The following is a 72,089-nucleotide window of genomic DNA, read 5'->3' as shown; positions in this document are numbered from 1 at the left end:
CACCTCAGAGCTCGCTGGGCTCCTGTCCGGCCTCTGTTACTGTCCCCTTCAACTCCTGGGTCCTGCATCCTCCTGCTGCGAGGGCAAGGGCTCTGCTGGCTGTCAGCCCCTTCTCCAGAGCTGGAGAAACTCAACAGCCTGTCCCCATTCCAGGGTTGCCCCCATCTTTCCAGACTTGCCTCCTTCTAACTCCTCCTCCTGTCGTGGCATGTTATGCAGGTGCAGTAGGGCAGGACCACTCCACCCTGAAGCAGCTCCTTAATCCCTTCCATGCCAGTGCAGGGTATATGTTACCCCTGAGACACTCTTGGAAAAGGTGTCGACAGTCATCCCCCACCTGTACCCCCTTCTTAGTAGCCTTTTTTTAACCAAACTATTCATCTTAAACTCTATTCCTCTGTCCATACAGGTCATTCCAGCCAGCATCTTGATCTCTTTTTTGTCTAAAAAAAAGAAAAAAATTAAGGAGTCCCATGGCACCTTAAAGGCTAACAGATTTATTTAGGCATAAGCTATTGTGGGCAAAAAACCTCCTTCTTCAGCTGCATGGAGTGAAAGTTACAGACGCAGGCATAAATACCATTATTTCTGTGGATACAGACTAACACAGCTACCCCTCCAATACTTCGATTTTTATTGCTCTTCCCTGTACTCACTCCGGTTTGTGAGGATCAGTCAGGAAATACAGGGCCTGGAACTAATATCTTAAAAAAAAAAATACTGAATACAATATGCCCCGTGCAGTCAAATGAGAAACATATTGAGAAGAACTGTGATCTTCCTGCTCTGAGGCTGGTGGTTCTGTGTATGTAGCGCACAGGCTGTTTGCGTACCATATCACATTGCAAACTTATGCCTAAGAACTGCTGGACTACATCAGCCCCGAGATCTTCCAGCCCTGTGTCCCCAGTACCTGATGCTTTAGGGGAAGGTGTACAAACCTGTAGAGACAGATATGGGATAATCTGTCCTGATCGTTAATTGTTAGAGAATGACTCAAACCTTGAAGCATGAGGTTTATTATCCCTGTCACCAAATTCTTATCATTATTAAAACCCTGGATATTCATGGTATCTATATGTCCAGACTCTTTTTGACCCTTCTCAAATTCTTGGCCTCAATGACTTCCTGTGGCAGGGAGTTCCACAGATTAATTACTGATCTTCAATAACTTGTGATATCTGCAAATTTGGCTACGTCACTGCTCATCCCTGTTTCCAGATCATTAACAAATATATGAAACAACAGGTGTCCTGTCCTAATACAGAATCTTGAGGCACCCATTGTTATTTTCATCCATGACAATACGTTGCATTTCGCCCAATGACTAACCTTTTTTATGTCTTGTATGGAACCTTGCCAAAGACATTTTGGAAATCCAAATAAATAACATCTGAGTGTTGTCTTTTATTCTCCACTTTATTGATGTGTTTAAAGAATCCTGAAGGATTAGTGAGACATAATTTTCCCTTGACGAAACTATGCTTGTTAGACACTATATCATAGTGTCCTCACAGGGGCTATGTATTTTGGTATTTATTTTCATTTCAACCAACTTGCCAGGTACAGCTGTAAGACTCATTGGTCTATACTTCCTTGGATTACCTCTAGAGTCTTTTTACATATAGGCAGAACATTTGCCACCTTCTAGTCCTTCGGAACAGTGACTGTCTAGTTTGCTGGAACTATCACCCATAGATCTCTTTCACCATTACTGATTTTCAGGTTTCTCCTGCTTTCTACCTCTACAAAGGGCTACTGGAATTAATGAACAGAGATAAATAGGAGTTTGTGCATACAAGTAAATCTTATTCAGGTAGAATAAAGTACTATATAAAATCAATGTAAATAGCTTTCCTTGCACACACAACTAAATAATTTCAGAGTTTGCTTAAGTTTCATTAGGCCTATGCAGCAAGCCTAATTCTTGTGGCTAGTTGATTTGTTGCTGTTTATATCAGAGAGCTAGTTTTACTTGAGCCTAGCCAAGGGCAAGAAGGGATTTCTGATGCAGGGCTTCATTTCCTGTCCATATAAGCAATTTTATCTCATCAGGAGCTCAAAGTGATTTCAGTGAATCTGATTTTCAAGGGGCATTTTAGTATGCATTTGATCCGCTTGGATTTCTTTACTTTTGAATTAAGAATATGGCTGTTTTAATACTATATAGTATCTCGAGATTGACGCATGACATCGAGAGTGAAACGTTCATTATCCATCTGTTGGTTTGGAGCTACAGTATATTAATCAGTTTATGGATGATTTAAGGTACTACTAGACTTGCTGGTCAATGCTGTGAAAGCAACAGACTATTCTACAGGGAAATGAATAAATATTTAGTGCCTTCTATAGTTATAGGTCATTTCAAGCTGGAAAGAATTACAGCAAGTAATTTCCCTGCTTGTAACTTCTTGCGTCAAGTTTTTTTTGCAACCGGTGTTAGCATCTGTATCCTGCACTGGTAACCGTCACAGAGCATCCACAGCTTTCACCCTGGAAATAAATGCTTTGGGGACTGAATGGCCTTGACTAGCCATCTGTGCAATGAAGGCTAGAGGTATTTGCTGCCTACTTTTCCCTAGCAAGCCCCTAGATGCTGTTTTTTTGTGAAGGCTGGTGGTTCCTGTTAATTTACATGCCGCACAGAGATGCATACACATGGCCAGAGAGGAGACAACTGCATGAAAAGTAGTTTTCATTAAAGTACTCCTCATTAAAAGTAAGGGGTCTTCAGGGAAATCAGGGGAGAAGGGAGTGTAGGGAACCAAATCCTCAAGGGCTCCCTGCTGAGGGAGCCAGAAATTAGAGTAGGAGATCATCCATCTCTAGGGAAAAAGGGTCATATGGCTGCTGGGACTCCCTTTGGAAACATAAGTCTCCTTCCTCAACAAGCTACAACAGATGATATAGTCTCATCATATGGTGATGGTAGTACTCTTTCCATTCCACTGGTATCTCTGGAGGACGTTAAAGAGAAGCTACTAAAGTTAGACATTTTTAGATCATGAGGTCCAGAGAACTTGCATCCAAGAGTTTTAAAAGAGCTGGCTGAGGGGTTGCTGGATTATTAATATTGATTTTCAAAAAGATTTGGAGCACTGGGGAAGTTCCAGAAGAGTGGAGAGAAAAAAAACCCCAAAACTAAGATTGTGCCAATTTTTACAAAAGGTAAACAGAGTGACCCAAGAAATTATAGGCCGGTCAGCCTGGCATTGATCCCTGGCAAGATAATGGAGAGGCTGATATGGGACTCAATAAAGAACTAAAGGAGAGTAACATAATTAATGCAAATCAACATGAGCTTATAGAAAATACATCCTATCATAATAACTTGATACTTTTTTTGATGAAATTACAGGTTTGGTTGATAAAGATAATAGTATTGATGTGATAAACTTAGACCTCTCTAGGGCATTGACTTGGTACCACACCACATTTTGATTAAAAACTAGAATGATACAAAATTAACATGCCACACATTAAATTAATTAAAAACTGGCTAACAGATCTGAAAATGTAATTGTCAATGGAGAATCATCATAGAGCAGGTGTGTTTCCAGTGGAACCTGAACGGATAGGTTCTTGGCCCTACGCTATTTAGCATGTTTATAAGTACCTGAAAGAAAAGAAAATCACCACTGCTAAAGTTTGTAGATCACATAAAATTTGGGGGACTGATAAATAATGAAGAGGACAGGTCACTGATGCAGATTGATCTGGATCGGCGTGGCTTAGAAAACAATATGAATTTCACTATGGCTAAATGTAAACATATACATCTAGGAACAAAGAATGCAGGCCATACTTACAGGTTGGGGGTTTCCATCCTGGGAATCATAGAAGATTAGCATTGGAAGAGACCTCAGGAGGTCATCTAGTCCAACCCTCGGCTCAAAGTAGGACCAAACCCAACTAAATCATTCCAGCCAGAGCTTTGTCAATCTGAGACTTAAAAACCTCTAAGGATGGAGATTCCACCACCTCCCTAGGTAACCCATTCCAGTGCTTCACCACTCTCCTAGTGAAAAAGTTTTTCCTAATATCCAACCTAGACCTGCACTTGTCCTTGTTGAACCTCAGATTTCTTTTGACCCAATCCTCCTTGTCTAGGTCACTCTGGACCCTATCCCTACCCTCCAGCATATCTACTTCTCCCCCCAGCTTAGCGTCATCTGCAAATTTTCTGAGAGTGCAATCCATCCCATCATCCAGTTCATTAATAAAGATGTTGAACAAAGCTGGCCCCAGGACCGACCCTTAGGTATCCGCTTGATACCGGCTGCCAACTAGACATTGAGCCATTGATCACTACCCATTTAGCCCGATGATCTAGCCAGCTTTCTATCCATCTTATAGTCCATTCATCCAATCCATACCTTTTTTTAAACTTGCTGGCAAAAATACTGTGGAAGACTGTATCAAAACCTTTACTAAAGTCAAGATATATCATGTCCACCACTTTCCCCATATCCAAAGAGACAGTTATCTCATCATAGAAGGCAATCAGGTTGGTCAGGGAAGCCGAGACTCTGAAAAAGATTTGGGAGTCATGTTGGATAATCAGCTGAACATGAGCTCCCAGAATGACACTGTGGCCAATAGAGCTAATGCAATCCTGGGATGCATAAACAAGGAACCTCACATAGGAGTAGAGGGGTTATTTCCTGCTGTATTTGGCACTAGTGCAATTGCAGCTAGAAAACTGTGTCCACAATTCAAGAAGGAGGTTTGTAAACTGCAGAGGGTTCAGAGAAGAGTCAAGAGAATGGATTAAAGGATTAGAAAACCTGCCATACAGTGATTGACTCAAGGAGCTCATCTGTTTAGTTGAACAAAGAAGATTAAGGGGTGACTTGATCAGTCTCTAAGTATCTATGGGGAACGAATAGATAATAATGGGCTCATCAATCTAATAGAGAAAGGTGTAACATATTGAAGCTAGACTAATTCAGACTGGAAATAAGGTGTACATTTTTAACAGGGAGAGTAATTAGCTTTTGGAACAATGGAGTCTCATCACTGGTAATTTTTAAATCCAGATCAGATCTTTTTCTAAAAGATCTGCTGTAGGAATTACGTTGGGGCCGTTCTCTGGCCCATGTTATACAGGAGGTCAGACTAAATGATCAGTGATCCCTTCTGATCTCAGGATCTAAACAGCTTTGAAAAATAAGATGGGAGACCACAGAATCTTGAAAGTCTGCGAAGCTAGGTGGAGGGAGTGGGCACATTCAAAGGTCAGTGTCCAGCAACGGTTCGGAGGTTGGTATTACTTGGTCCATATTCACTCATTCATTCTATTATGAATATTATTCTGTGTTTTCTGCTTCAAGTGCTCCCCCTGGCTGTATTAGTTTGGTCCGCTAGAAGTGCTGCATGGCAGACATGAGCACACACGAGTACATGTGTAGCCGAGATGGACGTGAGGGGCGGAACGCCAAAAGAGCTAACTGCCTCTCTCCACGCCCCAGGCCAAGGGCTGGTTGAGTCCGTAGTTTAAAGCTGCTCTAGACTAGGCCCGTCTGGTTATGTTCCCTAAAGGGCTTTAGGTTAGTTTGGCATTACCAGATCACCACGATGCTCCAGCTCTGCCCCTTCTCTTCCAGTAATGCTCACAGCATCCCCCCTGGGCTGTGAGATGGGGATGGTGTATGAGCTGGCTACAACATCTCTAGATCACCCAGTGATGCCAGCACACTAGGGGAATCTTCAACTTTGGGATTGCTCCCCTCTGATCCTCTCTCCATTTGGTCCGAATAAGTAAAACCTCCAATCCACATCAAGTATTTCCACCTTATTTCCTGCCACACTGAATAATTTTTCCTGGATATTTAGCATCATCCCATTACTTGGCCTCAAAACAGACAACCCAGTAGATCTAATCCAGATATTCTTGCACACAGATATGGGACTTTGAATTCGGTCTTTCCTTCTTTCACAATGATTTCAGTAGAGAAACCCGCAAGGAGAACTCAAGAAAATCTTTAACAGAATATCCTAATTCCATAGCTGGTGATTTGGTGAATCCAGCTAAGCTTTGTAGGACACCTGGCTTGGCCTGTTTTGACAAGGAATCATATAACCTGAAAGAGGAAATCTACTAGCATTCTCTTCAGCTTTAACTGTGTCATATCCAAACTGAAAACTCCGATGATCACTTAAATATGAAGCCAAAGGTTTTTATGGATGCAGGAAAATGATTTACTGAAAAGTGTCAGTCATGGGAACAGCAATTTAAAGTGAATATTCAGAAATATTTGCAGAAAATGAATTTTGAATTTGAAACCACAGATATTCACATCAGAAACCTAATTCAAGTTTAAGGGTTATGTGCTTCCAGTCAAGGAACAAAACCAGTATCATGTGATGTAGGTGTCCGATTGGCATAACTTGATTTTCAAATACTGAATACTTGCAGTGAACTCATTGTGAGCAGTTGACAAGCCAAGAACTAAAGTAGATTCAATGAATAATTTCAAATAGATCTAAGTCCTAAGTGTTCACATACACAGTGGCAAAGTATGTCTAATACATTATTTGCTTTCCTATAATATTTGGGGGGGGAGGGGGGAAATCTAGTGTTCTGTATTTACTGATTTGTTTGACTAAGCTTTTTATCTCCCAGTTCGTTTACTATTGATAATATAGTGATTGTAATCAGATAGCAATTATAGTGTAATTAGGAAGTGTAACTCATGTAATTAACCTTCTGATTCTAGGATTTTGTGTTAGGCATATGTATCAAAATGGTATAATTGCAGAGTAATTTCTGTGTAATGTATTTAGTATGAAAATAAAGGGGTAGCATTAAGTCAGTCATGTAGATATCCTTCCAGGTATATGTGGTAAAGGTATTGACAGGCCATAGTCATAGATTATAAGGCCAAAAAGGACCACTAGATTGTCAGGTTTGACCTCTTTAATATCACAGGACCACAACACCGCCCAGCAGCACATATTAAGCCCCAGAGGCATACCCATCATATATCATCCCTGTGTGCAGAGCCCAAAACAAAACACTGGATGTGAATCCTCATCCTTCAGAAACATGGAGAACTTCAGATTCAGACTGGAACTTTACTGCTAGGCTCTTTATAGACAGAACTTCAGATATGAACACGCCTCCGAAACGGGGCAGTTGGATCTTAATCTGGCTCTGAAATGTGTGGCTCTATCTCATGGCTAATCTTTTGCTATTTCCCTGAGGTTTACAGTTTCTTGTTTTCAGAGCTGTGTGTGGGGGACTCTAGGTAGCTTTGAATTGTCTGGAACGATAACGTTTGTGAAATACACCATCACAGGATGAAAGCTACAAATTACCTGGAGACAAAAACCTTCTACCAATGTTCTGAAGGGTACGGTAATGTAGATTAGTGACATTCACTGCTTGATGGATAAGGTTCTTTGTAGTACTGAAGTACTAAACCAGGATTCACTTCAGGCTGCATTTTGTCAATGGGTCTAGCGATTCCAATGGTGTCACCTCCACTTAATCCATCTTTATTGTACGCTAATTGCATTTCTTTAAAAAACCCTCAGTTTCTTTAAGTCTTTCGTTTCATTTTCTCTACCTGGTACTACTGCATTAAGAGGCAGTGGTCACCTGGCACGTCATTACCATTTTTAGTATTTTGTATTTTTTAGCAGTGTGCATATATCCCACTGCATCGAGCAAGAATTACAGTAAAAGCTGTTTTAGCCGCATGCTGAGGGAATGGGGGTGCCAGTATGTGAAAAATGCCAGTTAACGCAGAGGAAGGGAGTGTGGGTGTGGAAGAGGGTGCGTGGCGCAGGCTCTGGGATGGAGTTTGGGTGTGGGAGGGGGTTTGGGGCAGTGGGCTGGGGCATGGGAGGGAGTACAGGGTGCCAGATCCAGGGGCCGCTCACCTTGGGTGGCTCCCCACAAGCGGCGACCTGTCCCGGCTGCTCCCAGGCGGCTGTGGTTCCCAGCCAAGGGGAGCTAGTGCTAGGGTGGGGGGAAGGGGGCACGCAGCAGGGGCAGCATGCAGAGCTGCCAGCCGCACCTCCACCTAGGAGTAGCAGGAACAGGTCACCACTTACGGGGAGTTGCCTGAGGTGAGCGGCTCCCGGATCCAGCACCCCACATTCCCTCCCATGCCCCAACCCCGCTGCCCCATCCCCCCTCCAACACCAAAACTCCCTCTCAGAGCCCGCACCTCCTCCCCAGCACCCTGCTGGCCCCACATTGGAATTCCAAGGAAGACCAGACGTGCCACTTAGAGAGTTTTCCGATTGGTGAAGTGTTGAATAAAACAGCTTTTACTGTATATGCTTTTATTCCCTTTGTCATTAGCGATTCTGTGAATCAAAGGATAAAGTGCAGTTCTGCTTTTTTAATAAGCTTATAAAATGATGGGTAATCCATTAGGGGAAATTAAAGAAGGTGATGATGTAGAATGACCTACTCACCATAACTAAAAGGGGCTCATGTTGGCCATTCACAAAACAGCCACAGACAGAGGAGCAGCTGCTACCAGCCCTGCCCTCCCAACAAAGCCTTGTTGTAACAGGGTACAGACTCACCCGGCAGCGCCTCCTGCTGGTTACTTCCAGGAATTAGCTCTCCAGCTTCCAGAGCACCCTCTTCAGGCCCATGGCTCACCACCATTGCTGGCCCCCATGTCCCTCCCAGGACCCCAGTGCCCCTTTAACTGGGTGCTGCCCTCTGGTAGTACCCCCACAATTCTGGGTCTCCCCCTCCTAGGGGACCCCACACCCACTATCCCCACTTCACCTCAGAATATGGCTACTGCCAGTCACCATCTAGCCCCCGCTCACTGGGGCAGACTGCAACATACACACCATTCACCACCGGCAAAGGGGGGCTTGGACCTGTTGCCTTTGCCTACACCAAGCTACCCCTCTGCAAGCCCAATGCCTAGATAGGCCTAGAACTAGGCCCTGCAACCTGGGGAGTTGCTGGCCTAGGGCTTCCCCACTCCTAAGGCCTTTCCCCAGCCCTACCTCACTCTGGGTCCCCAGGTGAGTTCCCCAGCAGCCAAGCCTGTCTCCCTCTCCAGTCAGAGAAAGACTGCTTTGTCTGGCTTCCCTGGCCCTCTTATAAGGCCTAGTTGCTCAGTTTGGGGCGTGGCCCCAGCTGCAGCCACTTCCGCCAATCAGCTGGTGTTTTGCTCCCTTCCGCAGCCCCAGCCCTCTGCAGGGCTTTTCCAACCCCTTCAGGGCTACAGTGGGGTGCTCACCCGCTACACTTGTAAATTGTAGTCCAGGGGCTAGGGTACTCACCTAGGAGGTAGGAAATGCAGGTTTAAATCCCCAGATAGAAATCAACCCACCATGGACTTCTTTTGATTCATCAAAAATTCAGATTTGGTTAGACCCACACCGATAATTATTTTTTCTGATTTTTTTTGGAAGTGACCCTGAACTGGAAAATCAGTTATTCACCCAAAGGCCCTCCCTATATGTAGTGCAACTTTAGAGTCACATTGCTTCATTCACTACTGGAAGGATCTCAGGCACTATTGTGATGAGCATTGTATAAGAACTGATATGCACTCGAACTCGGATGTGATGTGCTTTCGCATTGTTCCTGCTATATTTTTCACTCTCCTTTTAACATTCTTGCTCTGGAGTTATGTGGCTAAAGTCTTTGAGGAGCTTTTTAGAGCCCAGCATTTTTATAGTCAGCAAGTAGCCCTGTACTACAACCACAGGATACATCTGTGGAATGCAAAAAGCTGGAATAGAAAAGGTTATGGTGAGACAAAAAGGGAACATAACAGCTCTACCTCTCAGGTTACACTTGAAGAGTCTAAAATTATAGCCTTAGAAATAGCCATTCAGACTCAGAAGGACACAACAATGATTTTGAATTTGTTTTCTTTAAATGAAATGTGCTTCACATTGTCAGCAACTTTTTTCTTTTTCTCCTGCCTCAGCCTTCATAGCAGAAATCATGCCAGAACAGTTAGCCAGAGGTATTGGGTCTATTACAGGACTGGGTGGGTGAGGTTCTGTGGCCTGTGATGTGAGGGAGGTGATGGTCAGGATGCTCTCTCAAGTTGCAGTGGGGGAGGTCTAGGTTGGATATTAGGAAATACTATTTCACTAGGAGGGTGGTGAAGCACTGGAATGGGTTCCCTAGGGATGGGGTGGAATCTCCATCCTTAGAGGTTTTTAAGGTCAGGCTTGACAAAGCCCTGGCTGGGATGATTTAGTTGGGAATTGGTCCTGCTTTGAGCAGGGGATTGGACTAGATGACCTCCTGAGGTCTCTTCCAACCCTGATATTCTATGATTCTATGATCCTTTTGACCTTGGAATCTGTGAGTCTATGTGCTATGCTGGCATTGGATATACCGCAAAGGCAAGTGTTTACAGTGCTCCCTTCTTATTATGATGTGATCTTCACTGACACTGCTTCAGAGTATATGGGGAGGTGAGATTGGGGGGAGAAGATGAGCCACAAAGCATGTATTGGGAATGGGTTATTATTAATGGACATAAAATAAACGGAACAGTGTAAAATCTTATTAATGGACATAACATCAAATACAGAGCAGAGAGGAAAGACCCTGTTTTGGCTGACCTGGGATTCAGGACCTTGGATTCTATTCCCAACTCACCCACAATTCCTCTGTGAGCCCAAGTAAGTCTAGAAATCTCTATGGGTTTGATCTGTAAAATGTGGATAATGAACATTCCTTTTCTCCACCTGCCTCTCTCGTTGATTTAGGTTGCAAGATCTTCAGGGCAGGGACAGTCACTTACAATGGGTATGTCTACACTACCCGCAGGATCAGCAGGCAGCGAGTGATCCAGCGGGGCTCTATTTATCTCGTCTAGTTTAGACACGATAAATCAACCCCCGAGCGCTCTCCCGTCAACTCCTGTACTCCAGCGCCACGAGAGGAACAGGCAGAGTCGACGGGGGAGCGGCAGCAGTCGACTCACCGCGGTGAAAACGTCACAGTAAGCCGCTCTAAGTACGTTGACTTCAGCTACGTTATTCACGTAGCTGAAGTTGCGTAACTTATATCGATACTCCTCTCCCCACCCCCTGCTAGTGTAGACCAGGGCTGAGTGTCTGTACACACCTAGTGCAATGCAGCCCTGAGCTTAGCTGGGGCCTCTAAGTGCTACAGTAATATATATAATAGCAGTAGTGTCTAGCTAAATAAAGGACCATATATTATCTCCCATTTTAATTTGTGGTTCTTGTAAACGTTACCTAGTATTTGTCCTTATCTGTGTAATAGTGATTTCCTCAGAGATGAACGGAAAGCCAGTGGAGCAGACATTTTATAAGATGTACATCCAAACCGAACATACGCAATGGTGCCAGGCTGTCCTGTCTGCACAGAAGACTCGATGCAGCTCCATTACTTAACAAGTAACTTTGTGTAGCATGAGGACTAATTAACTGCTGACATACTCAGGCTCTCTCGGCCTTGCTGACTGCATCGTTAATGACCTCAGCAGGCATTAAAGAGACTGAAAGGGAAGGTTGATGAGCGCCTGATAGTCGAATATTATTGAATGGCTTGCAAACACCTCAGCAAAATGGAGAAAGATGGAAGAGGAATAGAGTCCCCCAGGGCCTGTCTCCAATTCACCGGGCCTGGATCCCAAGAACGTCAGGTTCATTCCCATTAGTTACATGGCTCTGTGATTTATGTGAGCACTAATTGGGCATTGACCAGCAGAACCCCTGAATGTGAAGCCTAGTCAGCAAAATAAAAGCAATTAAGAAGTGTTTGTTGCAAAGGTCAGAAGTGCCCATTTTAATAACTCACAAATACCCTTTTCTTTGAATTCAGGGGGCTTTGGGGCATACTTTACAGACTTTTTACTCCTCACCAATATGTAGATGCATGTGTGTGTCACTGGGTCCCCCTGAATGGGAAATGATACACTTAAAGTACTAGGAAAACTGCAATGCATGTGAAACATTTGTTATCACTCATTCTAAGCCCTTGAAGACTGTGGTGATGGGCCCAGGAGAAAACCCTCAGATGAATAAGCAAACAGTTTTCAAAATGTGTCAATCATTGATTTTGTTTGAAAAACGGTTATTGGTATTATACTATTACCTATAAAAATACCTGACTCTTATATAGCACTTTCCTCAGTAGATCTTGGTGTGGCTAGCCAGCTGGAATTGGTAAGGAAGTAAGGAGAAACATACTTACTAGTTGAAACCTACTTACAGTATGTCTCCAGTGGCTCATGCCAGCCCCAAGGGGGAGAGTGAAGGTATATACTAGCCCTGCCCCATAACCTTAACTCTGTCCCCTGGATCTGGCACAAGCCAAAGGGGATATACTGTAAGCATGTTCCAGCCAGGGCTGCCCTGTAATAAGCAGACATGAGATATGATTAAGGGCTTGTCTACACAGGGAAGTTGTATCAGTATAAACTAAGGTGTGAATTTAAAGCACTATAGTTATACTGGTACACCTCTACCCCAATATAACGCAACTCGATATAACACAAATTCGGATATAATGCGGTAAAGCAGTGCTCCAGGGGGGCGGGGCTGTGCACTCCAGTGGATCAAAGCAAGTTCGATATAACGCAGTTTCACCTATAACACGGTAAGATTTTTTGGCTCCCGAGGACAGGGTTATATCAAGGTAGAAGTGTATATACACAAATTCTGATATAAGAGCCTTTTCACTGTTTGGCTTATGTCGCTCGGGACGTGATTTAAGCTAAACCAGAAAAAGCCATTCTTAGAGATCCACAAGAGTGTCAACACAGGGGGATGATACTGATATAAATATAGTGGTTTAATGATACCAGTTTAATAATATTGGTATATCTGGAAAAATCTCTGAGTAGACAAGCCAGAAATTTTCAAGACGACCTCAGCCAGAATGTAGATTTTAAAGCTCTTGAAAAAAATCAGCTTTTAAACTGTCAGCTAGTCACACACAGCTAGTTTAACTATACACCTTAACTACCGCACTATAATAAAATGCTCTAAAAATGCTAAGTACGCTGAAAAATCCCTCACCGTTTCAAGTTCGGAAGCCAAAATTAGTGGGTACTGACAATTTTAGCCTTAATGCCTCTGTTCTTCAGGTTTCCAGCTGTAAAACTGGGACAAGAGACACAGATTTATTAATATTTGTGAAATATTCAGACACTATGGTGAGAGCTCCATGGAAAAGCCCGAGAGGAAATTATTAATTTTGTATACATAAGAACATAAGAATGGCCGTACCGGTCAGACCAAAGGTCCATCTAGCCCAGTATCCTGTCTAACCGACAGTGGCCAATGCCAGGAGCCCCAGAGGGAGTGGACCAACAGGCAATGATCAAGTGATCTCTCTCCTGCCATCCATCTCCATCCTCTGACAAACAGAGGCTAGGGACACCATTCCTTACCCATCCTGGCTAATAGCCATTAATGGACTTAACCTCCATGAATTTATCCAGTTCTCTTTTAAATGCTGCTATAGTCCTAGCCTTCACAACCTCCTCAAGTAAGGAGCTCCACAAGTTGACTGTGCGCTGTGTGACGAAGAACTTCCTTGTATTTGTTTTAAATCTGCTGCCTATTAATTTCATTTGGTGACCCCTAGTTCTTGTATTATGGGAATAAGTAAATAACTTTTCCTTATCCACTTTCTCCACATCACTCATGATTTTATAGACCTCTATCATATCCCCCCTCAGTCTCCTCTTTTCCAAGCTGAAGAGTCCGAGCCTCTTTAATCTCTCCTCATATGGGATCCGTTCCAAACCCCTAATCATTTTAGTTGCCCTTTTCTGAACCTTTTCTAGTGCCAGTATATCTTTTTTTAGATGAGCAGACCACATCTGTACGCAGTATTCGAGATGTGGGCGTACCATCGATTTATATAAGGGCAATAATATATTCTCAGTCTTATTCTCTATCCCTGTGATGGTCCACGCCCCTAAGGTTGCGAGCGGCGTGGACTATCCGCCACCGTCTGTCAAATAGCCCTTCAGTCTAGGGCAGTATGGCCTAGCGGCCAGAGTCTATGACGTCCCCTTTTCCTCAAGGAGACGCGGCCTGACGGCGGGAGTCTGTAACACAGCCTTCGGCTACAGGGCAGTAGGGCCTATCAGCCAGAGTCCAGGAAGCAACCCTCGGGTGGAGGGTAGCGTGGCCTAGCGGCCAGAGTCTATGTCATTGGGGTGCGACAGCCCCAATAGGGGGGCCCCGACCCGGGGCCCTAACAGTAGTGTAGTGCTTTTCCACCAACTCAGCGGGGGGTTCCGACCGAAACACGCTGAGTTTCCCCGGGGGGTGGGAAGGTACCACTCTGTCACCCTCCCGGGATCCCTTCCTACCAGGCTCTCCGTTGGGGTCTCCCAGGAGTCATCGGTTCCTTGGTACTTGGTGGATTCGGTCATCCCCTGGGTCTCCTCCAACCGCCGGGGCGCCGGCGGGCCGTGGATGGCATCTCTTCCCGGTGCGGCCAACGGCTGTGGGTGGTCTGCCGCAGGAGCTTCCCCGGCAGGTCCTACTCCTACGGGCTCCAGCCCAGAATGAGCTGGTCTCCCTCCCTTTATACTCCTATAGCACTTGGAGCATGCCCAGTCCGCCCAGGGAGGCGGGACGTCCGCTGCCAGTCCCTGGGGCTTAACTCCTTCCGAGTTAAGGTGGGGTAGTCTGACCCTGCCACAATCCCCTTTTTAATGATCCCTAACATCCTGTTTGCTTTTTTGACCGCCTCTGCACACTGCGCGGACATCTTCAGAGAACTATCCACGATGACTCCAAAATCTTTTTCCTGACCTGTTGTAGCTAAATTAGCCCCCGTCATATTGTATGTATAGTTGGGGTTATTTTTTCCAATGTGCATTACTTTACATTTATCCACATTAAATTTCATTTGCCATTTTGTTGCCCAATCACTTAGTTTTGTGAGATCTTTTTGAAGTTCATCACAGTCTGCTTTGGTCTTAACTATCTTGAGCAGTTTAGTATCATCTGCAAACTTTGCCACCTCACTGTTTACTCCTTTCTCCAGATAATTTATAAATAAGTTGAATATAGGATTGGTCCGAGCACTGACCCTTGGGGAACACCACTAGTTACCCCTCTCCATTCTGAGAATTTACTATTAATTCCTACCCTTTGTTCCCGGTCTTTTAACCAGTTCTCAATCCATGAAAGGACCTTCCCTTTTATCCCATGGCAGCTTAATTTACGTAAGAGCCTTTGGTGAGGGACCTTGTCAAAGGCTTTCTGGAAATCTAAGTACACTATGTCCATTGGATCCCCCTTGTCAACATGTTTGTTGACCCCTTCAAAGAACTCTAATAGATTAGTAAGACACGATTTCCCTTTACAGAAACCATGTTGACTATTGCTCAACAGTTTATGTTTTTCTACATGTCTGACAATTTTATTCTTAACTATTGTTTTGACTAATTTGCCTGGTACCGACGTTAGACTTACCGGTCTGTAATTGCCGGGATCACCTCTAGAGCCCTTTTTAAATATTGGTGTTAAATTAGCTAATTTCCAGTCTTTGGGTACAGAAGCCGATTTAAAGGACAGGTTACAAACCTTAGTTAATAGTTCTGCAACTTCACATTTGAGTTCTTTCAGAACTCTTGGGTGAATGCCATCTGGTTCTGGTGACTTGTTAATGTTAAGTTTATCAATTAAATAAATAGATTAATGGAGATATCCCATCTCCTAGAACTGGAAGGGACCCTGAAATGTTGTTGAATCTAGCCCCCTTCTTTCTAGGAGGACCAAGTACTGATTTTGCCCCAGATCCCTAAGCGGCCCCCTCAAGGATTGAATTTACAACCCTAGGTTTAGCAGGCCAATGCTCAAACCACTGAGCTATCCCTCCCCCCAAACCCTCTTCTAGTGACACTTCAATATGTGACAGTTCCTCAGATTTGTCACCTACAAAAGCCGGCTCAGGTTTGGGAATCTCCCTAACATCCTCAGCTGTGAAGACTGAAGCAAAGAATCCATTTAGTTTCTCCGCAATGACTTTATCGTCTTTAAGCGCTCCTTTTGTATCTCAATCATCAAGGGGCCCCACTGGTTGTTTAGCAGGCTTCCTGCTTCTGATATACTTAAAAAACATTTTGTTATTACCTTTGGAGTTTTTGGCTAGCCGTTCTTCAAACTCCTCTTTGGCTTTTCTTATTATATTCTTGCACTTAATTTGGCAGCGTTTATGCTCCTTTCTATTTGCCTCACTAGGATTTGACTTCCACTTTTTAAAGGAAGTCTTTTTATCTCTCGCTGCTTCTTTTACATGGCTGTTAAGCCACAGTGGCTCTTTTTTAGTTCTTTTACTGTGTTTCTTAATTTGGGGTATACATTAAAGTTGGGCCTCTATTATGGTGTCTTTAAAAAGCGCCCATGCAGCTTGCAGGGATTTCACTTTAGTCATTGTACTTTTTAACTTCTGTTTAACTAACCCCCTCATTTTTGCATAGTTCCCCCTTTTGAAATTAAATACCACAGTGTTGGGCTGTTGAGATGTTCTTCCCACCACAGGGATGTTGAATGCTATTGTATTATGGTCACTATTTCCAAGCGGTCCTGTTATAGTTACCTCTTGGACCAGCTCCTGCACTCCACTCAGGACTAAATCTAGAGTTGCCTCCCCCCTTGTGGGTTCCCATACCAGCTGCTCCATGAAGCAGACATTTAAAGTATCGAGAAATTTTATCTCTGCATTTCATCCTGAAGTGAAACGTTCCCAGTCAATATGGGGATAATTGAAATCCCCCACTATTATTGGGTTCTTAATTTTGATATCCTCTCTAATTTCCCTTAGCATTTCATCATCACTATCACTGTCTTGGTCAGGTGGTCTATAATAGATCCCTAATGTTATATTCTTATTAGAGCATGGAATTTCTATCCATAGAGATTCTATGGAACATGTAGATTCACTTAAGATTTTTACTTCATTTGATTCTACATTTTCTTTCACATATAGTGCCACTCCCCCCCCCCCCCCCCGCATGACCTGTTCTGTCCTTCCGATATATTTTGTACCCCGGAATGATTGTGTCCCATTGATTGCTCTCAGTCCACCAGGTTTCTGTGATGCCTATTATATCAATATCCTCCTTTATCACGAGGCACTCTAGTTCACCCATCTTGTTATATAGACTTCTAGCATTTGTGTACAAGCACTTTAAAAACTTGTCACTGTTTATTTGTCTGCCCTTTTCTGATGTGTTAGATTCTTTTTTATGTGAATGTTTATCATCTGATCTGGCCCTTACATTATCCTTCTCCATCCTCTGCTCCTGATTATAACCTGGAGATTCTCTATCATTAGACTCTCCCCTAAGAGAAGTCTCTGTCCGATCCACATGCTCTTCTGCAGCAGTTGGCTTTCCCCCATCTCCTAGTTTAAAAACTGCTCTGCAACCTTTTTAATGTTTAGTGCCAGCAGTCTGGTTCCACTTTGGTTTAGGTGGAGCCCATCTCTCCTGTATAGGCTCCCCCATCCCAAAAGTTTCCCCAGTTCCTAATAAATCTAAACCCCCCCTCTCTACACCATCGTCTCATCCATGCATTGAGACTCTGAAGCTCTGCCTGCCTACCTGGCCCTGCGCGTGGAACTGGGAGCATTTCTGAGAATGCCATCATAGAGGTCCTGGATTTCAGTCTTTTCCCTAGCAGCCTAAATTTGGCCTCCAGGACATCTCTCCTACCCTTCCCTATGTCATTGGTACCTACATGTACCACGACCACCAGTTCCTCCCCAGCACTGCACATAAGCCTGTCTAGATGCCTCGAGAGATCCGCAACCTTCGCACCAGGCAGGCAAGTCACCATGCGGTTCTCCCAGTCATCATAAACCCATCTATCTATGTTTCTAATCATCGAATCTCCCATTACTAACACCTGCCTTTTCCTAGCAACTGGAGTTCCCTCCCCTGGAGAGGCAACCTCAGTGCGAGAGGCAACCCCAGCACCATCTGGAAGGAGGGTCCCAACTATGGGAAGGTTTCCCTCTGCTCCCGTTGACTGCTCTGCTTCCCTGGGCCTTTCATCCTCCTCAACAGCGCAGGGGCTGTCTGACTGGAGGTGGGACAATTCTACAGTGTCCCGGAAAGCCTCATCAACATACCTCTGTGCCTCCCTTAGCTCCTCCAGTTCCACCACCCTGGCCTCCAAAGTCCGTACGTGGTCTCTGAGGGCCAGGAGCTCCTTGCACCAAATGCACACATACACCACCCGCCCACAGGGCAGGTAATCATACATGCTGCACTCAGTGCAATAAACTGGATAACCCCCACTCTGCAGCTGGGCTTCTGCCTGCATGGTCTCCTAGTTAATGAAAGGGTTGTTTAAGCAAAAGGTTTTGAATGTAGTTTGGCTTATAGGTTTTAAAGGGAATAAAGGGACCCCCGCTCCCTTCCCACTCCCCTTCCAAACTGCCTTGCGAAACTGAGGAATACACTAAGAAACTACACCATCTACTCAGGACACTCCCTACACTAACACAGGAACAAATCAACATACCCTTAGAGCCCCGACCGGGGTTATTCTATCTACTACCTAAGATCCACAAACCTGGAAATCCTGGACGCCCCATCATCTCGGGCATTGGCACTCTCACTGAAGGACTGTCTGGATATGTGGACTCCCTATTCAGACCCTACGCCACCAGCACTCCCAGCTATCTCCGTGACACCACAGATTTCCTGAGGAAACTACAATGCATTGGTGACCTCCCAGAAAACACCATCCTAGCCACCATGGATGTAGAGGCTCTCTACACTAACATCCCACATACAGATGGAATACAAGCTGTCAGGAACAGTATCCCTGATGATGACACAGCACAACTTATTGCTGAGCTCTGTGACTTTATCCTCACGCACAATTATTTCAAATTTGGTGACAATATATACCTCCAGACCAGTGGCACCGCTATGGGCACCCGCATGGCCCCACAATATGCCAACATTTTTATGGCTGACCTGGAACAACGCTTCCTCAGCTCCCGTCCACTCATACCCCTTCTCTACCTACGCTATATTGATGACATCTTCATCATCTGGACCCATGGGAAGGAGGCCCTGGAAGAATTCCACCATGCTTTCAACAGCTTCCACCCCACCATCAACCTCAGCCTGGACCAATCTACACGGGAGGTCCACTTCCTGGACACCACCGTACAAATAAGCGATGGCCACATTAACACCACCCTATACCGAAAACCCACCGACCGCTACGCCTACCTTCATGCCTCCAGCTTCCACCCCGGTCACACCACACGATCCATCGTCTACAGCCAAGCACTGAGGTACAATCGCATCTGCTCCAACCCCTCAGACAGAGACCAACACCTACAAGATCTTCACCAAGCATTCTCAAAACTACGATACCCACACAAGGAAATAAAGAAACAAATCAACAGAGCCAGACGTGTACCCAGAAGCCTCCTGCTACAAGACAGGCCCAGAAGAGAAACCAACAGAACTCCACTGGCCATCACCTACAGTCCTCAGCTTAAACCTCTCCAACGCATCATCAGTGATCTACAACCCATCCTGGACAATGATCCCTCACTTTCACAGACCTTGGGAGGCAGGCCAGTCCTCGCCCACAGACAACCTGCCAACCTTAAGCATATTCTCACCAGCAACCACGCACCGCACCATAACAACTCTAACTCAGGAACCAACCCATGCAACAAACCTCGATGCCAACTCTGCCCACATATCTACACCAGCAACACCATCACTGGACCTAACCAGATCAGCTACAACATCACCGGCTCATTCACCTGCACGTCCACTAATGTTATATATGCCATCATATGCCAGCAATGCCCCTCTGCTATGTACATTGGCCAAACTGGACAGTCACTACGCAAGAGGATAAATGGACACAAGTCAGATATCAGGAATGGCAATATACAAAAACCTGTAGGAGAACACTTCAACCTCCCTGGCCACACAATAGCAGATGTAAAAGTTGCCATCTTACAGCAAAAAAACTTCAGGACCAGACTCCAAAGAGAAACTGCTGAGCTCCAGTTCATTTGCAAATTTGACACCATCAGATCAGGATTAAACAAAGACTGTGAATGGCTATCCAACTACAGAAACAGTTTCTCCTCCCTTGGTGTTCACACCTCAACTGCTAGCAGAGCACCTCACCCTCCCTGATTGAACTAACCTCGTTATCTCCACACTGATATATACCTGCCTCTAGAGATTTCCATTACTTGCATCTGAAGAAGTGAGGTTCTTACCCACGAAAGCTTATGCTCCCAATACTTCTGTTAGTCTCAAAGGTGCCACAGGACCCTCTGTTGCTTTTTACAGATTCAGACTAACACGGCTACCCCTCTGATCCCTGTTAGCAGCCCCTCTTCGCAAAAGCTCCCAGCTGGGTTTGGATTGTGTGTGTTGAATAAGACGCTGGGCCTCAGATTGAATGAGGAAGATAAAAAGAAATATTGAGTAACCACACCGTTCACTGAATGAGGCAGAGGTAGGTCCTATGGAAAATATAATATTTGATCAAGAAATTAAATACTTTATTGGAATACATATGCACAAGGGAACTGAATTAGGGGGAATGTTTCCAGGGCAATCTTCAGGCTGGCATATCCTAAACTTTGAGAGTCTGACTTTGCAACCTTTGACCATCATTTTTTGGGATGTAATATATACCAAGGTACACATTCGGAGACCCGCATCCACCCTGATTTACTTATTTCAATAGCAATACTCAAGGAGCAAGTCTCCTACTCAGTGTGAGTAAAGGCTTCAGAATCTGGGCCTTAGCTATTCCATATCAAAAAAGTTTTTGTTAATCAGCTGCTATTTAATTAATAGAAAAGATCTCTCTGATTAAATTTCAATTAAATGCTTATTTGAAACGGTGACATTTCAAGTTGTGCTGGACAATCTTACTGCCCAAACAGATGGTAAGCAATGAAAACATTAGCCAAATATTTTACCATGACTGGTTGAACAAAATGCAGCACATCCATCATAATGAACTGCATTATATAGCACAATCCTCTGTAGTACAGCATGCAATGAAATTACAGTCCTAACAGATTGCTCTTCACTCTAACATATGCTGACTTTCTAACAAATTCTCTATTGATGTGTACAGACAAGGATATACAGATGCATTGAGTTCTGTGATTTGTAATGGGTGCCGTTTCCTGAATTTGCCTGGACATGACTCCATAGGTCCCAGAATAATAACATTGCAAATCAAGTGGCTATTACTTTATTCGAATAAGATGACTTTTTTTCTCTCTTTCCTTTTGGATTTGCATTAAAAAAATACCCTAAATCCAGAAGGGATATTGATGACCATTTGGCTAATTCATCAATAAGAAAACAAACCAAGCAAAACCCACAATCCATTGCAGCGAAAAAGCCTGAGCATAATAACTTGGATGTGATGACAATATTACAGGAATCTGAATTAATCTGACTTTGAAATGACACATTTCACAGCAGTTTATTAGGATGTGACTGTAAAATGACTTTGATGTGACAACTACATATGTAGTAATCATTACCTTCTAATATATCTGTACCTTTTTCTCCCCAGATGTAGTCATGATTTGAAGCCTTTGCTCTGAAGGAACCTTTATTCTACTATACTGGCTATAAGCTCACTAAATGCTGTCTTTTAACAATCACTCCCATTATACTGTGCTGGGAAACTAGCTTGCAGCAAACTGGGCTACTGGGTATTGATGTTCAAAGTGCTGCCCTGGGGCTTTAGAGTATAATTAAGAGCTAACATTAATAGAATAAGCATTTGCACTCCAGTAATGGCCTGGCCATTTATTAATGAAGTACATACAGACTATTGTTGAAGCAAAATTTCCTATTCCGTTTACACTGGGCCAAATGTGTTGCTCTGTACTTGAGCAAAACTGCTTCAATGGGATTTTTGTTCAATAAAGGACACACAGAATTTGCAAAAAGAAGAACAGGAGTACTTGTGGCACCTTAGAGACTAACAAATTTATTAGTCTCTAAGGTGCCACAAGTACTCCTGTTCTTCTTTTTGCGGATACAGACTAACACGGCTGCTACTCTGAAACACAGAATTTGCTCCACTCTCTTTATTCTATCATATTTTAATAGAAAGGCCAGAGGTTTTAGAGCTCCTAAAATGGCTCCTTGGATTCATTGTCATGGAAAAAAATAAAATCCAACATGGGCAGCACAATTAAATACACCCTTCCGGCCTGAAGAACCTGAGTTTTAATTTTTCAGTCAAAATTCCTTCTATATGACAAGCAGCAGTCTGAAGACCAAAGCCAAGCCTTTAAGATTTGGTCTGGGAGGAAGTTAAATTGACATTGGAACGTGTAGGGCCAGGGAAGTGGAAGATGACAGTGGATCAAAGAGGGGGTGAGCGGAAAGGAAGTCGAAGCAGCAGGAGTAGGCACTGCGCTCAACAATTCTGGATTGTTTGAAATAGTCAAAGAACTAGGTGCCCTTGTCTCAAGCCTGTCAACCATGCATACAACCTCATCCAACTTTGAAGTCAATGGAAGGGGCTCCCATGGATTTCGGTGGATGCTGGATGGGGGATGGGGCACAGCTGGGACCCCTAGACTGCTCCACGGAATGTAAGTGTAAAGAAAAGTGATATGCAGATGCAAGTAAGAAGGAGACATCAGCATTGAGAGGGAATATGTCCCAGTTCCCTTCCTTGCTCTGAAGGGTGCAGGTGATATGAGGGTGTGAGTGTTGAATTGGTCCTTGGATATAAACATAATCCGCACAGTAATGAGGCTTAGTTACATGCTGTACTCACTGAGCTTACTCCTGTGAGCAGGAAGGAAAAACCCGGTGGTGCAAAATCAGGTTCTTCCACGCAGGGCCGGCTCCAGGGTTTTTGCCACCCCACGCGGCAGAAAAAAAAAAAAAGGCAAAATCGCGATCGGCGGCAGCTCCACCCAGGGCCGGCTCTACTGTTTTTGCCGCCCCAAGCAGTGCGCCGAATTGCCGCCGCGGACGGCGGGGGCAGTCTGTGTGCCGTTAGGGCGGCATGCGCGTTTCCGCCGTGGTGACAATTTGGCGGCAGCTTCAGCCGGAAGACAGAAGCTGCCGCAAAATTGCCGCCACGGGCAGCTGAACATAGACGCTGCCGCCGAATTGCCGCCGCCGTGGAAACGCGCGTGCCACCCTAATGGCGCACGGACTGTCCCCGCTGTCCGCGGTGGCAATTCGGCGCGCTGCTTGGGGGCAAAAACACACGGACTGCTGCCCCTTGCAGACTGCCGCCCCAAGCACCTGCTTGGAAGGCTGGTGCCTGGAGCCGGCCCTGTCTCCACCGCGCCGCTTTCTTCTTCGGCGGCAGGTCCTTTTCTCCACCCACCGAAGAGCCCGACATGCTGCACCTTCCTCTTGGCCGCCCCAAGCACCTGCTTGCTGGGCTGGTGCCTGGAGCCGGCCCTGCTTCCACGCTCACTGTTTCAGTTCTCACTTTTCAACCTTGCAATTTTAAGCACAGCTCTTTGAAGGTGTGCCATGCCATTTCGAGCACTGTGTAAAACGGGACGTCTCTCAGTGCAATCCGTAGTGTATCACCAACGCTTTGCAATCAGACCACACAGGGCACATTATGTAATTCTTAAAGAATCTCCGGCACTTTGAGGGGACAAAGACGCTCAGCATACCGGCTCTGCTTCTGGGGAATTACTTCTATATTTAGCTGAAATTTCCATGGCTGCTGCACCTGTAAAAGAGCTTTATTATCCTCATTATTCAATTAGACATACACACCGGCAATAAAATATTCATTTTGTGCGGCAGAAGCTGAATATTTCCTTGAATACCTGCAGACATATTCCTTAATTGTTGCCTCATCTATCCTAGCTGTATTATTTCTGATTTGCAAGTGTAAATAAATGTGCTGCTTGGGATGATCATATTTCACACCAATTTATTTGAATGACATTAATGAGTCCTCTCCGCCAGCAAGACCTTGCTTCGCGAGATAGGCTGTGGTTTGCTACCCATAATATAATCTAAGAACGTTTCCCATCACCATCTTTAAAAAAAAAAAAAATTCTGCCACAGGAATACTTTTTAAGGACTCTAAACTTTTTGTTATGCATCAGTTTTCTGCCTTTTTCATAACCATTAACTGAAATTCTAACATCAAGTAAAAGCATCATTTGCAATTATTATTTAAAATTGCTCTAATGCCAAGAGGTCTCAATTAGGGATTGTGACGGGGTGCATTCGGCCATTGCAACTCCCTGCGGGGGAGTCCTGTGGTCCTATTATACCCCACCCCAAGAAACAGTGTAGAGACAAGGAAAGAGTAGCAAAAGTGGGTCCTCCAGGCTTGCCTAGAGAGGATTCTCTGGAACAGCCACTTCGGAAAAGCACAGTGACCTGGTCCTCCAAGGGCTAGAGGGACAAGGACAAGTGCAGAGTCCTGCACTTAGGATGGAAGAATCCCATGCACTGTTACAGACTAGGGACCAAATGGCTAGGCAGCAGTTCTGCAGAAAAGGACCTAGGCGTTATAGTGGATGAGAAGCTGGATATGAGTCAACAGTGTGCCCTTGTTGCCAAGAAGGCTAATGGCATTTGGGGCTGTATAAGTAAGGGCATTGCCAGCAGATCGAGGGATGTGATCATTCCCCTCTATTCGACATTGGTGAGGCCTCATCTGGAGTACTGTGTCCAGTTTTGGGCCCCACACTACAAGAAGGATGTGGAAAAATTGGAAGGAGTCCAGCGGAGGGCAACAAAAATGATTAAGGGGCTGGAGCACATGACTTATGAGGAGAGGCTGAGGGAACTGGGATTGTTTAGTCTGCAGAAGAGAAGAGAAGAATGAGGGGGGATTTGATAGCTGCTTTCAACTACCTGAAAGGGGGTTCCAAAGAGGATGGATCTAGACTGTTCTCAGTAGTACCAGATGACAGAACAAGGAGTAGTGGTCTCAAGTTGTAGTGGGGGAGGTTTAGGTTGGATATTAGGAAAAACTTTTTCACTAGGAGGGTGGTGAAGCACTGGAATGGGTTGCCTAGGGAGGTGCTGGAATCTCCTTCCTTGGAGGTTTTTAAGGTCAGGCTTGACAAAGCCCTGGCTGTGATGATTTAGTTGGGAATTGGTCCTGCTTTGAGCAGGGGGTTGGACTAGATGACCTCCTGAGGTCCCTTCCAATCCTGATATTCTATGCTTCTATGAATCTATGACCGACAACAGCCAATCAGGGCCTTGCTGACCCAGATAAAAGTTATTGACTGACCTTAGCTGGTCTGTCCCTGGCTGGGGCCAGAGGAGTAAAGACGGGGGCTCCTCTCTGGCCACTGGAACCTGGCAAGTGGCCATAGCTTATGGCTGGCTGAACTTACGTAGCTGAGACTGCAGAGGGAAAAGAATGAATGAGGATGCCGGCCCTGAGATAGGGATGGAGATAAAGGGTCCAGTAGGGAAGAGGCCCAGGGAAGAAGCAGCAATGAATTGAATCAAGCAATATGTGGCTGCTGTATATAGGGTCCCTGGGCTGGAGCAGTGGTGGCCCCGGATTCCCCTACCAGGCACAGGTAAAGTTGCATAAACCCAGATGTGACACTGGTAAACCAAGTGCCAGCTCCGGCCAAGGCTGCAGGCATTAGCTCAGAACAGACAAACTTATAGCTGGAAACCAAACCAAATAATCTGTAGGCTAGTTTTGTTCAAAATAGGTATTAGTTTTATAAGAATGCATTTGGCGTTTATAGTCTATGAAATGTTTGTGTGCTGCTGGATGCATTAATCTCACTTGTAATGTCTGCATTCCATGCTACAAGGTAAAATGTGTTGGTTTTATAATTGTAAAAATGCCTGCTCTGAACATGTGAACTCAGATGGGAAGGGTGGCTCCCCCAGCCCATCCAGAAGGACTATGAAAAATTAAGTGGGCCATCATAGGACAAAAGCTTTGTTAATTGCCCCGTCCACCCATGGAGAAGTACCTACACAGGCCTCCTCCCATCTGTTTGAATGCTGGAAACAAAAATAGTTGAGATGAAGATTTTTTTTTCATGTCCTTGCTGTTTGAACTTCCAAAGGGCCAGAAACACTAAATGAAGACAGAGATCCCCAGGGGTTACCTACTACACCTATCCTTGGGCCCACTCTGAAAGACATTTTGAATTGACAGATTACTACATCTCTGTCATCTTTAGGCACCATAGATGGTCACTCATTTGTGTGTGTATGCTTGCTTGCTTTAACAGGTCAATAACTGTCTCCTGTTTCTTTTTTCTAATCAATTAACCTTTAGTTAGTTTATTACGGGACTGGCTACAAGCATTGTCTTGGTGTGAGATCTGAGATACAAAATGACCTGGGCTAAGTGACTGGTCTCTTGGAACTGGGAGCAACCTGAACATTTTGGTGTAAGTGACCATTTATCACGAAGTCCAGCTTGCCTGGATGGCAAGATAGATTGGAGAGCCCAAGGGGACTGTCTGTGACTTCATGGTGAGACTGTTACAGTGATCCAGGGGTTCACGTTTGTTGCTGGGTTGGTGAAATCTAATTATAGAACAGAGCACCAGTTTGGGGTGTCTGCCTTGTTTTCGGCCGTCTGCTCACAGTCATAATCCACTCCAGACAGCATAACGGGGCAGGGCTTATATAGGAGCCTGAACAAAGGGCTGAATTTAAAGGACCCACAGCCAAGGCTGAAGACCCTGCTGAAGGCAACGAGACTGTTATTCTTTAATACCTTGGAAAGGCTCATTTGGTCTTTGTAACTTGTCCAGAGAGCCAAACCACCTTCAGGGGGCACCAGGGTGAGGAAAGGAGTGTGGTACCGCACCCACCCCCAATGAGATGCTCAAGAGGTGAGTGCTCCTTTACAGAGCTCAAGGCCCCAATGTACTAGGTGCTCTGCAAATATGGTAAGGTTGATACCCCAACATTGCAGTGCATAGGCAAACTAGGGGGCCTCTGTAGTTAGACTTGCCTCTCTTCCCTGACAGGGGGAACGATGGGCAAAAAAGGAATAGGTCAGATTATGGCCTGGCTGCCACATTAGGCCAAATTTCTACGTTGCACATCCAGCAGTTGCACACGCACTCATTACAGCTTCCAACCATGAATCCCAGCTGGTCTGCTCTCCCATCTTACACCATTCCCTCAAAATGGCAACCAGGAAGTGACATCATCAACCCACCCCCCTCGAACATACTCTGCCTCCCCCATGCCAGAACCCACCACTGGAAGAGAGACGTGTCAGTCTAGAGAAGTGCACACCCATTTCCCACCTCTTGTAGTTCACTCTCTCTCTTGCTGATACACTTGGGGGTCATCTTGAAACTGGGGGCCAGGCTGATATTCTGAGGAAACCAGGGATACACAGATAATGAACACATGAATGCCACTGGTGGTCAGTCATTAACTCGGCTGAGATGTTATGAGACAGGAGAATCCGCTATTTTAGAAAACACTGTGGCTTGTGGTGGCTCTAGAGAGGCAGGATGACCCAGTGGCTAGAGCAGGACACTGGGATGAATTACTCTGCCTGTATGACCTTGGAAAGTCTTAGTGTCTCTGTGCCTCAGGGCCCCGTCTGCAACATGAGGATGATAGCACTGCCCTACCTCACAGAGTGTGTGTGGACAAATCCATTGAAGAGTCTGCGGAGGGAATACAAGGTTGGACGCTGTAATGAGGCCCTCAGATACTAAGGCAATGGGAACCATGTAGCGCCCAGTGATAGGCAGATGGGCTGCACACCGTGGTTTATGCCAATGCCAACCTCACCATGGCAATTAAAAAGACGACTGCAAGTGCAATAAGCCCCGATCCCTCTGAAATGATCCTTGTGAAGGAACACAGCACCCTGGGTGGGTCCATGGCTTCTGTAGCGTAACCCTGCATTTCATCCCTTTATAGCCCTTCCACTAGCTTTCTCCACACAGGAAAAGGACCAGAGGAAGTCAGATGAGACCGTGACTCAGCTATCTCAGGGACCAAGGTTGTCTGCCACCTGTAGAGGAAAGGGGAAGTGGCCTGAGCAACAAGGAGTTTATTTGTATTTAAAGCCACAAGACTGGGAGTTAATAGGGGGGGAGGGATAGCTCGGTGGTTTGCGAATTGGCCTGCTAAACCCAGGGTTATGAGTTCAGTCCTTGAGGGGGCTATTTAGGGATCTCAGGCACAAAACAAAACAAAAGATCTGTCAGGGATAGTACTTGGTTCTGCTAGTGAAGGCAGGGGGCTGGACTCAATGGCCTTTTAAGATCCTTCCAGCTCTATGAGGTAGGTATATCTCTATATATTTATTTATTATACTAGGTATGGCACCAGTGCTCAGCTCCTGCCTGGATGCCAGGATTTTTCAGTATAAATGCAAATGTATTCTCCAGGATACGATTCTGTATTGATTCTTTAGGTTGTTCATCTTACATTGTTTATCAGCAGGATTTCCACTGGGCATCTGCATCAAAATTCATGTGCGACTAGCCTACTCAGTGAAGCATGGTATATTCGCCACTTTATATTCAAGGCAGCTGAACGATTCTACTTCCTTTGAGTGGCATCCTGCCACCCATACATTACACAGAGCGCAAAACGCTGAGGAATCATTGAAGCTAACCATACATTACATGCATGATGGGCTTACCAGATGTCATTTCTTACATTGTTATGGTTTCATAAACTACACTGACATTGTCATTATGTTCAGAAATTTGATCCCACTCTGCCTTTCTCACAATGGATGGTTCTGAAGGTTGTTGCATTAACAAATGGAAGTTTGCATGAAGGCAGTTTTGTCACAGTCGCTTGTGAATGACTAGGTTGTAACATTTACTGGTAATAGCATGAGAATCGATTCACTGCTGGAGACGCTGGCCAAAGTAGGCCATGGAAAAGGGATCCATGGAGGAAAAGCAGATTTCTGGGAAGGAAAAGTCATTCTGCCTAGAAATTGGAATTAAAGCTGTCTTCCTTATACTGATGATACATTTAATTCATCATCATATCCAGAAGGTAACAACTAAAGTGTTAGGCCCAGATCCTCAAATGTATTTAGGCTCCTAACTTCCACTGAAATCATTCAAAGTCTAAATACCTTTGAGATCTGGGTCATAAGAACATAAGAACGGCCGAACTGGGTCAGACCAAAGGTTCATGTAGCCCAGTCTCCTGTCTTTTGACAGTGGCCAATGCCACGTGCCCCAGAGGGAATGAACAGAACAGGTAATAATCAAATGATCCAACCCCTGTCACACATTCCCAGCTTCTGGCAAACAGAGGCTAGGGACACCATCCCTGCCCATCCTGGCTAATAGTTATTGATGGACCTCTTCTCCATGAACTAATCTAGTTCTTTTCTGAACCTTGTTATAGTCTTGGCCTTCACAACATCCTCTGGAAAAGAGTTCCACAGGTTTCCAATGCATTGTGTGAAGAAATACTTCCTTTTGTTTGTTTTAAGCCTGCTGCCTATTAATTTCATTGGGTGACGCCTAGTTCTTGTGTTCTGAGAAGGAGTAAATAACACTTCCTTACTCACTTTCTCCTCTTCATTCCTCTGATTAAGGTCTATGTTCTTCTGTATGTTCCCATTATTACTGTTTGTTTGCGGTAGCATCCACAATGTACTGGACTCTTTCCAACCCCACGAGAAGCTCTCGGCCTAAGCACAGACAGAGAGAGGCCAGGGAAGGGGAATGGCATGTGGGTTTTTCAATATATATCAGCAAGATCTTCTACAGGCGGCATGGCAGAAGTGAGTTTTTAAGAGGAAGCAGAAAATGGGGATGGAACTTGCTGATTAGTTCAGGGAGTTTGAACCATGCAAAGAAGGCTGTGTAGAGGACGGGTGGAGGTAGTTGTATGAGAGGCACACAGGTGAGGCTGGGAACATTGGCAGAGCAGAGCTGCTTTTCAAAATATTCTTCACTTATCTGTATGGGAAACTGGAGAAAGCCTTGGTTGATGGTTCACATGACAGGAAAGGGCTGTAGTAGAAAACTGTCATCTGCTCCAGTTTCTAGTTATATAGCAGAAAACAAGCCAATGGCCTGATGTATCACGACTTCAGCGGAAACTAGGGGTGCTCAGCACCTCTGAAAATTCAAGCCACCAGTGGAGAGCAGCAAACCATAGAACCTTAGGCCGAATACTCTGTTGCTGTTGATTTGTGCACTCCGTTGACTTCCGTGGAATTTCATTTGTTTACACCAGCGGGAATTTGACACCGTGTCTTTCCAGCAGGGACCAAGAATGACGGCTAGATTTCTTTTCTCTGGACTGGTGACTTCTTCCCGCCTCCCCCTTGCAGAAAGGACTGTGGCAAGAAAAGCAAAAGACAACAAAGGACCCCAACAGAATATATTATTACCACTGTCTGCCTTCTTTAGTGTCCTTGCTGCTAAAATTAACACAGCCCGAGTGGCACCCTGCCAACCTGAGCAAAAGTGTGTGTCAGAAGCAATACAAGGTGGGCACAATGTAAAAGCATTGTCTGTTTCTGTACATGTCCTATCACATCCTTCTTGGCCTAATGATGCCGTAGCTAGCTAAACTGAGTAATAGTTTACACAGACTAATGATGACTTATTTGTCACTGACTCTGACTTTCATTTGCGACCTCACTGTACATTTTCAGTTTTATATGGCATGCCTGAAAACCAAATGCATTTTTTCTCTTTTATTAGGAGTACACTAACTCTTTTTCATGGGTGACTAAAATGTCTACCCTCGACAGACGATACTAGAGGCGAGTTCATCTAATTTTGAAGAGATGTGGGGCATGCAGGGTAATTTAGGTCCCTCCCCTTTTATCTCTGGAGAACTGAGTTCCAAACCACAATGGAATATGAGTTACAAAGATCGTCTTGTGATTAACGCTCTGTCCTGAGGCTCAGGAGAACTGGGGCCAATTCTTCACTCTGCCACAGACTTTCTGTGTGACCTTGGGCAAGTTACTTAGGCTCCTAGTCAGCAAAGTACTTATGCATGTGAATAGTCCTATTGGAGTCAATAGGCTTCATGTGCTTAGCATAAGAACTCAGGGCCTTAATCTCTCTGATTTTGAACTCCCCAACTATAAAACAGTAGTAATAAAAATACTTCCGTCTTCTCCCTCACTCTGTAAGGTCTTCAGGGCAGGGACAGCTTACGGAGTATCTCTAAAAAGCTTAATGCAATGGGGCTGGCGTAATACAAACCACGGCAATGGCTTTAGCTCCTAGAAGACAACTGCCTCCAAACTGGATCCCCTGAGCTTGACGGGGAATCTCTCTGGTGCTCAGCTGGCTTTTCCAGTCAGGGGCAAGGGGCAGTCATTGTGATCCCCACCGTCCTTGCACGGTGGCTAATGCCATTGGGCCCACGCTCGCCTGTGCACCAAGTCCAGAGAAATCTTTTATAAAGCAAACAAATGAATAACTAAACGAGGCCCACGCTGGCAGACAACAGAGAAAAGGCTGCAGCCGTGACTCCACCCACCCTTTCCCCCATGCTAACCCACAGCCCTGATTTCCACACCCCAGGGCCCAGGTGCTCAAGCTACTGCGGGGGCAGGATTCGGCCATTCAAGCAATGCGATGAACATCCTTGCAACAGTCTAGGCCTTGATCTGCTGATGTCTCCATCACTGCAACTTTTCACTCTAGATTGGATGGTCTTTTTCTAAAAGATCTGCTGTGATTCAAATGGGAATTAATTGAGGGAAGGTCTGTGGCCTGTGTGATACAGGAGCTCACACTAGGTGACCACAGTGGTCCCGTCTGGCCTCAGAACCTATTGAATTCTTTGTGGTACGCAGTGGGGAGCACCAGGCACATCTGATCAGGCATGAGTAGAAGCTTCTGCCCTGCTCAGAAGTAAATCTTAAGCCCCTCAAATGCCCGCTCACTATCAGGATCACAAGGCAGAAGAGGGGCAGCGGGTGGAGGACGCATCCGAGCACCATCAGCAGCATGCACAGGCCGTGCACTCTTCTGTCTGGCACTACTGCAAACAGGCGAGACTCACTTTAGTAGCTGCCCAGCATCATCGTCTTGTGTTCCCTGGGGCCTGCGCAAGAATTCTGCACTCACGCAGTCCATGCAGCGCCTTGCACCCGGGCTGCGCAGGATGCACAGCACCTGTACATAAAAGACAGCTTCCAAAATATTGTGTCAGGAAGCCTGTTCACTGCCCGAATTCTAGCACTTGAACTCTGTCTGCCCGCATTGCAGGAGAGGAAATGCAAATAGGGATGACGTCTCAGTAAGTTCAGAGCCTGGCAAGTGAAGAGGTGTTATTCCGTAGAGCTTCTGCCACACTGTTATGGGGCCATCACCAAACTCACATAGAACCCAATGCTACTGACGCTCTAACAGCCTGAATTATTGCACTCATTTCAAGCTCTGTGAACCATACTTAATCCACTTAAAACCTCCAGGTTTATGAGAGTTTAGGGCTCCCAGGACAGTCGGAGGACAGCTGCGTGTTCTAATTTACAAAGTTAATGGATCCTTCTTCTGCTTTAAGGAGGGGAAGAAAACAGGCTCTTGCATTTTTCTGCAAGCCTGGACATTCCATAAGCTAAGGGCCCAGACCCTCAGGTGGTGTCAACACCAGCTAATGATTTGGCCCAAGGCTTCTACTGTAAAGGTTGCTTGGGCATCTTGCACACCCTGCATTCTATAAGGTTGTGATGGGGCAGAGAAACCCCACCCCGCACTGGCTAGGAGGGGTTAAGGAAGGTGACAGGCTCCTTTCGGGCTAGGAAGAGGTTAAGGAAAGCCTGTGGACCCACTTGGCCCCACCCCAATACACCTTCAGCCAAAGTCAGGCACAGATAAAAGGAGAGGGCCTTGCCCAGGGCTGACCAGGCAGAAGGGCAGAGCTCTGGTTCTCTGGGGGGAAGAGAAGCCTTCATGCAGCCTGGAGATCTTGCTTCCCAGCCTGCTGAACCCCCCCAGAAGGGCTAATCAGACCCTGGGAAGGGACTTGGTGGAAGCACAGACAGTTTTGGAAATGAGCCATGTGGGGCCACGTTGAAGGTTTGTGGGATGAGCCTTGTTTTGAGTTGGGCTTATTTTTGTTCCTGATCACCTTTGAACCTTCAATACCCTGAGAAGGGTAGGACTGAAAAGGCCAGAAGGCCCAAACTGCACTGGGCTGGGCCTCACTGGGACAGAGACCCACCAGCAGCAGAGTGAGCTATTCCTGGAAGGGCCACAAGGGGACCCAACCTGGTTACCAGGGTATCCATTAAATAGCAAAAGCAATTCAAGAAACACTGTCCATGTGCATGGGGCTGGAGTTAATTTTGTGGTGGCCCCCTTAACTCTTGGAACGTCCTGGTTTCTCAAGATTAACAATGCATCAATACGAGCTTTTGCATTTAATTACACGACATGAGGGAATCACGAAACGCAGAGACGGAAAAGACCTTTTAGGCTGTTCAGAACCCTGGGTTTGGTCCAGCTTCCACTGAAGATAATGGCTCAAGGCCGATTTCTCCTGGAAAGAATGGTGTCAGGTCTACGTAATGCATGGTAAAGGGCTATATTCTAATGGTGCAATCTTATGAGAGGAATGACATTTACTGATGTCCCAGATTTATCCTGGTAAGATTCAAATCTTTTTCACAAACATGAGTTCAGTTACTGTTCAGCTGGACAAGATATCCTTGTTACGAATTTGCCAATTATCTTTCCTTATTTCAGAGCATCTTTGGCTCACCAAGGATTTCACTCTTTATGCTCGGGACCAAATAAATCTCTTGTGTAACATCAGAAATGTCTGTAAAATTACACTAGGGTGGACGTTGGCCCATCTTGTCTTCTAGGTCGTCCTGCTCCTGTCCTGCCTAATCTAGCAATCGCTGGAAGTATTTCTCAGTTAGCTGCCCTCTCTTCTCATTCTCTTTGTCTGCTCATTGCATTAGTCAGTTTTGTTCTGTAACATGAACTTCCAGTTCAATTTCATTCTTATGCAGATGATATGCAACTTCATTTCTCAGCTTGCCCTCCGGAGCTCCCGCTGCACTCCCACTGTCTTACTACCATTAGTAATTGAATGTCTCTAAATTTTCTAAAACTCTTCTCTGTTGTAGTGTAAAACTGAAGTGACCCCACAGGATTCAACTGGAATGTTTTTTTTTCAAATGGAACTTGCACAATTTCAGAACTAGGAACTTTGTCTCTAGCATCAAAAATATGCAATTCTGGCTGCCTTTATGACAATGATCATGGCAAGTAAGCTTTGCCAGATTACCTATTATTGCCCTCGTTAAAACTTGCCTGAGCTGGAATTTTTTAATTCATCCCTCATTTGTAGGTCATTTGGAGATTTCTGATCTTCTGTCAGTACTTTAGTTTTTGCAGGTATCAGGTGGTTATGAATTATGCAGGACAATATGAATTATGAATTGGAAGGTCACTTGGCTAATTAAAAATGAAACACATCACACAAGAACCTGGAATTTTCAATCTCTGACCCAACCATCTAGTCCAGAATCCTGAGTGCTAGTGGTTATGCTGTACCCTTCACAGGAAGCGAATCCTGATAATGCACCTATGCAGTTGTGGAAGGTCAGAGAGGAAAAAGTTTCTGTCTGTCTGAAACTACCGATCAGCTTACAGGGAGATTATTCCAAATGGGAAAAAAACACAATACATGTAAAACACTGATAAAATCCTCCATAATTATAGTAACATGAGGCTTGGTAGCCTAGCTAGCATCTCATCCAAATGTTAGCTGTGAGCAGATACACAACTTGTATCCAGGAAGATGGTGACTAATGCGAGATCTAAAATCAGGCATCAGGTTGTTCTAATGTCAATCCCTTCTTCAGCTCTTGATTAGACAACTCCTTTAAACAATCAGCCTAAGCGGGTGGGGTTTCAAATTTCCCTTTCCTGCAGATGGCCTTGGCTGTTACGAACCGTTTGTTTATTGTTGTCTGGAGGACTCAGGACCAAATATAGTCCATGGTGTAACATTCTTGGCTTCTGTGGAGTTGGAACTTGGTTCATTCAGCTGTCTCAGAGCACAGACTGTTGAAAAGATGTGTATTAGTTCTCAAAATTTAGCATATGCTAGTCCAGGAACGTCTTAGTCTGACGTAAAAGCAAAAATGTGTGGGACAGGGTGATGTGTTTTTTCTGACATCTTCAGCATTTGCTGAGGGGGTCTATAAAATCATGAATGGTGTCACCCAATGGAATTAATAGGAAGCAGGTTTAAAACAATCTAAGGAAATAGATTCACACAACGCATAGTCAACCTGTGGAATTTGTTGCCAGGGATGGCTGTGAAGGCTAAAAGTATAAATGCATTCAAAAAAGAATTGGATAAGTTCCTGTAGAATCGGTCCATGAATGCCTATTAGCCAGGATGGTCAGGGATGCAACGCCATACTCTTGGTGCCCTTAAATCTCCAATTGCCAAAAGATTGGTGAGACTGGATGACAGGGGATAGCTCACTTGATAAATTGCCTGTTCAGTTCGTTCCCTTTGAAACACCTGGGAGCAGCCATTGACAGAAGACAGAATATTGAGCCAGATGGACCACTGGTCTGACCCAGTATGGTCATTGTTATGTTCTGATGCTACAATTCATGTGGTTGGTCCAGCAACTAGCTTTTGATAGCTGTTCTAGAAATGTTGCTATGCACTCTATGAATGTTCAGTTTTGTTTCGGAACACTTGAAACATTCACACAATGGAAGTGAATTTTATGTCGGTCTATTCTCTTGCTGCATAGTGTGTTTTGAATAAAGGTGGGCAAGAATAAGGCAGAATTACCTTTGAAAAAATGAAAGAACTCTGGATGGAATGACTTAATGAGAGCTTCAGTAAACCAAGGAAACATTCAGAATGGTTGCACAGCCAGCCGAGGACTGCTTTCCACATCAAAATGTTAAGCAATGAACAATAAGGCAAATTTTAATTTAGCAATGAACAGAAGTAATCAATAACCCAGTGGTTTTACACCATCTAGGTGCCAGTGATAACAATATAATTAGATTTGAAACCAAAAGATGGAGATGAAAAAATGCAATTAGTAAGATCAAAAATGTAAATGGCAGAAAGTGCAGTTTGCTGGATTAAAGGAAATATGAAAGGTTAATTGGGAGCAAGAATTGAAGGAAAACTATTAGCAAGAATCTGGAAATGTTCAAAACAGTGCTGGGAAACTAACATGATAAAACTGGAGTCATACACCTAGAAATGATAAGGAAATTATGTACAGACACCCTCGGCCCTCACTCACCTGCTGGCCAAGCACAGAACGTCTAACAGAGGAAAATTTTAAAGAGATGGTGAAAGGCGGAGGGCACCATCGCATTCAAACAGGTACATGTAGAGGGCCAGATTAGGGATGTAAGTATCATTTTAAGAAAGTAACCATTTAAATGATTACAATTCTATCAGTTAAACATTTAACTGTTAAGTTCACAACATAGGCGGGGAACTAGGAATGTGGGGGTGCTGTAGCACCCCCACGTTTTATGTGGGGCTCTGCTGCCACCCCGTGCCTGGGATCCCGACTGCCACCTTGGGCCTGGGATCCCAGCTGTTGGCCCCGCCCCCGGGATCCCGGCTGCCACCTATGCCCATCATCCTGGCTGTCACCCTGCGCCCAGGGCTCTCCTGCCATCCCACGCCCAGGATCCCGGCTACTGGCCCTGCACCCGACGTCCCGGCTGCCGTCCTGTGCCCAAGATCTTAGCTGCTGGCCCCACGCCCGGGATCTCAGCTGCCACCCTGCGCTGGGACCCGAGTACGAGCCGGCAGTGGAGTTTAATCGTTAACTGAATACATTACCAATAAGACTGATGTTATCGGTTAACTGGTTAACATTATACACCCTTGGCCAGATCCTCGGCTTATGCCAATCATCAGAGGCCCCTCGCCTCTGGTGCAGTGATTAAGATTAAGAAGCAGCCTCACAATTGGGCCACTTCCTTTAGACCTTTCCCTGGAATGCCTCTCTTGCCTTCTATGCCTGAAGGGCTGCAGGTGGGGAGATAGGACCATTCAGAGCTCATTGCTGATAAGAGATACAGCCCTTCCTGCCTCCCAATAGCTACAAACCCCTCCCTCAGTAGCCCAGGCAAAACCCCTCAAATTAGCCAGCTGACTAGCTGTAGTCCCCGAAGGGTGAACTTTTCCCTAATAAACCATCTTGCGAAGAGTTTATGTAAAAGTAGTAATAGAAACAGCAATGAAGGGCAGGAAGGAACTTTGAGAGGCATGACCAAAGATACCTAGACCACCCCTACCAGGTGTTTGTCTAGTAGCCAGTTCTCAAAGACAATCGGTGCCTGCCAATAGTGGGGCGGGGGGGTGCAGAGTGAGGGCGGCTGGCTTCAGCCGTGTTACTGAGCATGCTCAGTCCCACGCCATGTAAACATGCTCCGTACAAGCCAAAGTAGTAACTCTGAGGGGGCGTGTGACCCTGCATGCCCCACCCCCTGCACGTGTTCTGCCCGTTCTTAAACACCCCATTGACAAAGCTTCCACAATCTCGTTTAGAAGCCTATCTGGTGCTTCACTATCCACAGAGGTGGGCATTTCCCCCCTAATATCTAAGCTAAAAGCTCCCTTGGTGCAGATTAAGCCCATTGCTTCTTGTCGATCACCTCCACGGAGCATAGAACAATTGATCACCATCCTCTTTATAACAGTGAGTGATGGGGCGCCTGCCCCCTACTGGCCTGAAAGGGATTGAAGCAACCCTCAGGAGGTTGCGCAACAGGCAGCCAATTGGAGAAGACCCTAGGGGCACTGTGCAGGAGACAGCCTATTGGAGCGGACTGCGAGGAGCAGCCAATCAGGGCCGGAGAGGCCCATATAAGAAGAGCCGCAGGGCAGAGGAGGCCAGGAGCTTGGGGAGGAAGGAGGACTGGCTGCCTTGCAGGCAGAGGGCAGCTAGCACCTTGGACAGAGCAGTGCTGGGCAGGATCAGGGAAGTGAGAGGGAGCTCCCGGCTGACTGCTGACTTGCTGGGGCCCTGAGACAAGGGCGGAGAAGGTGCTGGGGCTGCGGGAAAGTGGCCCAGGGAATAGACTGTGGGGTTGGAGGGGACGCAGAACGTGGCTGCCACCCACCGGGTCCCTGGGCCGGGACCCAGAGTAGTGGGCGGGCCTGGGTCCCCTCCTACTCCCACTGGCCACTGAGGAAGTGGCTGGAGAGTGGACTATGGTTCCCCCAGTAGGGGGTTGAACAGCGGGTGACACAGCGGGAGGGCTGTGTCCTGAAGAGGATGCTGTGTTTTCTGGGACAGTGGCTATTTTTAATGAGACTGCATATTTTTGTGAGCAGCTCAGCCACCTGGCTGGCTGACCTAAGGCTGTGGACCCTAGAAACCCTGGGGTCCCCAGCTCTGGGGCAATCTGTCTGGATGGCTTCCCAAGGGCCATGGACCCTAGCAGCATTCTGCATGACAATTAGCTACCCTGGAGCCACAGGCCCTGGGCTCTCCAGCATCCTGCCAGGTAGGTGGCCAAGAAGGTAGTCAAGTGAGCTGACCAGTCTTTGCAGAACATTTAGATTTTGACCAATTGGTCAATTCCAATGAAAATGTTTCATCATCAGCTCTTCCGAGCAGCTCTACTAACCTTCTCTCCAGCCAAATCTCCCTTTCTAAAGTGTGTCTAGATCCATCCTCTTTGGAACCCCCTTTCAGGTAGTTGAAAGCAGCTATCAAATCCCCCCTCATTCTTCTCTTCGGCAGACTAAACAATCCCAGTTCCCTCAGCCTCTCCTCAGAAGTCATGTGCTCCAGACCCCTGATCATTTTTGTTGCCCTCTGCTGGACTCTTTCCAATTTTTCCACATCCTTCTTGTAGTGTGGGGCCCAAAACTGGATACAATACTACAGATGAGGCCTCACCAATGCAGAATAGAGGGGAATGATCACGTCTCTCGATCTGCTGGCAATACTCCTACTTATAGAGCCCCAAATGCCGTTAGCCTTCTTGGCAACAAGGGCACACTGTTGACTCATTTCCAGCTTCTCGTCCACTGTAACCCCTAGGTCCATTTCTGCAGAACTGCTGCCTAGCCATTCGGTCCCCAGCCTGTAGCGGTCATGGGATTCTTCCATCCTTAGTGCAGGACTCTACACTTGTCCTTGTTGAACATCATCAGATTTCTCAGACTTCCTCAGCGTGTGCGAAGGCCCAGGTACCACTTAAGCCCCATGTTGCTGTTTTACTAGCATATTTCACCTAGTGATGAATTTCACCCTGAAAGAATCCCCTCCAGTTTAGTTTCTTCATCTCGTGGTATTTCTAAATCTTTTGTTGATTCTACAACCTGGGAAAGTAATTCTGAAAATTACAAGCACGGGAGGGTCACCAATTGTTAAGTGCTCTCCAGATGAATTAAATATGATTTCCCTGATTCTTATTCTTCCCCTGTTAAATGAAAAAACTCTGGCAAGTCTCCAAGTGAATTGTTTATAATTTTTGGCTACATTATATAAGCGAGTAAATCTATTCTTTCAGCCTGTAGAAGTTAGGAGGATCTGGATAATTCATGCCCAATAAAGTGAGGCTACTGTCTTGATATAACTCAAGCATTTTAAGACCTTACATCTATGGGAAACATTTTCAGCACCATTTCCCTTCACATTATGAAGCTCATTCTGACAAATTATAAAAATGCTATAAGGAGGAGCATTCTGCAGGTGTGTGTGACGGGGTGTGCATAGCCCGCACTAGCCAAGACGGGGTTAAACCCACATTATGGACAGTGGAAGTCCCGCCCCCTAGGCTGTACTGGGCATGCTCCAGATGCTACAGCTGTATAAAGGGAGGAAGCCCAGGTCATTGGGAGCTGGATGCCGGAGGAGAAGGACCTGTGCTGGAAGCACCTGCTGAGAACTGGCTATGATCCCCTGCCTGCGGAGATTGGAGGCCCCAAGGGTCAACTTGGACCCCTGTAACCAAAGGTGCCCCAGGAAGTGACCAGTGCTGCAGATCCTGGAGACCCCGAAGCCTCATGGACTGCCACACCAGAGACAACGGTAGGAAGTGACCCAGGGAGGGTGATGGAGTGGTATCTTCCACCCAGGTAAGCTCAATGTGTTTCAGTGGGATTCCTCGCTGAGCCAGTGACAGACCGCTCCACCACTGCCAGTGTCCTGGGTCGGGGCCCAGTGGAGTCAGGTGGGCCCTTGCTGGTGGCCCCTCGGGTGCTGGCTATTAGGCCACGCTGCCCTGCACCAAAGGGCCATGCTATTGACTTTTTGCTGGTCCTTAGACTCCAGGGTGGCGAGGTCAGAGATGGACAAGCGGACTTAACGGCAGTGTCTGCATACCCCCAGGCACCTCCCTTTCGGGCTGGGGCATGCATACGCTGCCACGAGGTGCTTTATGGCCATTGGTAGCACTGTAAAGTCTCGTCTCCTAATATTTCAGGAGGGATTGTGCTGGATTTTACAGCATTAGCTCAGCTACTCTTCTGCACACCAGTTCAAATTTGACCTGCAAAGACCTCAAAGACTGCTCCTACGGGTCAGAGACAAAGATGTGTCTCTGGCCCGTAGGAGCACTGTGACAATCCTGCTGGCGTCCTTTCGTGCACTGTGCATGATGAAGCTAAAAATCCATGCTTAGTAAAGAGTATCGAGCTCCGTTTAAAACACGAGCGCTTGCATCACCACTAGCAACCACAGCTGTCATTAGCATGCACTCAGCTGCTTGAGAGAGAAGCAGATAAAATACAGGACATAAATCAGAAGATGTTTCTGAAGAGAGGGAAGCGTGTAGTGTGCTGGAGGTAGCATAGCACTGTTTAACTGCAGGCGTATAGAACTAAAGCAAACAGTAACGTGCCGGCATGTTCACTTCCCCCTCTGGACCCATAGAAGTCCCTTGGTGTGGATCCTTCCCACAGGCTAGAGGACAGCTGCTCCAGAAGGTGATCTTCCCCCAGTGGTCCTGTGGCATTTACAGAAGAAGTTCCACTGGGAGTCAAGGTTACTTGCTGCGGTGCTGAGAGTGGAGGGCCAACGGCAGCTTGGTGACAGAGGGAGACATGCTGCCAATGGGCCGAGGGGCAAAGCACCATGGAGAAGCAGCCCTTCCATCGCAAGCTCCACATATCTACAGGGAGAATTCCCTGCAGGACCTCAGAGCCCCAGGCACAGCTGCCAGACCTCATGCTGTGCTCTTTCCACAGACCTGGAGTGGCTGGCATAAGGGAATGGAAATACCATGTCAGATTCCCCTCCTGCAAGATTCTCCATGGAAGAATACTGAGCCCTTGAAACTAGCCCAAAGCCTAGTTAAGCAAAGCAATTCACTAAGTAACACACGGTGAGTGCAAAAAGGACCAGGGAAAGCTGTAAAAATTGCGCTCTTTACCAATTGCAGGCAAACAACGCGATGGTGGTGTAGACAAACCTGCTGAAACTCTACTGCAGCAATCCAAAGGTGAGCCACGGGAGAGCAAAGGCTCATGGTTGTGCAAGTGAAATGGTTACGTGTTTACAAACTGCAGAGATATTAAATAAGAGACAGCGACAGGGGACAGCTAAAGAACCAAAGTGACATGGGAAGAGAAGTCAAAGTCCAGGATACCACCCAAGCTCTTGTCTGAAAGTTACCAAGCACACCTGATCTGCCTGCCCCAAAATGTAACCCAAAAGTCGAACACAAACTCTGTCCTAGTTAATGCAACTTTCGTCTCGTCGCCTTTGTAGACTTAGCACACGCAGTTACAGAGGTGAAAATATAAAGTGATTACATGCTAATAAATAAACCAAACAGGCAGTAGGACACAATGTAGGCTGAAACGGGTAATTCTTTAATAATTCAGTCTGGTGGCTGTTTGCATTTAATTTGTCGTTTTATTAGCAGGTAGTAATTAATCCTTGGCCTCAATATAGTGAGGACATTGTGGTGAAATAGAGCAAATTAAACTTTGATGCGGTGGTGATGACTGCTAGGTGCTTAAAGGTGAATCGTAAAGGCTTTAAAAGAAACTTGCTTGTAGGAGTCTGAAATTTGAAGATAGACCCTTGGCTTCCAATGGTAGTTTTTTAAAAAGATCTGGGATTAAAATGAGGGCCAAGAGATTCTTAATTTGTAATGAAAGAAGTGCTGGGGCTCGAGCAATTTTTTTATTTTCACAACTGTTGCGACAAGCCCAGAGGTGCCGGGGCTCTGAACTGCCAGGCCCAGAGGTGCCAGGGCTCTGAACTGCCAGGCCCAGAATTGCCAGGTCTCTAAACTGCCAGATCCAGGGGTGCCGGGGCTCTGAACTGCCAGATCCAGGGGTGCCGGGGCTCTGAACTGCCAGATCCAGGGGTGCCGGGGCTCTGAACTGCCAGGCCCAGAGGTGCCGGGGCTCTGAACTGCCAGGCCCAGAGGTGCCAGGGCTCTGAACTGCCAGGCCCAGAATTGCCAGGGCTCTAAACTGCCAGATCCAGGGGTGCCGGGGCTCTGAACTGCCAGGCACAGAGATGCTGGGGCTCTGAACTGCCAGGCCCAGAGGTGCCGGGGCTCTGAACTGCCAGGCCCAGAGGTGCTGGGGCTCTGAACTGCCAGATCCAGGGGTGCCGGAGCTCTGAACTGCCAGGCTCAGAGGTGCTGGGCTCTGAACTGCCAGATCCAGGGGTGTCGGAGCTCTGAACTGGCAAGCCATGAGATGCTGGGTCTCTGAACTGCCAGGCCCAGAGGTGCCGGGGCTCTGAACTGCCAGGCACAGAGATGCTGGGGCTCTGAACTGCCAGGCCCAGAGGTACCGGGGCTCTGAACTGCCAGGCACAGAGATGCTGGGGCTCTGAACTGCCAGGCCCAGAGGTGCCGGGGCTCTGAACTGCCAGGCTGAGAGATGCCAGGGCTCTGACCTGCCAAGCCCAGAGGTGCTGGGGCTCTGACCTGCCAAGCCCAGAGGTGCCGGGCTCTGAACTGCCAGGCTGAGAGATGCCGGGCTATAAACTGCCAGGCCCAGAGGTGCCGAGCTCTGAACTGCCAGGCCCAGAGGTGCTGGGGCTCTGACCTGCCAAGCCTAGAGATGCCAGGGCTTATCCCTGGCAAGCGCTGGCACAAATTAAGCACTGCTTGGTTCCCCGTTCCATGGCCAGAAAGTCTATCAAACTAGGGCATGTTTATGATGGAAGTGAAAGAGTCATTGGATTCCAAACCACTTTCTCCTTCCTGCAGGGGCAAATCCTTCACTGACACCAGCCATTCCTTCGCAGGGCCCATCACTCACTGAACTGAAGCAGCACTTCATGGTGCAAAGGCCACTTCAGTGCAAACACTTGCAAAGTCTACTTGTGTGTGAGTAAGTGCTACTTGGTGCGAATAAAGGCTGCAGAAGCAGGGTTCAGAAGGGCTGGCTCTACCATTTTTGCTGCCCCAAGCAAAAAAAAAAAAGCCGCCCAGACTGTGCCACCCCAAGAATGGACGGAATAAAAAGCCGCCCGGACTGTGCCACCCCAAGAATGGACGGAATGCTGCCCCTTAGCATGTGCCACCCCCGGCACGTGCTTCCTCCGCTGGTGCCTGGAGCCGGCCCTGGGGCTCAGGCAAGTAGGGTCTGGCCCTTTCCAGATTCTCCCACCGTTACTCCCTAGGCTAGCACTTTACTCTGCCAGTAGGCTTACTGATCTCATTCTACTAATGATGGCAGAACCTAGTCCGTAGATGTAAGATTGCACAGAAATAGGTGCCCAGGAGTGGCTTTAGATGCCCTCAGAAAAGGATTAGCAGGACATATATTTTAGGACTGTTTGATGTAGCAAACATGGGGCATACGTAGTCACAGAGAGCACAAATAAGCCGTTAACATTTGGCGGTTGTGCCCTTTTTGATTCTTCTGAGCACTGTGCTGTGAGAGAGCCCAGATGTTGCTCCGAGACAGATTGTTGCACAGCGTTTTTTGTTTTGGGCCCTGTAAGGCTATTTTAAATTTCTGGAGAGAGCCCAAGTCCTTCTCTTGCCGTCTGGCATGGTTTAGTCAAGCAGGTAATCTGAATAGACTTCATTACCAACAAGGTTATGTATGAGCTGACAGTCCGCGCACTTGGGGACTCCTTTATGAACACCCCTGCCTTTGCCATGCAATAAACATATACTTTATGGTTTAATGAATGATGGCTGATTGTGGCACAGGAGACAGCACCGTTACCTGGGAGACAGTTTGCTTAATCTGTAGTGTGTTGTAATTTCCTTTGGGCCTTGCTCAGTCTTTAATATTATGAGAGATGATCCTAGCTGCTGGGGATATTTTTGCTATTTTTTGTTACTGTTTTACTGCTAGGCTGATGTTGATTTTTCTCCTTTTGTCCTTGTATTGTCATTTCTTTGCATAAGCTCTGCATGACAAATATTGCTACTATGGTTCTGGCTAAGGGCTTCCACGGAGATCAAGGTCTCGCTGTGCTAGGGACTAGAAAGACAATACACGTCAGCCCTTGCCTAGAAGCTCTTACATTCTGAGGCTCTGATCCTGCAAATACAGTAGAATCTCAGAGTTACGAACACCGGAGTTACAAGCTGACCAGTCAACCACACACCTCATTTGGAACCAGAAGTAACCATCAGGCAGCAGCAGAGACAAAGAAACCAAAACCAAATACCAAATACAGTACAGTCCTGTGTTAAACGTAAGCTACTAAAAAAACAAATAAAGGGAAACCACCATTTTCCTTCTGCATAGTAAAGTTTCAAAGCTGTTTTAAGTCAATGTTCAGTTGTAAACTTTTGAAACAACAACCATAACATTTTGTTCAGAGTTATGAACATTTCAGAGTTATGAACAACCTCCATTCCCCAGATGTTTGTAACTCTGAGGTTCTACTGTTGTACTTTGTATGCTGCACTTTCCCCACGTAGGTTGCCCCATTGAAGTTATTTGTGTGGGTGACGGGGTGTATCAGCTCTGCACTGGTGCAGCAGGGGTTAACCCTTCTCTCTTGGCCAAGGAGGCCACGCCCCCTCGGCTCTGCTGGACATGCTCCAGCTGGAGACCGACTATAAAAGGCAGCAGAGCAGATCAGTCTGGGCTGACTGTCAGCGAGGAAGGAAGTGCACTGCTGACTCCTGGGGGAGGAATGCCTGCACTCCAGGATGCAGAGGCCAGTCAGATGGAGAAATACAGGCTCCGGACACCGCAGAGGGGGAGAGACTGTGGAGACCCGGAGGCGGAAAACTGCAGAGGATTGGGTAGGAAGTGACCCAGGGAAACGTGGCGGAAAAGGGATGGTAGAACCAGAGACAGGCTTGGTGTGTTTCGGTAGGATCCCCTCCAAGTTGGTGGTGGGCAACCCTGCCACCTACATTGCCCTAGGTTGGGACCTGGTGGAGAGGGCGGGCCCAGATCCCCCTGTCCTGGCCACTAGCCACCCCGGGGTGGTGGCCCAGCTCACCTACACTATTGACTCTGGCCTCACTGCTCTGAGAGCAAAGGCCGTATTGCTGTCTCTGGTCGCTGGGCCACACTGCCCTGAGCCCAAGGGCCGGGCTATGGTCTAAGGCCACAGGGCCATGCAGCCCCGAGCCTGGGGGCAGCCCTACAGACTCAACCCTGGGGCCATAATGCACCTCTCTCCTGCCCCAAAGGGTGACGGGGTGTATCAGCCCTGCGACAGTGTGCTTAACCGGAAGCACATGCATTAGTGTTTGCAGGATTGGAGTCTAAATAGACAAAGGGTGGAGGATGGAAAACATTTAGGCCTCAATCATGCAAACAGACCCGTGTGGCTGGACATTTGCACCCATGCAGAGCCAGCTGCAGGATAGGGGCCTTTGGCTCCAATCCTGCAAACAGAGTTGATTCATGTGGCTAGTCCTCTTGGAGTCAATAAAGACACGATGGCTAGATAAGGGCATAGATCCTTTTAGCCCTCTCCAAACCTGAGCTGTTTTGGTCCAACTCTAGCTTCAAGATATTGACAGACTTATAGGATCTCTCCTGGCTGTTTTGTGCACGTGCTAGGTGTTCCAGATGAGCTCATTTGCACGGTTCTTGCCAGTGCGCTTTGCAAAATAGAGTTTCTGTAGAAGCTAATCCTAGGATATTTTTTTTCGGCTTTCCCAAAACAGCCTTTAAATCTGACAGGTGAAATATACGGTGAAATATACGGAGAAGAATCCATAACTTTCAGCGATTTGGAATATACATTCTGGCCTGGCCGGGCTCCAAGAACATTTGAAGAAGATTAAGGAATACAAAAGAATTAACAGCATTAAAAGACTCATAATAACTTACTCCTGCCTGGAGGCTGAGGTTTGACACATAGGAGCAGCTTTTTGCAGATCTTGACAGCCAGCAGAGTCCCTGCATTATTCTAATCCCCTGGAACAACAGTACTTTGAGATTTGAATGTCCCAAGCTTTGACACATGAGGTTTTGTGTTTACTTCCAACACCTGCCTGGCTTGCTGTCCCAGGGGAGAGAAATGGAATAATCTCCCTTCTGTACCCTGTTGTTCAGAAAGCTTTTTCCATGAAAGCACATGGGCAGGTTTGACTGACACAAGAGTTCTGTCTATGCTGTTTTCATCCAGGTTACTATGTTTGCATCCAGTCTGAGGAAGAGGATGGTACTTTGAGGGCACAATTCCTTACTGTTTATCTGGTTCTCCTGCTCTGTTCTAGTTCCACTGGTGTGAGATGCATCTCAGTCTTTGTACCAGTTACACTTACTTGGGGGTGCTGTAGCTCACTTAGGGTACGTCTACACTCCACTAAAAGACTTGTCGGAGGCTGGTCCAGGTGAGGTGGCCCTGGCTCTGAGACTCAGTGCCATGGGTTTTTTATTGCAGTGTAGACATGCCCTCTTGCAACATGTGTGGTCCTCCTCTGACTGGTACACATGGAGAATAGCAGCTGCGATGAGTTCGGTCACAGAGAGCCCCTTGAGACTGTCATCTGATGTGCTGGAATTACCTCTGAGCCCATTTTCCCTGCCAGCTTGGGACTCCAGAACCCTGCATTGTTGAGCCAGGCACACCAGCCTGCTGCAACACAGACCTAGGTCTGGTCCACGCCCCCAAAGCTTCAGACTTTAACCAAAAACAACTCTGCCGGTTACCTATTTCCAACACCCAGACTTCCAGCTTGCAATGGGATCCAAACCCCAAATAAATCCAGTTTACTCTGTATAAAGCATATACAGGGTAAACTCATAAATTATCCGCCCTATATAACACTGATAGAGATATATCCACAGCTGTTTGCTCCCCGAGGTATTAATCACTTACTTTGAGTTTACTAATAAACAAAATGATTTTATTAATATAAAAAGTAGGATTTAAGTGGTTTCAAGTAATAACAAACAGAACAAAGTAAGTTACCAAGCAAAATAAAACAAAACACGCAAGTCTAAGCCTAATACATTAAGAAACTGAATACAGGTAAATCTCACCCTCAGAGATGTTCCAATAAGCTTCTTTCACAGACTAGACTCCTTCCTAGTCTGGGCCCAATCCTTTCCCCTGGTACAGTCATTGTAAATTCCAGTTCAGGTGGTAACTAGGGGATTTTTCATGACTGGCAGCCCCCTTTGTTCTGTTCCACCCCCTTTTATAGCTTTGGCACAAGGCGGGAATCTTTTGTCTCTCTGGGTCCCCATCCCTCCTTCTAAATGGAAAAGCACCAGGTTTATGTGGATTTCGGTACCAGGTGACATGGTCACATGTCCTGTGAGACCCCAAGCCTTCATTCTTCGGGGCCTGACTCACAGGAACACAGGAAGGCTTACAAGTAAACAGAGACATTTACAACCAATTATGCTAGTCAATGGGAGTCATCAAAATTCTAAATCACCATTAATGGTCCACACTTTGCATAATTACAATACAACTTCAGAGTTATACTTCATATTTCTAATTTTAGATACAAGAATGACACCTACATACAAATAGGATGACCACATTCAGTAGATTACAAGCTTTGTAATGATACCTTACAAGAGACCTTTTGCATGAAACATATTCCAGTTACATTATATTCACACTCATTAGCATAGTTCCATAAAACATACGGAGTGCAATGTCACAGCAGCCAATGTTTGCTGCCAGCTAATGGAGTTTTTTCCTTCAGCTTAAGTCAGGGGTACTCAATTATTTTTTGTCAAGGTCCAAATTTCTTGGCCAAGGTATAGTCAAGGTCCAGACTCCAGAGAAAATAATACAGAAATAAAAACAATAATGATAAGTAAATAAAAAGATTCTGTGGTCCATTCAAAAGCATCCGGCGCTCCGGATTTGGCCCGTGGTCCGCCTATTGACTACCCCTGGCTTTAGGAGTGGTCGTATTGTGGATCTTCTGAGGTTCGCCTAGTGCTAGACAGGACAAGGGGGAGGGACTCTTAACCTGCTCAGCAAGCCTGTGCGAAGCAATCATGCTGGTGAAACAGGTGACTTTGTCCCTGATAAGAAAGGGCTATTTGTTGTCCATAGGCTAATAAAACATGAAAGCTGCGATCAAAGGGCAAATAGCCCTCAGAACCGAGAGCAGCCTGCACGGTGGATGTGGGCTAGACACCTTTTTAATATTTTTCTTTGTCTGAGTACTTGTGACAGCTGCCAAGGGTGAAGTTATCTGTCGCCCGGTGCACTGGGTAAGACCTCGCCATTTCTACAGCAGTGCATCTTTTCCCAGACTGCCCCAGCATGCTTTTCACTCATGTGTTGAATGAGTCAGTTCTCAGGATGACGAAGTAGTTCAGCGTCCGGGCCAGCTGCATTCTTCCCCTCTTTACCAAGTTTGCCAGCAAGGGTGCTAACTGCCACAAGCATGGTACTCCTAACACCTTCCAAATCCTAATCCAGACAAGGCCTTGTGCAGAGGGAACCACACAGCTCATAAGGAGATTTCACATAAGTCACTACTACTGCTCTGATGTGGATTCCAGCTAGTGACCTAGATGCATAACTCTGTAGCCCCTATTATGAATTCCCTAAGCTAGCCATCTCCTCGTTCCCCCATGTCTATCTGTTTTATGATCTCGGCTCTAAGATCAATATTTGCTCATCATTGAGAAGATCTCAAAATCTACAGTTTCCCACCCTGTCAACATCAAGGGGCTTTGGAAAAGTTTCTCAGGAGAAAAGACACCAATTTTTAAATTATAGTTGTCTAGATAGGTCAGATAAAAAATCTATGTTGTTGTTTCGTTGGTTCTTTCTTTTTGTTTGTTTTTTTTATCTTAAAACAACTTCTGGAGCTCATAACCTCAAGCATTCAAGCCAACTTTGATTTCCTGTTTACCAGATTAAGGTCCTTTTTAGCTGAAAAGGCTTAAATGTCTGGGTCCAAAGCTTGTAGGATAAATCACATTCAGCTGACACTTATGTTTCCCTTGTGTCTCTCTCTGCAAATATAAGGCCAATGCTTCATTAACATCTGCATGACTTCTGTGCTTGCTTCAAATGTTGCTGTTGCGTGGAACAAATGCACTGCACTTACATCACTACATGTTCTCGTTTCTTTTTTAAATGTATATGTAATTAACTAATTTAGATAATATATCTAAGCTCTAGATCCTTTTTCAGTAATTAAAACACTATCAGAAATGAATGGAATTTTAATGTAATTTTGATCTTATTTTCACTTTCATTTAAGGGGATGTAATTAGACTCAATGACATAATAGCCAGATTTGTCACAGGTCTTTGATTAGGATATTAACAGTATTTTCCCCAACATATCGACAGTATGTATTTCTGTCTGTATAACTGTATTTGCCTATTAATTACAAATGGGGGAAATAAAAATGTATGATTAGCTGCCTATTCCAATTCAAGTAGTATTTACTGTCCATAACCATAATATTCTTAACAGCACCACGACTAATCTTTCTAACTCCTCATCCTACCGACTACACAAACACCTGGGAAATGTATGGGCTCTACAACATATCCAAAGGGCTAATCTAGAACGAGAGAGTCCATCTGTGATGAATATGGAGGTGATTAGTATTCAGTAGAGCTGAGCGAAATTTTTCAGACTCAACATTTTTTGCCAAAAATGCAGACTTGGGTTAACTCAAATATTTTGTGAATTCACATCTGACTCGTCAAATTGTTTCAGAAACTTAACACGAAAAAACCCAGAATATTTTGTTTCAGCATTTTGAAGGCAAACCTTTCGTTTTCATTTTGTCTTTATGAAAAGTCCCTTTTTGTTCAGAAACGAACTTCAATTTGAAAAAGCTCCAGGGAAACACAACATTGTGGGTTGAAAGCTCTTTGTGTGGTCCAGAGCAATAATCCACAGCAAAGGGCTTATTCAATTATCAACCTTACGGTCCCAGCTGCAGCTATTCCAGGCCTGTTGGAACTCCACAGGCAGGCAGTGGAAGTGTGATTGGATAAAAGGACTTCTAAGAATATCACATCATTTCTGTGAGAGATTTCACTGAATTTTATCATTTGAAGCATGTTAACTTCTTCTGGATGGCCCTGTTCCTATTCCTCTCCCCTTTCCCCTGTCGTGGCTGGAGTTAAATTTCATCCTGTCTCCCAGAGCCATGTTTCCTTAAATCTGTCCTCTCCAGGCCCTGTTGAAATGAATCATAGAATCATAGAATATCAGGGTTGGAAGGGACCTCAAGAGGTCATCTAGTCCAACCCCCTGCTCAAAGCAGGACCAATTCCCAACTAAATCATCCCAGCCAGGGCTTTGTCAAGCCGGGCCTTAAAAACTTGGACAAGCTCCCCTGGATTTTTTGCGCGTGTGTTTATATATAGATTTTCCTCCATCCTGATGGCAGGAGGATACACAGAGAACCCCCAAGATTGATGTGACTGGAGTAGAAGGCCATCTTCGAATCCATTGGCAGCCTGCTGGGAAGCCTGCAGTTTTGTGATGCTTCAACTTAGGTGTTTAATTCATTGTTAAAAGCTTTTAACTACTGTCTTAATGTCATGTTTTTTAAAAAAAATAGAGTATTGGCTTTCTCTGTGTACTCTCTTGAGCTAGGAATTCCAGGAAAACTTCAGTACAAAGGAATTTTCCTGTGTGAAGATATTTCCTGTCTATTCTCTGGTTTGGCAGGTACGAATTAAGCTTGCAGTCTGGCAGTATACTGCAGTTCTTCGGGGAGTTTTACCGGTGATACAGCTCCCGTTTGAAATAAGTCTCGCATGTAAAGGCCCTTCACACGAAGAAGGACATGGTTTGCATCCGGCTGCAGTGGGTGAATTTCTGGTAGCTCAGGAGGGAGGAGAAGTCTTTCTGGATCCTTAAAGGAATTTCTGGCGTGGGGAACACTGAAAGAAAACTCAAAGATGGAGAGAACACTGATAGTGGTTTTTTTTTTTAAAGCCAGCCTCAGGCAGGGGGTGGAGATGTGTCAGAATTACCAATGTGTACTAACCAGCCTATTCCCCTGAGGTGCTCGGGATCAAGGCAGAGAGAGTGAATTAATCTCTCCTCCTTGCTGGTGGTGCTTCCAGGTTTGGAGTCAGATGTGGGCATGTGCCCATTCAGCACAGACACAGAGAATGCCAGTCTCCTGTGCTGGTACCAGGAGTCACACGGGCAGCACTGAACTGCCGCAGGCATGAAAGGTAAGGCACCAATCATGTGTACATACAAACCAGCTGGAGAGAAAGATCACCCAGAGCTAAACACTCTCCCCAGTGTCCTGTGGGTCACCTCTCGCTGTGTAAATGGATGGATGTTTTCTATAAAGCACCCTGCATGTATATTAGGGGAAGTGACGTGACTCAGTGGCTGGGTTACTGGGCTGGGCCCCAAGAGTCTCAAGTTCTTGCCCTAATTCTAATATCCCCACCCCGTGCCTCAGTTTCCCCATAGTATACACTACACTAGGCAGCCAGTGCTTATAGATTCATGGCTGACAGTTTCTTCCTTTTTTTCCTCTCCTGTAATTTGTATCATCCTCGGTCTTCCAGCTGGCAACAAACAGGCAGATTTTTACATTACTGACACATTTTGATAGACTCATGAAACGATATGCACTAAGCGATATATTTATTGTCGGACCCAAAGGTATAAATCAGGAGCGGGGCCCCTGATGCTGTACAAACCCACCACATGACACTCTGGGTCCTGAAGTGTTAGTCAGGTCTGATATATCTTCAGCTTGAATCTCTTGATTACCTAATACCACAAGAATGCATAGCAGCTACCTTCAACTGCTCTGTCTCTTAAAACAATCCATTTCTTAAGTCCCTAGTGCCTCTGACTCAACTTGGGAGACAGTTCCAGAGAGCACTTACAGTTGTACACATATTTGAAGGAGAAAGTGCTCTGAGGCATCTGTTCTGCAGTTCTTCTTGCTTTCCCTTGTCAGGTTTTATGTGCAATCCTTTAAGTAACCGTAAGGCTTAGCACAATCGTCAGTGTGACTCCCTTTGACTTAGCATTTTTGCATGGAACAATGTCATTTAGGCTTGTATTTTTCAAAGGAGCCAAAGGGCGTTAAATGGACAAATCCCACTGAATTTCACTAAGTCCAGAGGCCCCCTGGAAACTCCGTTAGAGCACAAATTGCCAATATCACATGGCAAAATGTACAAAGTAAATATCCAGAACTCAAACTCCATGTTCTGAGGCAGCGTTTTTCTGACTTTGGCTATTTGTAAATTTCGATTAGCATGGACGGAAATGTATTTTCGTTGGTTGATGTGTACGGTGAAATCAACATTTGCTGAATTTAAAAATCGAATCCTTCCAAGCTTATGTGTATCATTGAAGAACTCGCATTTGGAGTCAGGTAACAGCCCCCTTCACTACCATGGTGACAGGACACCAGTGAGTTAATACACATCAGATATTGGTCACTGGCTTTGGCAAACCCTTTCCCCAAGATGGGAATCATAGGATATCAGGGTTGGAAGGTTCAGAGAAGGGCAACTAAAATGATTAGGGGTTTGGAACGGGTCCCATATGAGGAGAGATTAAAGAGGCTAGGACTTTTCGGCTTGGAAAAGAGGAGACTACGGGGGGATATGATAGAGTTATATAAAATCATGAGTGATGTGGAGAAAGTAGATACGGAAAAGTTATTTACTTATTTCCATAATACAAGAACTAGGGGCACCAAATTAAATTAATGGGCAGCAGGTTTAAAAGAAATGAAAGGAAGTTCTTCTTCACACAGCGCACAGTCAACTTGTGGAACTCCTTGCCTGAGGAGGTTGTGAAGGCTAGGACTATAACAGGGTTTAAAAGAGAACTGGATAAATTCATGGTGGTTATGTCCATTAATGGCTATTAGCCAGGATGGGAAGGAATGGTGTCCCTCGCCTCTGTTTGTCAGAGGGTGGAGATGGATGGGGAGGGGAGAGATCACCTGATCATTACCTGTTAGGTTCACTCCCTCTGGGGCACCTGGCATTGGCCACTGTCGGTAGACAGGATACTGGGCTAGCTGGACCTTTGGTCTGACCCAGTATGGCCATTCTTATGTTCTTATGTTATGTTCTTATGAAGAGACCTCAGGAGGTCATCTTGTCCAACCCCCGGCTCAAAGAGACCATGTTCTGGCTGCATTGGCCATAATTCTAGAAGAAGGATGGAACTCAGGGCAAGTTGCCACAGCTTCTACTTGGGCTCTTTCACAGTACTAAGGATGGGGGGTTCTGTTCGCAACAGAGCACAAGGTTTGTGTTTGCTGCAGTGCGCGGTGGTATCCCCCAACGGTCCTGCAAGACAAACTCTCAGCTACTCTGCTGTGGCTTCCATCAGAGGGTTTAAGGAGACAGAATCTAACTAGATCCCTTAGCAAAGTCATGCCCAAACACTTTGCCAGCCTTACGGGATTCTAACCCCCCAGTGCCCCTCTGGCCTAGGGAGGGATTGTTCCTATTTTAGGGTGCAGCGTAGCTGAATGGCTTGCCGAAGGACATGCAGGAAGACAGTAAGCAGGCAAAGAACTGAACCCTGCTGTCCGGTGTGTCGGGCTATTGTCCTATCTACTGCCCCCCACGTCCCGTGCAAAACTTGCTTTTACAGCGTCTGGGGGCAGAAGCCACTGTTCGATTTTCAGGAGAGATCCAATCCAGCACTAAAGAGGTTCCTCCTCCTCCTCCCCCAGCCCCTGGTGCTGTGATTAAGCCAAAGACTGACCACCTTCTCAACCACCCTGCAGTTGCACCAATTCAGACCATATCAATCATTTAGCAGACTTCTGTAGGTACCCACTGTGGGACTGTATCCTCTCAGGACATGCCAGGCCAGTTTTGTTCAGGCATTGGTGCCAACCAAAGATAGGCTGAGTTAGCTAGAGACCCCCGCAAGAGGAACTCCTTTGTGGCAATATGCGATTTCCATTTGTATCACACTGGGTTGCATTTTTATAACCATTTCTTAGTATTCCCAAAGTTGCCCGCATAAGAATTTGTTCTCCAGGTTTTTCCTTGAGTTTGCATTCTGCTCTCCATGGAGATAAGGCACTGCTCTCGATAGCGCATAGCAGGCCATGGAATTTACCCAGTATTCATTAGCTGCTCCCTATAATAATTAATGAAGAGACGTCTTTTTCAGCCCTTATCAATCAATGCTATGCATATATGAATCATTCAAGCATGCATGCAATATCCTGAAGGTGGTAACTAAGCCCTTCACAAAGCAAAAGGACTAGGTCTCCACAGGAGAAAATCAGCAGAGCTCCATGAAGTCAAAAGATCAGCTCAATGGTGAAGAGTTTTCACCAAGCCAAAATGGCTTGAGCCAAGCTGAATAGCCTGTTGTCTCTCATCTTAGATTTCAAGCTCTCTGGGAAAGGGACCATCACTTTATTATCTATTTGCACTTTGCCTGGCCAGGTGGGGCCATGGTCTCTAGATGCTACTGCAAGACAAACACATATCAGTCTACTTAAGAACAACAACAGGATGAAGGGAAGGCTGTGTTTCACTCCTAAAGCTACCCAAGTGATACAGCTGCCTTCAGGTTAGAGAACCTTCTTTTGATTTTCTAACAGCCTGGTTTAATCTTTATTCAAATTCTCTCCAGAAAGTTAAAAGGCATTACTTTCATTTTTCCCCCTGCCAGAAATGACATTTATCCCTTGGCAAATCTGAAAGCCTCAATGTGGGTAATATTTTAGTTTCATGCCATGAAAAAGCATCGTGGTAGTGTCCATTCCAAGATGGACTTGTTTTCAAGCCTGCCACAGTAGTATTAATCAATAATTACAACCATCATCAACATGTCAACCCCAAGAGCTTTATTTATATTGCAGTCACATTGCTCTGTGACCTAGAGCTATATTCAGTAGTTTTGCCTGCGAGAAAATAAATCATATTACATTTTTGCATGCACATATAGTTAAAGCTTATCTTCTTTCCTTGTAAAGGAACAGAATTTTCTCTTGGAATTGCCTCTTTCATCTACATTTAGTAATCTTATGATTTGGGCCACAACATGATTTTCCAAACCATGTTTGCCAGTTGGATTTAATCCTTTGAGTTTTTAATTTTGAAAACTACATGACTATGTTAATTTGCAGAAGTGAGATTAAAATAAAAGTCTTTGTGTTTGTACTTAGAGTGCCTCGATTTGCATGCCTGAATATCTGAATAAATAAATACACGTTCATTTGGATTTTGAGCACTAAACTTTTCACAAGAGGGAAATGGTCTCATTCCTTGGCCAGCTTCACAAAATACATACAACTCCTTAGTCAATATATGATGTTGTACCTAGGTTAAAAAACTACATTAAAAAAAGGAGGGGATCGAAAGAAAAAGCAATGTTTGTTTCCATAAAATGTGCATAGATTCTGAAAAGAACTGGGAAAATGTCCAAAGGTGAATATATAATATCTACAGATTTAAATGTGGTGCCTGTTTCAAATGTAGACCGAGTTGGTAGAGATGGGAAATCATTACCATTTCCTGTCCATCTCATTCTAGTTCCCAGTGCACAAAAATCTACTAGTATCTGGATGGAAGCATGTTGATGTGACAGTTAGGAATCTTGCGTTGTCAGTGTTTGCAGATGAGAATCATAGAATATCAGGGTTGGAAGGGACCTTAGGAGGTCATCTAGTCCAACCCCCTGCTCAAAGCAGGACTAATCCCCAGCTAAATCATCCCAGCCAGGGCTTTGTCAAGTCTGACCTTAAAAACCTCTAAGGATGGAGATTCCACCACCTCCCTAGGGAACCCATTCCAGTGCTTCACCACTCTCCTAGGGAAAAAGTTTTTCCTAATATCCAACCTAGACCTCCCCTACTGCAACTTGACACCATTGCTCCTTGTTCTGTCATCTGCTACCACTGTGAACAGTCTAGATCCATCCTCTTTGGAACCCCCTTTCAGGTAGTTGAAAGCAGCTATCAAATCCCCCCTCATTCTTCTCTTCTGTGGACTAAATAATCCCAGTTCCCTCAGCCTCTCCTCAGAAGTCATGTGCTCCAGACCCCTCATCATTTTTGTTGCCCTTCGCTGGACTGTTTCCAATTTTTCCACATCCTTCTTGTAGTGTGGGGCCCAAAACTGGACACAGTACTCCAGATGAGGCCTCACCAATGTCGAATAGAGGGGAATGATCACGTCCCTCGATCTGCTGGCAATGCCCCTACTTATACAGCCCCAAATGCCGTTAGCCTTCTTGGCAACAAGGGCACACTGTTGACTCATATCCAGCTTCTCTGTAACCCCTAGGTCCTTTTCTGCAGAACTGCTGCCTAGCCATTCGGTCCCTAGTCTGTAGCAGTGAACTTCACCTGGGACTGAAAACTGGCTAATGGTAACAGCAGAAGAGCAATACGGTATCACACTGTGGGCAAACGCCTAGAGCCTGATCCTGCAAAAACTTCCACTTACTTGCCTAGAAAGCAACAGTGAGAGCTCACCCATTTCCTAACTATTCCCAGGCATCATGGTAGAGGTGACTACGAAAGGGGAATAAGACAGTACCTTTGTGTATTTTACAAGGTGTTTGCCCCATGCATAAGGGGTTGCCATTGTGGAACATATGAGGGGTGGAAATATTGGCATCCAAACCAGAATGAGATTCAGTTTGGAAAAATGCAAAGGATGACAGCTGTGGGTAAATGATCCTGCACACAGATATTCAACAAGAGGGAAAGAGCATGTAAAGCAGTAATTAAAGAAAAAATTGTTTGAGGTTGATAACGATTAGCAAACGGGCTGCAAGTTCGCAATGAGATCTGGCAGCTGTCCCTCCCTGCACAGAACAGATGAGACCACACCTGCAACTCTGCATACCGATCAGGGCACCTGAACAGGTGCCAGTGTCAGCATCTTGGAGACAACTCAGCTGAGAGCAACCAACTGATTAAGAGGAAGGGCATGCATGGCTTGTAGGGAGAGATTCAGAGAACTAAATGTGCATTGGTTGGCTGGATAGTACCCAAGGCTCATCCCACAAGAACATGAAGGCAGTAAGCACCATAGTCGGTCCATGCTTGTATCCTCCAGACATTGCCATTGATAGAGTGTTGGGGATGTGCCACTTAGTTTCTGCATCTGCCCCCTGCTGGCCACTCCAGCACTGCAAAGGGGGGGAAGGAGTGAGAGGAGGCTGGGTTGGAGGCAATGTAGATGGGAAGTTCTGCAGCTGCTGGCCTGTGCCAATGCACAATTTCAGCCAGAAGTCTGGAAGGCTGGGATGGGGAGTGAGGATGGATCCTAGTTCATCCTTGCTCCCCCTGCCATCGCCCAGACAAAACTTCCTCCCCTAACTGTCCCTCTACACCATCACAGGGAGACCTGCTTACCTTGAGAACCAAAGGAGACCCATTCCCCACCTCTCCCACCAAACCAACTACCACAGGGTGCCCACTCCCCACCCCACAGCCCTCCCACAGAACGATCTGCGGGCTTCCAGTGAGGGCTGTGGTAGCATTGCTTGCTGCTGCTGTTGGGCAGGGAAGACTCCTAGAATTGCCTTCCTGAGGTGTTAGGGAGTGGGAAATGTGGTCAGGGTTGAGGTGGAAGGAGTGATGGATCTAGAGGATGGCGAATGAGTACTGAGACAACAGGTTATTCTTTGGAAGATGGGGCAGAGAGTATTTTACTCAGGAATGTTGTCTGCGTCGTCCGTTGAGGCAGACATTTGTTGAGGGACCCCCTTGTTTGAATTTGGACTGGTCCTCCATCTCTGCTTCTGTTGCCATAGCAGCAAAAGCGCTGCAGCAGCAACCACAAGTATATGGGCCCCAGCCCAGTCCTGCAAACCTTTACTAATGCAGGGACTGCGTCTTCATGTCAGTCAGTGGAATTGCACCATCAGTCGCCTGTGCTCTTGGTCTAATTTAGTGCCTGACTCTGCTCCCCTTGAGGAAAAAGGCCAAACTCTCCTTGGCTTTCATAGACTGTAAGTAATTTGGACAGGAACTGTGTTTTCTTATATATTCCTGAATAGAGCTGGGCCCAATAAATAGTAAATATACAATATTGCTAGCATTTTCTTTTGTGACAGGTTGACTTTAACAGTTCTGACACAGAATGGCTTAGCAGGATTCAATAAAGGGCAGATCCAATCACCTTCAGAGCTTGCTGAAAAAAATGATCCCCCTGGAAAATTTAAAAAAAAAAAAAAAAAATTGGCAGAAATTCAAATGCTGAAAAATTTCATCTGAAACCGACATGTTTTGGCCAAACCCCAAAATATTTAGCATTGGCAACGCTGCCATTTTAACTCAGGGGAGTTGTAGTTGAGTTGCTGCATGACCCCTATGGACAGGGCTCCCTGGCTGGACAACATCTCCTTTGATGCATCATGGTCTCTCCTCCATAACTAATCCTGTTGAAAGGAATGGGCCAACCCATGGAGTATGGTACCACTTCACGTGAGTGAGGGTGGCCAAATCTGTCCCTAAAGCATTAGACAATAGCAAAAATATCCCGAGTTTGAACAGTAAAGAGTTAAAAAAACAGTCAAATATTTGGCAGGCCTATAGCATAAACCTGCCTGCTTACAGGCCTTAAACTAACCTCTAACTATTGGAGACTAGGAGAAAACGTTCCCTGGAGGCAGATTAGCCCACAACTGCCTACTGCAGTGTTCCTTGTACCTTCCCATGAAGCTGCAGGCCACTGATATTGGACTAGATGGACCACTTGGCAGATCCACTGTGCCAACCCCTATGTTGTTAACTATCTGGGGGACATGTTCAGCCATCTAAATCCCTGGTAATTCCTCCAGCTCCAGGCTGGTAAACACTGGGCCCCTACACAGCTCATTTGCGGGACTGGGGCTTAACTTGTTTTCATACAGCTAAGTTGTTTTATACTCAGGAATTATTGTTTTCTCTTGGTTTTTAGCAAGAGTATTTGGGCAAATGTGTTTTTACATCTGACAGTACAAAGAGCAATATGTGCTATAATTCCTACCTAATCTGGGCTGTGCATAATCGTCAATGCTATCAACATATGCCTTGATTTAATATAACTTATGAAAAGAATCTTAGTTATTGATATAATTTCTGTAGATGAAAGCCCTCTGTGCTTAAGGAATATTGCCACATAAAAGTCAATGTGGAATAGATGATTCAATATCCTACAGCAAGTGTAGGAGCAAACAATGCCTAAATATTTAAATACAGAGAAGAGATAAACCCCCCTCTCCCTAATATAATATGCACATATCCCATAGGTCTGATCCGTATTCTTTAAGTCTATAAAGTGAACTATGAATTATTTGATTTACCAGTTTAAAAGAGGGCGCTTCATAAAGTCTGAGCTAATCGCTCTGCTCTGATTGAAAACACACACACACCCCAGGGTTCTATTTGAACATTCAAATGTAAATGCAAGCAGAGGCAAACTCCCTTTACCTGCCATCTCTAGAAGGGGCTGAGAGAGAAATACGTCTGGGTCCTACCTTTGTATTACCCAAGCAATAATTGGAGCTCACCGGTTCAGATGCTTTCACATCAAGAACCCTGGGATCTGATTCTAGCTCTGGAGACCATTTATCAACTTGGCTTTCTCATCACTGTTCCCAGTTTTCAGGATTCACCATATCATTGTGTAAGTGAGGCCAGGGCAGGCCTGTGTTTTTAAGGCTATATCGCTCTCACATACCAACAGAGATGGACAATACAGGGGACCAGATTTTATGTGAAGAGGAAGACTGGTCTTGTAGTTAAGGCACGTGAGGTGGGACTCCATGTATGTCAGGAAAGTGGTTATAAAATTCATAATACATAACACCTATACATTTAAAAAGCATCCCATACCCATACACAGCACAACTTCAATTACCATTGCATTCCCCCTCATGCACAGGACTGTGCAAACCCATTATGTGGGCACACAAAGCATCCCTGATTTCTGTTGTGTGTGTGAATCCGGTGCCAGTTATGACAGATGCACTGTCTCGCTGTGTGTAGCGGTTCAGAAATCCAGCATTGTTTTGAGTCCACTCCTGGCAAATAAGTTCCCCTGCTCCTCGTAAGCATTGTGTAGAACACAGCAGGCCACAATAATGCAGACTTTGTTGACGACACTGGCACACAAACCGTTTTGAAGGCATCGCCAATGGGATTTCAATCTGCCAAATGCACATTCCACCACCATCCTACAGCTCCTGTGTGTATCACTGAACCTTCTTTGCCAGGTCCTAATGGTCCTATAAGCCATGGCAACAGGAAGTAAGTGGGGTCCACCAGAATAACAGTGGGGACAGTGACTCCATGTATAACAATGTCATTTGGTGGGAATAATGTCCCAGCATCTCCATGGAGGTAAAGGCCAGAGCTCCAGAACATCCTGGCAACTCCTCCCACATTAGTGCCCCTGTGATCCACCCGGGCCTGCGTAACAATAGAGTAGCACCCTTTGCAGTTGATGTACTCACATGGTTTATGAGGAGGGCAAATTATGGGCACATGAGTCCCATCCGAGGGCCTGGCACAGTTTGAAAAGCCCAGTCTCTCAAAGCAGTTACTTCAGCAGCATTTATAATGCTCCCCACCTTTGGGTACATCGCAGTACAGGTTGCCTCACAAACCTCTGCCACAAAGAGCCCCACAGTTGATTTACCCATTTCAAACTGGTTAGCCATGGTCCTGCAACCCCCTATGTTAACCAGCTTCCAGATGGCTATAACGACCCACTTCTGGACGAGTATGGCAGCCCTCATGTGGGTGTCGTGTCGCTGGAGGGCTGAGGCAAGCTGCTCACATGCCTCCAGGAATGTTGTCTTCTGGATCCACGGCTGGTCATCCCAGGCCCACATGATGCTGTGATCCCGTTTCCCCCTCTGAGAGGTGCCTTCAGCAGGTGAAAAACTGCCACCAAAATGTCCACCAGCGTCTCGCGGATGCTCCGCTTGATTCCTGAAATAGGACTGACAGCATGAAGTGGAGAAGTTCTTCCACCGGGTAGGGATCCACGTTGATGGCTCAAGCGGTTGGAAGCGTGCGAACACAAAATGGCTCACCTGGATGTACTGGTGAGCTAAAAGCCACCCAAAATGCTTCTTGTCAACTCCTGAAGGACGGACAGACAAGCTCTTCCACAACGCACTGTGCTTCAAGCCCTAGAGCGGTGGGTGACAGCTGGTGAGAGTGCTGAGAACCCAGGGATATGCCCACAGAAGCTGAAGTTCTGACTCAGGTCTGCTTAATGCAGTAGGGAAGTGCCAGCAGGGTCGTGAAATCCAGGTTTCCCGAACAGTGTGAACGCTGAAGCACGGGCTGGGAAACACTGGGTTTGCAGACATGGCCCGCACAGACCCAGGCTTGCAATGCTGTGTAGACATACCTTTAGTATCTCTGTACCTCAGCTTCTGTAACGATACTTCCTGGCTCTGACTGAAGGCAGGCCTGTCTCTAAGGATGTGCTTGCACAGCTCTTAACACTAACAGGTGCTGCTCTTGGTTTGGCCCTCTAGGCCCTACTGTAATGCAAAATATAACTAAGAAGAATGACTCATATGATACGTCCTGTTGTCTTCATCTGGACTACTTATGTGAACAAGGTGATCATGCCTGAATTAGAGCTGCCGTGGGAAGACTCTACCCGCACTTCAGAGTCACACTAACCACTATAATGCAGCTATTGCCAAGTTGCATATGAGGAAAACAAAATATTGTAGGTTGGCCGAGTGTGGAAACACGTTGCCTTGGTGTCCATGTTCATGTACACCAGCCGTGGAAGGTTTCCACGGACATGATTTAGCACAAGAAGGCAGGAGGCTGATTGGCTGGTATAATTTCAGTGACTTTCAGAGTTCATTGTTGGCATTTCTGGTTTTTTCTTTAAATAAGGGTGGTTTGCCAGGCCAGCTATTCGTGCCAAATGGAAGTTGCTTATGCACAGGGTTTGGTATCCTTGGTAGCATGACCCGCTCATTCCTCTGACAACCAGCAGGGAAAGCTGTTTCAGGAGCTGGGTTGGAAGCTCAGAGCCTCAGACAGCTTCCCTGGCAAATTCACCCTTTTCCTGCCTTCTTGCAAAGCTGGGAGGATGCAGCGACAGGGGAAGGGCTTGTTCATGAAGTAATTAGAGGAGCCGAGCACCCAGCTCAGCTCCTGAGACCTGTTCCTCTACCAGTGACCCATCTATAAATCACCGGCTGGTAAGTTCTGGTCTGAAAAAGTACCGTGAGTTCATCAGATTGGGCCTGGTGTGGGTTTGGGAAGCCTACCCCTTAGGAATGAAAGGCTTTAATAAGGGGAAGGAGTGGAATGGCTGAAAGTGGGAGCATAGATAAGGAGCACAGATAGAACCCCTGAACGCTACCTCTTTCTGGCCACCTCAGTCTCCTTATCCACTCACCTTACTTCGGCTGAAACACAGGAGAGGACCCGGAATTTCACTGGTGGAGCTACATCAAGTTAGGCTGAAAATCTTATCTCTATTATAAATGGCAGTATTTGAAGCGTGTAAGGGTTTTCTACTCAGAGAGGCTGTGTCTAGTGCTCTGACGGGTCTGAAATCTGAACGTGCAGGGTTTGTTGGCAAAGGGTTCAGAAAACATTGAGGTATGCAAGCCATAGTTTCTGAAAAGTGTGATTTTTCAAACTTGACTATCTTTTATAGGAACTGTTCTCAGTGACCAGAGTGCCTTCAAAACTTCCTTAGGCTCCACCTGTTTATACCACAGAGCAATGTTAAGGTCCCCCTTTGCTAAATTGTCTCAGAGTATTTGTAAGAAAGGGGTGTCGTTATTTAATATTATCCTTTCTCTCTCTCATTCTAGCTTTAGAAACCCCAGGCTTTATCACTGGTGTGGGAAGCTTAACTGTACATTTTGGGTAATTCCTTTTCATCTTGAAAATTTTCTCAAGCATAGAGGTACATAAAAGTGGGTAAGGACCGTTATAGGAACAGGCTGCTGCTCCTAATATGGGCTATTTGAACGACTACAGATCAAAAGAGAAAAAAAGATGTCAAGCTACGTGCTTTTGATGTTTTTTTTTTTTATGTGGCTTTTTAAAAAAAAAAAAGCCTTTTGATGTCGGCTTAGCACCTTCTGGCCATGTCCTCAGATGACTCGCGGTATTTTGGTACCCTGCTGCTCTTGGTGTTCTACTTTCCAGAACTGCATCAAGGTGCAAAATGAGGGATCAATAAGTGGAATGCAGTTGGAAATTCTGAAGGACTTACCCATGAGCAGGCAGAGTTTGCAATTGTTCAATACTCCTCCATACAAGTAATCACTAGCTACACCAACGGCAGACAATTTACGACTGTACCAGTGGAAACGTCTGTCTGCAGGTATGTAGTAAGGCAGATGGGTGACTTTGCACCACTCATAAAATCAGCAAAAACACAAGCACTGCTTCATCCACATGGTCCACAGCAGAGATGCATGAACTCTCGGCTGCTTCAGCCAGCGCTGGTCTCAGATTCTTGCTAAAAGGTGAGCAGCGTGTCAGGTCTCAGGGTAAGAAGCACGGAGCAGGGCGAGGGTTGGTTTGCTGGAAGCAAGCTGTGAAGTGCTCCAGACTTTATTTTCTGGCTATTTTTAGTCGATAGGGCAACTGGTTAAGCTTTCAAGGCCTGTATCTCTGGGAAATGCCTAACAAGATGCAATCAAGCCTGGAGCAGCAAACCTCTTTCCAGCAGTTTATTCTGACACTGGCGCCAGTAGAGGTCTCAGTAATAGATGCTGAGCAGAACCTCCAAGAGCTCTCAGCTATGATTACTCGGTGTAATAGGATGATGATTGGATGCATGACAGGGACATGTTACAGCAACCATAAGAAATTCATATACAGTTGGCGGCTAAAGTGGCTGCAGCCAGTAATGGTATGGAACTGTCGGGGTGCAACGGAGGGGGAGGGCTGATTGCAGACCCGATAAAGGAAAATAGCACTCGGAGAGACAGAAGGGTTTTAAGACTAGGCCATGTCTACCCATGATACCTGACAGCAGCGCAGTGGGACCAATGCAGCCCTGCTGCTGTAAGGCTGCTTGCGTAGCTGCTTTATGCTGATGGGAGAGAGTCCCGCCAACGGAGCACTGTGCACACTCCCACTTCTGCCGGAGAAACTTACGTCACTCAGGGGGGTGTTTTTTCACTCCCCTAAGCAACATAAGTGGCAGTGTAGACCTGGCCTAAATTTGAAAGAGTAAAATCTGAGGATCTTGGAGTTCTGGCATCTTCTTTAGTGAGTCACTGGGGCAGTTTCATTAAAACTTGGGATTTCTGAGCTTTTGAGGGCATGGTCATGACCAGGCCCATGGCCAAGTTGACTCTGAGATGTCTCTCTCTCTAGAGAACATAGAGTGTGAATTTCTTCAAATTACTTTTGTGTCATAAACCACATGTGGGACCATATTGTATGTCTATGCTCAGCCAAGAAAGGTGGAGACATTAAGACCCACATTTGCAAATCTGCCCAGGTCGTGGCACATGCGTGTATTTACCAACTGTCTGGTTCAAGTCCTTGAGCACAGTCCACGTTGCTCTGACAATGGAGGTACTAGAGCTAGGCACCCTGCCTGCTGTTTACAAGTTCCTCCCTGCTAATAGCAATGTTGTCACCAAACACAATTTATTGCACCTGACTGGGAATTGAAAAGGACATATATTTCTGTTCCAAAAGATGTTCAGGTGCTGTATGCTACCGTTTTAGCACAGCTATAAATCTGTTCATCTGGTTCCCCTGTCACTAGGTGCTGTAACTCCTTTTAATGGAATTTTCATCTCTTTTCTTCTGGAAAAATGTTGCCCCCTTTTTTTTTGGCTCATCGGCAACATCGGTTCAGTTTCCAATGCCAGCTGGAGCAGCGTCCATTCGGAAACCCCTGACAACTGCTTCTTTACTGTCAAAGTATCTTACCCATAAGTAGAAACCAGTTTATTATGTAGATGAAGACAGTGGGATCTCATTGACTTGGATCCCAGCCACTACGCAACTGTGCCATAGTTATGAATGACCACTCCAAACAACACGGAAGGATGCATCGTATTAGAGCATGCAAGTATGCAAAGCAGCCTGTGATCTGTAGGGGGAAAACTCAATGCCATGTTTTTAAACCTAGTGATGGGTTGCATTGGTTTACATTTTCAAGACATTGGGTCAGGTTCTTCACTGGTGTCAATCAACATCACCATTCCTTTGAAGCCGACAGAGCTACACTGATTTACACCAATGGAACACTTGGCCCTGAATTTGTAAGGAAAATGGAAAGAAAGTTTTATTCAAATGAACGGTTCCGCCAAGTTCTCAGAAGGACTGAGGAGAGACCAGGGGTTTTGTGGACCCTGAAGAAGGGCTCTCCTATGCAACTTCACAATGAGATAAAGTGATGACTATCACCCAGGGACATGCCCACTTATTGCCTGGACCATTGTTCCTGATTAGCAAAAGGTGGGACTGATTGCACCTCTGTTGACTTCAAGGGAATGGAGACAATTGACACGAGATGGGGCTGTAGCCCGAACTGGGATATTTCATGCTATCTCACAGGTCATAATATCACTCCAGCCAATGGTGTATGCCCTTGGCTGGGTCATTGACACTTGGCTGTCTTCATGGCCCAACTGGCCCACTCCTGCACGACACATGACGTTTGTTTTAGTTTGCTTGCCCTTTTTTAATGCTTCTCTTGCTCTCCCCTTTAAATCGCTCCCACTTTTTTTATTCCTCCTTTGTCTCTATGTTTTCGAGGCATTGGAGCAGCCAGGCCGGGCCAGCTTTTTCCTTGTGGGAGTGGACTGATCTTTGTTGAAGTCTTTCCAGACAGACTGTCCTGCCTGCACGCGCCTCGTTAGTCAGAATGTCCTTTCGTTTGGCTGAGAAGTAAGGGTTTCATTTGGAAAGGTGAACTTTTTGGGGAGAGGAGAAGGGGCTAATGATGACTTTCCTCCTTGGACTGTGGATGTATTTTATATCAAGCTTGGATGCACTTGCAGTAAGAGATTAGTTATGGCTCTGCCTGACCGAGCAAGGCACTTCAGCACTCGCCTAACTTTAAGCAAGTGACTTGCTACTTTGACTCCAAAGAAGACAAAACTGGCACTAATAGGACTATTCAAGTTCTTAGAGTTAGGCATGTGCTTGAAGTTAAGCATGGGCTCAGAATTTGGGCCGTAATCTGTGCTAATTTCAACGTGTCTATGCAACCAGTCAGATCTTACCATAATGAATAAGCAATCAGGTCATGCAAATACAAATATACATTGAATTGAAATGGTTCATTTAATTTTACATGCAATAAATAATTGATTGCATTACAATCACTTATATGTAAAAAGTGATACAGATACGATGTCATTAACTTTCTGTGTATAATTGTTTTACGTTTTAAACTAGGCTAGGCAGAGTTTAAATTAGAATCCAGCTACACTTGAAGACAATTTCAATTAGAGAAAGCTCTTGTTATCTAAGATTTTTAACTTTAAAGCCACACTGCATAAATATTTAATTCCATATTTAATAACACTTTTTTAATACTGAAGAAGCTAATGCACATACCTAAAATCTGTACACATAAAGAGCTGCTGACACTGCATGGGAAACTTTGAAGAATTTTCCATTTGGGAATAATTTGGCTCTGGAGCGAAATGCTGAGGTAATGTTTAAGTGGGAGGGGTGCAGAAGTAACACATTGGTATTTGGGTCAGCATCTAAGGCCCTAGTCCAGCCAGGCGCTTATGCCCCTGCTTAACTTTAAGCATGAGAGTATTTGCAATGACATCAATGGGGCTACGAATGTGCTTATAGTTAGGCACATGCTTAAGTTCCTTGCTGAATCAGTGCCCACATTAAACATAAAAGAACAGACCAGCTAGTAGAAAGTTTTGATAAATATTAAATGTAAATATTAATTGCCAAGGGAGTTTGATCCAAAACAAATTTAAAAAACCCTCTCAGGGAACCACTGTATAATTCACCAGGGAAAAGCAATCATGGTATTAATGAAATCGCCAAACAGAGTCTGGCAATTTAAATGTGCCAATTTGTCTCACTTTGATATTTCCCTCAGTGGATTTCTGTGATGTTCTGGTAAATACACTAGTATGAGGGGTGTAGTGGGTTAGCAGTGGTCTCTCCCCCTCTGGGTCAATGGGAGACCACTGCACCCGACTACATGAGGGGGAGGGAGGGATAACTCAGTGGTTTGAGCATTGGCCTGCTAAACTCAGGGTTGTGAGTTCAATCCTTGAGGGGGCCACTTGGGGATCTAGGGCAAAATCAGTACTTGGTCCTGCTAGTGAAGGCAGGGGGCTGGACTCAATGACCTTCAAGGTCCCTTCCAGTTCTAGGAGATGGGATGTCTCCATTAATTATTATTATTATTATTATTATCCGTGGGCACTGCCCGCAGTCAGGGAATTAGCAGAGTCTGACATGAGGATCGGTGGTGGAGCAGTCTTCGGGAGGTCTGGCTTTCAGGCCAGACAGGCTATAGGCAGTCTATGTGCTCTGGCCCCCGGCAAGGCAGAACAGTAAAGGTTTAGGGGCTCAGGCCCTTGGTCAGGGTAAAACACAAAGCAGTCTAGGGATCGGGCGCTCAGGCAGGGAAGAGCAGGAAATAGTCTAAGGCTCTGGCCCTCAAGAAGGGCTGAGCACCAAACAGTGAGACGGCCTGGCTCTGGCATAAAGGTGGGGAGGCTGCCACCTGTAGACATGCAGAGTGAGTCATAACAAGGTCTATTCATTGGAGGTTGAAGCTTGGCAAATTCAGATTGGAAATAAGTGGCCTATTTTTAACAGTGAGGGTAATTAACCATTGGCACGTTTTACCCAAGGATGAGGTGGTCTCTAGATCACAACTGGATGCCTTTCTGAAAGATACACTCTATCTCAGCCCTCTGTACTTGGGTTTCATGCAGGATCCACTGGTGAATTCCTGTGGTCTGTCACTCCAGAGGTCACACTAGATGTTCATAATGATACCTTCTGGCTGTAAAATCTGTGTATATATGAAGATCAGAAAAGTCTGTGTTTAAACTTGGCATGAGTCTTTCCAGTGAGAAATATGCTGCCATTATCAAGAAACATACATGTGATGGGGCGGACTAGGTCCAGAGGCCCCCTGCTGGAGGCCTCACAAACATGCTACACTCTGCCCCAGAAAAGGGCAGTAGAGAGGTCTTCCAAGCTGCCTAGAACGGCTGTGTGGGAAGCAGCCAATCAGGGCCCAGCAGGTTAGTATAAGAAGAGCTGCAGGGCCAGAGTAAGTTCAGTTCCTTGCTAGACCTGGAGGAGAGTAGAAGTTGTGCCTGGCTGGCTGAGGGAGCTGCAGGACCTTGGACAGAGCAGTACTGGCAGGGACTGAGGGGAACCTGAAGGAGCTCTGGGCTGGCTGCTGGGACTCCACCAGGACAAGGCCCTAAGACTGCGTGTGACCCTCTGGCTGAGTCACCCTAGATCCAGCACAAACTGAGAGTGAGTGTGCAGGCACATGGACTGTGACAGGGGGTGCTTGTGAGAGATGAGTGCACCCCATTACAATACATTATACTGTAACCGCACAATGCTTGTCTTTGGGAGATGGAATATTAGTGTGAGGAGAAATTGCACCATCCTAATTAGGATAACAGTCTAGCATTGTACAATTTAAACAAAAACCCGGATGTGGTGGCATGTGTAGTTAGTAATTTAATGTCAACCTAATGCTTCTGATGGTGGCCTTTCCTTGAAGTGAAATGAGATTTGTAATCCCTATTCACCACAGATTCGTGCCACGATCTCCTTCTCAAATAAATCATTAATTTAAAAGTATTTTAAGTAGTCTCAAAATAGAATAATTGATCCCAGAAGTAATAGACTGGCCTAAAATCAGCGCTAAACGGGTGTAAATTAAACTCTCTTAAACTTGGTTAGAGCCTGATCCAAAGTCCACTGAAGTCAACAGGAGTCTTTCCACTGGCTTTGCCTCAGGCCCCTAGACTCCCTTACACGCAGACTCCTCGAGATCTATGTCCACCCATCCCAAAAGGGAATCGAAAATAGCGTCAATATGACGCTGGGGCGGCCAGGAGGGAGCAGAAGGGCCCATGCCGTGAGCTCGGCGTCAGAGTGAAATGGTTAATGACCAAACTTGAGATTGGGCTGCCTGAGCCTTAAGCAGTTACTTTTTGTGTCGGTTAGTTTAATTGCAGTGTTTAAGCGAAGGACTTGATCTAGTCCTGGCCTGGCCCTGAAGCAGTCCTGGTAGCTCTTCTCCTGCCCCAGCTTCACTTACCACTGCTCTTTTTAACTGGCCTGCTGGGTCCCTATTGCTAAGTGTTTCCTGCTGGCCCTTCCAGGTCTCTGGAGGACTAAGGCTATGCGTACACTAGGAGTGTGAGTTCCAGCTCGGATAGACGTACCCGAACGTTCATCTGAGTGAGCGTGCTAAAAGTATTAGTGCAACGGCAGTTACACAAGTAGCAGCAGCATGGGCTAGCCACCCAGAGTATGTACCTACGGGGGCTGGCGGGTTGCTGCCCCTGCTTGTGCGTCTGCAGCTACTATTTTTTGCATGCTAGCTCGATGGGAGCTAGTGTGAGTGTGTCTGCGTGAGCTGGGAATCACACCCCTCGCTCAAAGTGGAGATATAGAAGCCCAAGCTTCATTGGTAGCCCAGCTTAAGTCTGTTTTCCTTAGCGGGGAGTGCCAGGGTGCCGACCCCTCCAGCCAGGCCCAGAGAAGGCCTGATAAACCCCATCATATATACCAAGGAGACAGAAGAAGGTGAAAGATGCTTTAAGTTAAAGTGGCCCTCAAAATAGATCGTTATCCCCAGTTTTCGCTGGAGCACTCAAAGGAACTTCTCCTTCAGAAGAGTGTTCTCCAGGCCAATTTCCACTTTCTATCTCCAGCTCTTCCAACAGGAGAACAATTCAATAGGAGTTGCAAGAAGTTTTAATAAAAGGAAGACATGTGGTGGGGAGAGAGGTGTTGTGAGGGGCTAAACATGGAGAAGTTTGTCTCAAAAGAGGACATTTTGGGAGTGTTATAAGTGACTCTAAATAGGGTGTCATCTATGACAGTCCTGCCTTGTCTTTGACAATCCCTGCTACTCCTGTTATATTTACCAGGTAGCCTCCCTCTCACCTCCAAAGACTATAGCCCCAGAGACCATTCCATTCTCTTGTTGTAAGACCTACATTATTCTGCTGTATTACCTAAAACTGTATATCCACTTTCTTTCCAAAATAAGTCCATGGATCCCTTAACACTCTTGAATTTCCTGTGTATGTGCTCTTCACTTATTTTCAGTTTTGTAAACAGTCGTTTGCTGTCTTTTTCCATTTTAGTGGAGTGCCCTTGCTGTCTTTTTCCATTTTAGTGGACTGCCTTTATTCCTGACAAGATTAGTACGGATGTTTTGTTATGGTAGAAACAAACAGGCTACTCAGAGGAAATATATATTTCATACATTTCCATTGGTTATAAAATTGGACAGAAAAATCAATTTTAATGAACATTTTCTGGGCATTTTTAGTGCACTCAAGGGGTAGGAAGTTAGAAAGGGGAGTTGGCAGATGCAAAATGACACAGAGATACATTTCCGCTAAATAATTATACAGATGTTGTATAAACCATCGTGTTTAGTTTGACAAATATTCTGCAAAGGGATTCTACATTATTGTCTGTCCTCAGAAGGGAAGAGATACTCCAGTCGATATGGTTTACTACCAAGAAAATAAAAAATGCTATATGACTCTGAACAGCTTGCACAGTAAAAGTCCTTAGGTACTACGGATGGAAAAATTTAAACCTGAGCACTATAAAAAAGGAGAGCTGTTAGACAGGATTCTGAGAAATATACACTCACTTCTCATTTGTTTTGGCCTAGAACTTCATAAAATGGTTTGCTCTTGCTTCACAGCCCCTGCACCCCTTTTATTTCTTTATGAAGACTGAAGAGTTCCCAGAGCGGAAATGCTGCTAGATTTCGAGGTGGGATTTCATGTGGTTTTGTCCACTTTTGCTACTTTTTCACCATTTGACAGACGGATGCAGGTTTTGTTTTCACAAAAGTTGTTAAATCTTTCGAAGCTGGTGGTGATACTTTTTTAACCTGTGCGGTGTTGCTATCTGGAAAACTAGTGATTAGCCAGGCAGAGCAGATGGCTTGGTGGACTGCTAATGGGATATGGATTCTTTCCAAACAAGGGGCTCTGACTTAGAAAAACACTTAGGCTCAGGTTTTCAAAGGTGAGTTTGGAGCCCAACTTCCACTGGGAACAGAGGCTCAGATCTCCAGAGGTATTTCAGTGGCTAACTCCCATTGATTTCAGTGGCTGGCGCCTGCCTGAATACCACTGAGTATTGAACATCAGAGTCTGAGAGCCTTACTCTCTTAAGCCCCTTTAAAAATCCCAGTCTTTGGGCCGAATCCACCTCCCAGCGACATCAATAAAAAGACTAACGTTGACTTCAGTGGGAGCTGAACCATGCCTTTAAAGTACACGTTTAACATAAAGCACAAGGGTAAGAACTGCATGATCTGTGCTCCCAAATTACTCTTCAGTACTGTGTGGTGCCTCAAAGGGGGATGGGAGGTGGAGAGCGGGTGGAGTCATGACTTCTATGCGCCGATCACCAGAGAGTGAGGGCATATGTTGCACCAGTAAAAGGATGTAGCAGTGAACATTCCCCCATGCATCTAACGACCCTTTTGGTGCTCTGAGGGTGGGGTGGGGGTGCATCTCCACCCTGCCCCCAGTATAGACCTATGCCTACAAGGCCCAGTCTACTCCCAAATCACTGCGATCTGATGGCTGGTGGGTGGCTAAGTGAAATGAGTTTGGTGATCAGCTGCTGTCTGTATCTGCACATCAAGGCTGGAGGAGTAAGGTAA

The sequence above is a fragment of the Malaclemys terrapin genome, chromosome 4, assembly GCF_027887155.1.
Source record: "Malaclemys terrapin pileata isolate rMalTer1 chromosome 4, rMalTer1.hap1, whole genome shotgun sequence".
NCBI lineage: Eukaryota > Metazoa > Chordata > Testudines > Emydidae > Malaclemys > Malaclemys terrapin.
The sequence above is the reverse complement of the archived record's forward strand: the minus strand, read 5'-3'. Positions refer to the sequence as shown.